We start from the raw sequence: 72,089 nt of genomic DNA on the forward strand, positions 1-72,089 counted from the left end.
TTATGTCCATCTTCTTCTTCCCAGTATTTGATTAAATAAATTTTTAATAACTACTCTTTTCCTTGATATTTAAAAAAATATTTAATATTTCACTTGATGATGCCAAATATATTCCATAAAATTACTTCACAGGCTTTTATACTCTCTCTCTTTTTTCTTGTTGATTCAAGCATCTGTTTGAAACTTTGAATTCTGCAGCTTGATTGAGTGTGCTCTTGAAACTCTCTACTGATCTTTTATTACCCTCGTTATATTCTTCAACTTCAGACTTTCTATTTTTAATGAATTCTCTCTCTATTAAACTTCCTCCTTTATTCATATTTTATTTTTATGGTTTCATTTAGTTTCCTTTTATGCTTTCTTGTAATTCATTGAGATACTTTAGCAGGATAATTTTAAATACTTTGCAAGTAGTTCTTAGATCTCCATTACTTTTGGGTCATTCAGTAGAGGTTTGATTATTGCTTGTTGTTGCTATGGTTCTTGAAGATTGCTCATGTTCCTTAATGCTTATTGTTGCTGCAAGATGTAGAATGTTTTATTATTATGTTACAATGCCTCTGACATCATGAATGTGTTAATGCTATCTCTGGAGTGGTGGATCCTACATTACAGAAGTGAGTGTGCTATAAATATGAATTTACCTCCAAATTTGTTCTCTTTTTTATATTAATACAACCTCTGGCCTCTCTGTTTTCTACCATGTGCTCTCATACACAACTGAAAGTCTCTTTTGATATTCTCAAAGGACAGTCCTTGATTTTAGTCATCTCAATCTCTATAGAAAAAAATCAATTGGTTATAAATTACTAAATCCAAAGCATTCTGTTCTAGCAGCAGTAAACAACTATATTACAGATCATGATTGCTTTGAGACCCCTCCCTTTCATCAGGTTTTAGTTCTCTTGAGATTTTTAGTCTCACAGTTTCCGGCAGTTATCTAGAAGCAATGAGTCTGGGGTATGCCTATTGGTTAACATTCCTTGACATTGAAGCCAAGGCTTTGCTTTGCTGTCTAGTTGCATGAAAAAAAAAATCACAGGCCAAAGAAATTCAAGATTTTTGAAAACTGAACAGAGGGAGTAAGAATACTGCTTGCATGCCTGATGATACTGATTAATATTTCAGATTTACATTTTCAGATATATACCTTTCTGTAAGTACCCATTTAGTGTTAAAAGTTAAGCCAAGAATGCATTGAGTACTTCTGTGATTTTAAGTTAAAAATCATAATGCCATCACATCCAACATCTTCCTTCATCATTCCTTGGCTTCAATATCAAGGAACATTAGCCAATAGGCATATCCTAGACTCATTGCTTCTAGATAACTGCAGGAAACTACAAGACTAAAAAACTCAAGAGAACTAAAACCTGATGAAAGGGAGGGGTCTCAAAGCAATCATGATCTGTAATGTAGTTGTTTACTGCTGCTAGAACAGAATGCTTTGGATTTAGTAATTTATAACCAATTGATTTTTTTTTCTATAGAGATTGAGATGACTAAAATCAAGGACTGTCATTTAAGAATATCAAAAGAGACTTTCAGCTGTGTGTCAGCACATGGTAGAAAGCAGAGATGCCAAAGGTTGTATGAACATAAAACAGAGAACAAATCTTTTTACTTGTATTCTTTTAAAATGAAGCCATGAATTGCGAGTCCAAATACCATCATGATGCTGATTAGACATTTTCACATATTCTGCCACATTTTCCTTAAATAGAAAGTTAACCAAAATACAGATAATTTTCTTCCTTCATTCTTATAATTTTATTTAATATCCATAATCCCTAATCTAAGTATATTATTTCATGATTCAGATGTCTATTTATAACAATTGTTGTCTGATAATGTACTATTCCAGTTAAGATGTGGGCTCACTCCTTGATATTCAAATAAATTGAAGGCTTACTAACCTGCATACATGACGTACATATGATTTTTCATGGCAAATGTATTCATAATTGCCAGAACCTAGAAGAAACCAGGAGCTAATTTAGCATGTGAATGCATGAGTATATCACAGCACATCCAGACAGTCTATCTTATTCAGTACTGAAACAAAATGCATTGCCAACCCTGCCATGAAAATAACACATGGGGCATTTTAATATAATGAATATCATTAAGTAAAAGAAGTGAATAACATGTCCTTTACAATAGACAAAATTACAGAGTCAATAAATATATCAGTGAATTCAAGAATTCTGTAAGGAACAGAAGAACCAAGAGACAAACACAGGGAAGTTTTGCGGTAGTGACAATAATTTGTGTGACATTATAGTGGTGCTCACATCCTATATATTGTTGAATCCCAAAGAATGTAAAACAGCAATACAAGTCATGAACTTGGAATGGTGGTGTGTATCAATGAGGGTTATTTATTCTAACAGTGTGTCACTGTTGAACATGATGTCACAAACTGTGGGAGGTGTGACTGCATGTAGACAGAATGCTCATGGATTAAGGCAAGGCACAGTTTTGCTCAGTTTTCTTGTGACCCCAAACAAACTTAAAATTAAAGTTTATTTATCAAACAATAAACAACACATATGCAAATATAAACATATTTTTGTTATATCTAGTTCTAGTAAAATGTGTTACATTGAATTTGATTTGAAATATCTAAGAAAATTAGTAGACTCAATTAATGCTTAGTGATTTGATTGCTTTTAACACTATTCATTTTTTGCAACCTGAGTGTTATAATTTTTGCTTTTATCTCATGGAGATTATATATCTTGGGTAATTTTAAACTCAAAATTCTCACTGCAAACTTATATGTCACCAACATTTGTCCTAAATATACTGCCAATAGACAAAGGATGTTGCATTTTAATCACTCAGTAAGCAATAATTAAAGTTCATGGGAATAACTGTCAGGTAATTAAGGGGAAGCTCACTTACGTACCAGATGCACTCCCACTATAGGCTGCTTTAGGCTAGACACTTTGATTTTGTGCCTTTATATGGCTATCAAATTAATATCTTCTTCAGTGATATAAAGGATAAATCATACTTTTAATATTTTCAGAAAATAAATATTTACTGAATTAAGGTAATGAAAACATTATTTAGGTACAATGGTATCTAATGGCCACAAACCCTCCTGAGCCCTCAGCTTATTTAAATATATATAATCCTCAGTTTGAGTGAATGTGGACTTGGCCTTCCCCAGTCACGGGCCTGGGGAGTGGCAGAATTTTTGCTGTGCTGTTTATTGGAATCATCTCTCAAATGTACAAAATATTTATAATTTAAAAATATACCCAATAAGAAATTTCTAGGTTGCATCCTTCACTTCTAAGTCCTAACTTCCCTCCCAAATTAGTGATAAATATTTAAAGGTTTTGTTACCCCAATTGAAATAAATTATCATGCCACTTTTAGCACCATATTAGAAATAGCTAACTGTGTAGAGTCCTTGGAGTGAACAATGAAGGATCATGACATAGGACAAAATACCTAGCTTCAGGCCGGCCCATTTCTTTGTTAAGAGGGAAGATGCCTTCAAACAGAAGCCAGTAATGGCATTTGAGGCTGAGAGTAAACAGCTGCATTTTACTTTCTCTTTTCATTTTATTTTCAGTTAATAAAGAGCATAATCTATTTGTACCTGCATTTGCCTTAGGAGTTAGAAGAAGATAATGAAATATTTTACTATCTGTTTTCAAATTATAAGCTGTTGTTTCCAAAGAAAGTCAAAACCCACGTATATTATCACATTATCGTTCTCAGGAGATTGCAGTCACCATAGTGATTGTAATTACATGGCTTCATTAACTTTATACATCCTACCTGTTATGGGGGGGTTCACATTAAGAAAATTTGCATATACAGGAAATGAATGCCATTTGCAGGGAGCTAACATCATTAAACATTTAGGCAGTCCCTATCAAGCAAAGGGGTTTCCACTGAGGTATGCTTCTCAGCGTGCCCTTTATAGTCATTGTGGGCACAGAAACGGAAAGTCGAAACCCTAAAGCAAAAGCTTGAGAGGAAAAGATCAGAAAGGTACAACTGCTTTTTACCAATCTGTTTTACACTAGACTTTCTTATTATTGATCCAAAGAAGACATGAGCAAATACAATATATATTTCAAGAATAGAAATAACTAATATCCTGGATATTTTTGGACAGTATGAACATATGTATGTATATGTATGTATGTGGGAACATTCATGTATGCTTTTTTGAATGATAGGATGTTCAGTATTTCAAAATGGGTGTCTTTATGTTTATTAATTATGTTGAAAGTTTTAAAATATTTTGTTGCACAATTTGATTCATTAACAACCACTACAACTTTAAAAATGTTATAAAGAAATTTCAGGCATAGAAATAACATTAAACAGACAACAGACAGAAATTAATCATTAAAACATGGAACAGAAAAAAAGATGAAATTTTTAATGTGTCTAGACTGAAATTCCCTGGGATGAATCCATTTGCAATATTTTGAAGGGCAAGATGATAAGAAAGGAATTTGTACCTGATTTTGTTTAGAGAATATGCTTTTGACTTTTTGGTAACAGAATTCTGTGCATTCTGAGGAAAACTGAAATATGAAAACCATTGAGTATGTGTTTGCTTTCACTACAATAGCTACCTTATCCTCAGATTCTGACAATAGTGCCATTCTAGAACCCATCATGTGTTCTTTCCCTAATTTAAGTTTACCACATTGGAATCAATACTAATATTTACAATACTGACAGTGACAAAAATAAAGCATTGATTGTTTAAATAGGGAAGCACCATGATTTACAAAATGTAGGTGTAGGCTGTCTGACACAGCTATCTTAAAAATCAATTTCAAAACAACTTATAATTCCCTTTTAGCCTTTAACATTCACAGTAGTTCACAATAATGAGGAACTGTCTATTTTTGGGCACAGAATTATATTATGTGATTTTATACTACATTAAATTAAGGCATACCTTAAACTTTTAGATTGGTACTGGGTAGAAAACCACTTTATATAGGCATCTCACACTTAATTATGTCTAAAAACAACAGTGACACAATGACAAAGTTCAGAAGTGGTAGAAAATATTAACATTTTCCCTAAAATACCCCCCCCCAATTTTTTCTAATCATAAAAGTTTCTAAGGTTCACATGAATTAATTTTGAGTGACTCATGTGGTAAGCCAGTAAACTAAAAGGCATGTTTTCTTTCAGGTAAAGAATTTTCATTTCTTTTGACTGAGTCTAAAGCAAGAGTGTGAACTTTCCTCAGATAAAGGTAAACTACCTTTGGCCTCAAAACTACAACCTCAGTTCTTGACATAAGATCTTATAAGTTAATTTATGATTATTTGTAAGTAGAAACTGCACCAAACTGCTCCATTTACATGAAGTTTATACTTGATATTTACTTTATAAATTATATTCAATCCTGTTTTCATGTTGGAAAAGATAAAATTCAATACCTTTTCTAGCTTAATGGTAGTGGTTGTTTTGAAAAATAAGAGAACTGTAGATGCCAGGCCAACCACAATTATTTGTACTTTAAAAATAAAATGATATTGTAAACAACTATAGTATGTTCAGTTTTTGTTTGTAATATGGTGATTTAAAAATATTGATGAGTTTACACAACAAAGACTTAGTGTTTTAACTCTCTTCCATACTATAGTGTTTGGCAAACATTAATACATTAATAGGATTGAGTACCATTTCAAATTTCTTATGTTGGGGTGTCTGGAAATAAAATCATGTTACTTTAACTGTCTTTAAAGTGTCAGATGCTGAAAAACAATGAGAGCCTGTGCTCTAGTAATTGTTGATAATATACAATATCATTTCATGATATAGAAAGTTCAATATTCACTTTACATCCCAATTACAGCCCCCCTCTTCTTCCAATTCCCCATCATAGAGACCCTCTCACACCCCATCTTGATAAGTAAAATGAATAAATAAATAAATTAGTGAAAAAATAAGAAAATGCAATAGTCTATGATTTAAGATCTTCAAGAATGAAAGAATTTTCTTTAAATAAAACTTCTTGATATAATTGCGATTTTTACAGCCTTTATGTTGTATATTGAATCTATACTTATTTATATTATACATCTGTTTTTCTGTATTCTTAGTATATATTGTCTCTTCATAAAATTACCCTAATTTTTGTCACTGTCCCCGTGTGATGGTTATTTCACTCCCTATCTCTACAAATTTAAATTTTGCCATTTGTTTGGGTTACACATATAAGCAAGATCATGCAATAGTTGTTTTCTGTGTTTGGTATATATCTCTTGGCCAAAAGTCTTCTGTTTCTGTATACATGTTGGCAAATTATATTTTTTGTTTTTACATTGAGGTAGTATTATATTATATATTCACAAATGACACTTCAAAAGATATTGCATAAAGAAATTAACTACACTGAGAGCCACCTTGTAAAGTAGTTCAAATGAATAATAAAAACAAAGTGCAGATTGAAGAAGTTGGTATTCAAACCCATCACTGTTCTCATGAGTTTTTGCAACACGTTTCTGTTCTTTTTGAAATCTTACACAGTGTCAGCACTGAAGGTAGAAACACTCAAACTTTCTAGAAAACAACCTTGAGAACCCTGTTAACACAGACATATATAGAAGAACAATTATCAGAGACTTATAGACATAAATTTTAAAAACACAGATTGCTGTCAAAAATGTGCAAAATTCAGAGTTCTATATATGCCGTTTTTAAGATAAGTCTCTGAATATGTAAAAGCATTTTCAGGATAAGTAGAGAAAAATTGATGTTAGAGACGTGGAAAGGGCAACCAGAGTGATAGAAAGCAAAGCTGCAGACTACGGCTTACAATTATTAAAATATTAATCAAATATTCTAAAATGCGAAGCAAGCTCTGTTCAAGGTTGATGGATTAGATTATTTTCATATATACAGCAAACTGCCCATTAACCACAGAGAATGAAGTTCAAGAATAACTCATGTTTCATGTTCGTACAGAGCACAAATCCTAAACTCAATTGAACGATTCTCTGAATGCATAAGAAGTATGAAAGGTGAGGAAGCAAGTTTAATACCAATTCTAAGGATCTTTGACTGTTAAAACCTTTAAAGAATTAATTAAGCATTATGCTTGATTGCAAGCCGAATGCTTGTTCTGGACTTCCAGGGCATAAAAATGTATTAGCTAAAGATGCTGTACTGCAATGAAACTCCAATGCTCTGTTGTGTTTGTTAACAATTTCCTAATACAATGGTTCTAAAGCCCTTGGGTGGTCCAGAACCATTAATGGATTTTTATATGCCTGCAAGTTAGTTGACTTGTGGGGTCATCCCTAAGTAGTGTGAGAAAGAGATCTTTTCATCTGAGTAGAGATTGACCTGTAGGTTTGATGACTGACTAATGAGCAGAGATTAAAAAAATATTCTACATAATGAGATTTCTATTTTTTATTGGTTATTCTATTTATTTAAATTTCAAATGGCATCCTCTTTCCAGGTTTCCCCTCTGCAAACCTCCTGAATCATCCTCCTCCCCCTATCTCTATGAGGGAGCTCCCTCATACACCCACTCACTCCAATGCTGGGCCATCTAGTCTACACAGGACCAAACGCCTCCCCTCCCATTGATGACAAATAAGGCAGCCCTCTGCTATATACACAGCTGGAGCCATGGGTCCCTCCATGTGTACTCTTTTGTGGGTGGTTTAGTATATGTGTGGGGGGGTTCTGGTTGGTTGATATAGTTGTTCTTCCTGTGGGGCTGCAATCCTCTTCAGTTCTTTCAGTCCTTCCCCTAATTCTCCCATCAGGGTCCCTAAGCTCAGTTGATGGTTGGCTGTGAGCATCCATACCTGTATTGGTCAGGCTCTAGCAGAGCCTCTTAGGGGACAGCCATGCCAGACTTCTGTCAGCAAATGTTTCTTGGCATCAGCAATAGTATTTGGCTTTGGTATCTGTAGATAGGGCGGATCACTAGGTGAGGCAGTCTCTGGATGGCCTTTCCTTCAGTCTTTGCTCCACTGTATTTCCTTTAGACAGGAACAATTCTGTGTTAATTTTTTTGAGATGGGTGTGTGGCCCCATCCTTCAACAGGTGGCTGTGCCTAACCTCTGTATATGTTCTCTACAAGTTCTTTCATCCCTTTGTTGGATATTTCAGCTAATTTCATCCCCATTGGTTTCTGGGAGCCTTTTGCTTTCATCGAATCTGGGACTGTCTAGTGGCTATACAATTTCCTAACCATGAGCAACAGAGAGAGCTTTTACTATATTCAATTTGACTGTTTCTAGTAGAATTGTTTATAGAAATAGTACAAAATGTGCCTTCTTGAGTTTTCAGATCTTCCTTTTGGGAAGAGTCACAAGACCCTTGACTTCTAGGGAAATAGTTTGACTTTCATTGACAGCTAGTACAAAATAGTAGAAAAAAATCATATGGGACTAAATCATTACCTTAATTTCTATATTTGATGTAATCATATAGTTAAAATTCATTAGTTAACAACTTCATTAAAGGAAGGGATAGTACTTTTATTGTAACATTCTAGTTTTTAGTATGGTATATACATGATAAGTGCTCAATCAATATTTGTTAAGTTGCACTCAAATTTCAAAAAGTATTAATATAATTCACTATCCTCTAATTCATCATGTGTGTGTGTGTGTGTGTGTATACATACATATGAGTTGTAAAATGAGATGAATATTGACAGTGGTGATTAATAAAGGCTAGATTAGAAAGGGTAATGGGATCTATTTCACAGGGAGGCAGATAAAATTATGTTGACCAAAGGGCTCTCACTTCATCTCTCATTTTCTCAGAAACTCCTTCCTCATGCCCTATCTTAGATAGCGAGCATGGAGTATGCTAATATTAGAGAAAATAACATAAAGTCTTTTTCCCCAATTGATTGATAGTGCGATGAACAAACAAACACAAACATGTACACAGACACAACACACACACACACACACACACACACACACACACACACACCCAATCACTCACCTCTGGGGAAAGTGAGCCAGCTCATTTGGAGTTTATATTGGTGATATTGGCAGCTTAACTCTCAGCAGCAAATGGCCACAGTAAACAATAATTACCCAAGTACTATAGATAAAACAGCAGAGATTCTGACAGTGTGCACACATGCCTAAGGAGTCAGATTGTGTTTGCTGTTCATTGAGATGCATAAAGATACAGAAACATGGCTATAAGTGTTAACAACTGATTAAAGGGTAGAACTTTTTAAGATTATATAGGAAAGAATTGTAAGAGCTTGCATAGGTAGTTTATTGAGACAGAAACTTCAGTATTGGAAAGAAAACCCCTTAGAGTTTGAATCTTGTCAAAGTGGACTTGATATTTATTTATAAGTTAGGCTTTGCAGGAAAGTTAAATGGTACATGCCTTATCATGTTATATTATTGCAATATAACTTTAGCTATAATAAAGTTATACAGCAATTTTTATATATAGCAAAAATATTACAGCAATTTATTAACTAATATGCTCTATTTAACAAATATAAGGGCTTATATTTTTAACTTAAAAATCCTTTTTAGTAAAAAAAACCTCTCTCTCTAAGTTAAACACTGTAAAAATATATGTGTGTGTATGTGTATATATATGTATGTACATATATATATTTCTCCTTTTTTGAGATTTATTTATTTATTTTATGTGAGTACATCACTGTCTTTAGACACTTCTACTTCTTAGTTCTTTCCATGTTACTAAGTTAATAAATTTTTGTTGAATTCTCACATTTACAATTTCATGTCATGATACAAGTTTGAATTTTATGAATTAAAATGTTAATGTCAAATATAGTCATGCCCACATAAAGGAATTATTGATTTTATTATGTATGCAAATGAATGTAACAGACACTGTAGCTACATTCATATTTTCTGCAACCTTGGTTGAAGTAATTTTGATTAGTTTCAGATATTTTGTGAAATCTATACCTTTATAGGTTATGAAGAGAGACTACAGCTATTCTCAATTGACTTGATATTTTAAAGGGATTGCATGACTAATCTCCATTTATTATAGTCAATGGCCCAGGACACCGTGTAGGTTAAAATGTTCCTTTAGAAATGCTTTTGTTCATTTACATTTCCAATGCTATCCCAAAAGTTCCCCACACTCTCCCCTACCCACTCCCCCACCCACCCACTCCCACTTCTTGGCCCTGTCGTTCCCCTGTACTGAGCCAAATAAAGGCATATAAAGTTTGCACAACTCTTTCCACTGATGGCCGACTAGGCCATTTTCTGATTCATATGCAGCTAGAGACACGAGCTCCAGGGGGGTACTGTTTAGTTCATATTGTTGTTCCACCTATAGGATTGCAGATCCCTTTAGCTCCTTGGGTACTTTCTCTAGGTCCTCCATTGGGGGCCCTGTGATCCATCCAATAGCTGACTGTGAGCATCAACTTCTGTGTTTGCTAGGCCCCGGCATAGTCTCACAAGAGACAGCCATATCTGGGTCGTTTCAGCAAAATCTTGCTAGTGTATGCAATGGTATCAGGGTTTGGAAGCTGATTATGGAATGGATCCCCAGATATGGCAGTCTCTAGATGGTCCATCCTTTCGTGACAGCTCCAAACTTTGTCTCTGTAACTACTTCCATGGGTGTTTTGTTCCTAATTCTAAGAAGGGGCAAAGTGCCCACACTTTGGTCTTCGTTCTTCTTGAGTTTCATGTGTTTAGCAAATTGTATCTTATATCTTGGATATCTTAAGTTTCTGGGCTAATATCCACTTATCAGTGAGTACATATTGTGTGAGTTCCTTTGTGATTGGGTTACCTCACTCAGGATGATCCCCTCCAGGTCCATACATTTGCCATACCCAATAAAAAAAAAAAAAGAAAGAAGAAAAAAAAAGAAATGCTTTTGTTCAAGAAGGTTCACTCAGTGGCATTCCTAGAAATTTTTTCTAAAAGCTTGTATTTCTATCAAAAATGAAGGTCTTTTTTTTTTAGAGGAAATTAAGTATTTCTTTTATGTAAACCTCTCCAACAATAAAATGGTCATATGTGATTTGTTCTTCATACTATTCCTTACAATTTTCAGTTCTACTGGAAGTTCACAATGGAAATGGTGCCACTCCGGGAACCTATATTCAGAGCCAACATCTATTATGATATATTTAGTTACCGTACAATGGCTTCTTCTTATTAATTATGTTAATGTTAACATTAAGGAAATTGAATGATTCATAAAAGCAGAATGTAGTTGTCTTGAAGACATTATACAGCAGTGCAAATAAGAATTCTGAATGCTGTTTAACAAATGACTTTTTCACTCTTCATTAAAGCCCCTTGTTGCCATCCAATCTTGATTTTAGAAATTAAAGCTAACAACCAGATTGAGAGAATCAGGAAAGAGACAGCATGGGGCAAAGTCTCAAAGCCACAACTAACAGCATGAAGCAAAGTGAACCTCCAGCTATTGTAGCTCTCAAAGAAGGCTGAAGCTGGGATGGGGAGGAATGCCTTTGCAGTTGTAACAACCCTCAGCTCTAGCAAAGTGTTGGTGAATATTATTGTGAAAGCCTTTTCCCTTAATGTTTTAATTAAATACCTAGAAGCCAACACTTCTTCTCAGTTAGTGTCAGAACACTGCTTCTTGGTGGATAAATGTTTACAGGAAAAAGCTCAGCTGAGGGTTTTCACAAGCAGGGCTCTAAGAACAAGATGGCTTTTGTGGAGGAACTTGAGATCAAGGAAGACAGAGTGATTATGAACAAGCAGTGTCATAGCAGGCTGACTTAATCCACCCAAATGTCAGTTTCTGGTTTGCAAGTTGGCAATCCCACCTTCGTCTTCAAACAAAAGGGCACTGGTTAGTCATCTGTTTAATTCTCTAGCTTCAGTGTGTCATTTGAACATTGAAGGAAAATCCCTTGATTCTGTCTGCCATTTCTGACAGCCTCCCTCTAGACCCCATTAATACGCTTTTTAGAGAATAGAATGCAAAATAGGCAGCAGGCAGTCCAGAGTCAAAATGGAGATGGAACACAGAGCAGAAATGTCTTCCCTTTGTGAAGCCCCTGCTCAGGCGACCTTTGTGGAAGACAGATACACATTCTTTGTACGGAATTAGAAACTGTATCTTTCAAGATATTAAAGTGGCATTTGTTGTATGATAATTTTGGAGGTTGTTTTAAATTTGGGAATTTGTGATAGGATACAAAAAACCTCAAGTGATATTTACAAAATGTGCAAACAATGACAGAGTCAGGAAGCCAGGCTGGCTTTGGGCATGCCTAGGGAATTCCCTTCAGAAAACAAATATGCCACTCTTTAATGTTGGTTTGAATCTCATTATGAAATTGCAAGCAAAATGAGACACACTTTGCCTCACTTTGCCTCTGAAACAGTGAATCTACAGCAAATCAACTGTTCCCTAACAAAGCAAGTCTGCTAATTCTTGTGAGATTTTAATATTCTTTGAAAGCACAACATTTTTTAGAATATTAAAACTTGCTTTCTATCTATTATACATTGAAAAATTAGAGTTGATGTGGTGATAGTGATGGTGGTATGGTGGCAATAGTGGTGGTGGTGGTGGTGTTGGTCATGCTGGCCTGTGTGTCTGTACACTGGTAGCACTATTGCTAAGTGTATTACATGTAACTTAATAAATCATTGTTATGGAGAAATCCTATTCCTTTCCCTGAGGCACTGCCTGGTTCAAGGAAATATTCCTAATTGCACAATTTACAGAGTCTCAAGATCAACCAAGAGTGGAGCACATTAAAGCAAGCATGTCTAAGCAAAACAGTGAGGAGATCTTCTGATCTTATTATCTGTGAAATGGGCAAGGCCTTTTAGCCATTAAGATTAGGCCTGAGTTCCTCATGTGCTGATGTTATTGCAACTCTGTTCTGTCATAATCAAAGACTAAAAGGCAAGACCACAAGAGCAGAAATCATTAAGACTGAAGACGTCACCTTTATTTATAGAGAAGGGCTGGGAAGTCACTTATTTTTATTCACCCAGGCCCTTAATAAAATACCAATAAAGCCTTTATGTACTTTTATATCTTGGTAATCTATTCAGGCATGGGTTTAAAAATACAGAAAGGTAAAATAACTGTTTTCTGCTAGGAATTTATTTCTAAGCTGTCCTTTTTATTAAAACAGACATTAACCTGAATTCGTTTACGTGGAATGGTAAAAACACGCCTTCTAAAGTGCTCACACAATATCTAATGACATAAGCCCTCTCATGCATGCAGTGATTATTCACAACCAGTGGTGAGATCATATGAAAGAGATCTAACATGCCCACATATGCATCTGTTGTGTTTCTGAGACACCAGTTTACTTTCATACCAAAGAGATTAAGACACTGGCAACCTCAGGCTCTGTCAGGTTTCTAATATTTAATGAGGATCTCCATCTTTTTGATTTTGCTATAGTAGTAACAGGTATATTTACCTAGGATGCTCTCCTTGTGGAAATATTTGTCTATCACATGATGTGTTCAAATGCAGACTTAAAAGTTATCTAGTTATGAGCCTGCACATTTTCATTTTATATTGTACCATATGATCTATTTCTTCATCAGTCTATATTTTCAATAATTTGAAAGAAAATTTATTACATTAGGAGGAATTTTCAGTGGGGGTATTCATGAATTAAGGGAAGACTAAGTTAACATACCTCAAAAATATCCTGAATATGGATAACACTATTCACAAAATATTTAATTTACTTGTATTGCTTTTAATATAATATATACTATATCATATTTTGAAAAACTGGATTATGCTTTAAGTGATTATCATTATAGAAAGACACATTTTAATACATCATAATTTAATTGTATATTTGTATGTGTTTATCCATATATGAAATATAGAAAACAGTATCTTTCTCTGATGTCATTTAGTTAACTCTGTTTTTCTCTTTGCTATTAGACCCCTTAAACAACAGGGAGAAAGTCACAGGCACTACCAATGGGGTAAATGTTGCCATCTCCCAGGAAATTGATCTGTTTTTGTAAGAAGGAAATCAGCAGATATAGTCAAGGGATATTAATCTCCCACTACTGACATATTTATACAGAATGACAACTGGAAAGAAAGAATGGATATGCAATATCAAAGACCTGATATGTGTAAGGTTGGAGTCGCTCGTCAATATCTCTATTAACAAGCTTCTTTTTATTTTATTAGATATTTTCTTCATTTACATTTCAAATGCTATCCCAAAAGTTCCCTATACCCTCTCCCCGCCCTGCTCCCCTACCCACCCACTCCCACTTCTTGGCCCTGGCATTCCCCTGTACTGGGGCATATAAAGTTTGTGAGACTAAGAGGCCTCTCTTCCCAATGATGGCCAACTAGGCCATCTTCTGCTACATATACAGCTAGAGACATGAGCTCTGGGGGTACTGATTAGATCATATTGTTGTTCCACCTACAGGGTTGCAGACCCCTTCAGCTCCTTGGGTACTTTTTCTAGCTCCTACATTGGGGGCCCTGTGTTCCATCCTATAGATGACTGTGAGCATCCACTTCTGTATTTGCCAGGCACTGGCAAACCTCACAGGAGACAGCTAGATCAGGGTCCTTTCAGCAAAATTTTGCTGGCATATTCAGTAGTGTCTGCATTTGCTGGTTGATTATGGGATGGACCCCTGGGTGGGGCAGTTTCTGGATGGTCCATCCTTTCGCCTCAGCTCCAAACTTTGTCTCTGTAACTGCTTCCATGAGTATTTTATTCCCTTTTCTAGGGAGGAGTGAAGTATCCATGAGTTGGTCTTCCTTCTTGATTTTCTTGTGTTGAACAAGCTTCTTTTATGTTGACATATTATTTTAAGAAACTGCATTTTGGATGTTTGGCTCTTTAAATCTTTAAATGAGAATGGTCTCTATATGATTTATTTTGATTGTTTGGTTCCCAGTTGGTGAACTGTTTAGGAAGGATTAGAGGGCATGGCCTTTTTGGAGGATGTGTCACTAGGGGGGTGGGGTGGGATTTGAGATTTCAAGGTCAATGTCAGGGCCAATCTTTCTACCTCCTGTTTGCAACTTATGGATGAGATAAGAGCTCTCATCCATTGCCTCAGTGCCATGCCTATGTGCCTGCCTTCATGCTCTCTGCCAGGATGGTCATGTACTAACCCTCTGAATCTACAGACAATCCCCAATTAAGTGTCTCCTTGTATAAGTTTCCTTGGTCATGGTATCTCTTCACAGTAATAGAACAATGGTTCTAACTGGGGGCTACACCAGTGGTCTTCACTTTCATGTACAGGTAATTAGGAGATAATGAGCCACATTTTGGATGATGGATGTCTAGATAATTTAGGATATCATCTTTTTGATTTCCAAATTCTATATACAACCTTTCCAAATTAATCTTATTTGTCAGGGAAATTAGTATGATTTCCTAAGCTCAGGCTTTCTTGATATACCTCCTGCTACAGCTACATAGATAAAAATAGGAACCCTTACCAACCCTGTTTATGTCCCTGTATAAATGTTTCCAGGCAATAGAAAACTCAAAGACACACACACACAGATACACACACACACACACACACACACACACACACACACACACATATATACACACACACATATACACACACATACACACACACACACACACACACACACACATACACACACATACACACATACACACACACAAACACAAACTGGGAAAAATCCAAGAAACATCTTAACTGTGTACTGATCTTCCATTCACCTACAGCCAATTGTTGGCACATGCATGGGCACACCTAATAATTATATACTAGATAGTTTACTAATTAAAAATTAAAATCAATATAAGCATACAAAATCCAGAACTGAGGTGAGTTTCACAAAGAATTCTGAACAAGATACTGTAAAGAAAAAACATCACTTATTATATGAAAAAAGTACTGAATTTGAGAAATCTGTGACTTTGCTATTTTAAGTATTAGAATATACTTTCTTAAAATGGATTTAATTAAATATACATCTCAAAACTTTTAATAAAAGCAGAAAATGGCCAAGCATGGTAGAACATGACTTTAATTCTACCACCCAGGAGGTATTGGGCAGACAAATATCTGAAAGTTCCAGGGTGCTTGACCTACATAGCAAGCCCCAATCCAACCAGGGCTAAACAGTTAGGATCTTTTATTTTGAAGAAGAAGAAGAAGAAAAAGAAGAAGAAGGAGGAGGAGGAGGAGGAGGACGAGGACGAGGAGGACGAGGAGGACGAGGAGGACGAGGAGGAGGAGGAGGAGGAGAAGAAGAAGAGGAGGAGGAGGGAGGGGGGATGAGGAGGAAGAAGAGGAAGGAGAAGAAGAAGAAGAAGAAGAAGAAGAAGAAGAAGAAGAAGAAGAAGAAGAAGAAGAAGAAGAAGAAGAAGAAGAAGAAGAAGAAGAAGAAGAAGAAGAAGAAGAAGAAAAGGCATACTTAGAATATATATACAGTAGAGGTGTGACTGTCTTTAGAGTCTTCGGAATTTTTAGTGATAAGATTTTTTTTTTTTTTTAAAGTCAGGTGCTATCTTAAACAAAGGGAAGTAATTCTTTCAATTCCTTATATGAGCATGCAAGGAACAATTTGAGCTCCATTTTCATAGTCTTCTCTGACCATTATAATGAAGTAAAAAAAAAGGAGTCAATAACCTACATCATAAGGACAATGGGCTGATGATCTGTTGGTCACTTTGATTGTTCTGTTAAGGCCTGAAGATGAAAGTATATTTTGTCTTTTTAAAGGTTACATTTTAAATGGCTTCTAACTTAGCTATACAACATTCCTAATTTTCCCTTTTCACTGAAAGAGGCTGAAATATTTTCTAATTAGTTAAAAAAAATTGCCAAATGCTGATGTAACTGGCCTTCCCATTAATTCATTTTCTTCCAGGTTTTATAAATCATATCTTCCTTTCTTTGAACTCAGATTTATTAATAATTAATTTTTTTCCATTGTACTTTCTAAATGACAGTTGGTTTTAATTTAATTTCCTCTTAACTCTTCCTGTTCTTCAGGTTCTATTACTTGATGTTTGGCGTGATGTTAATTTTGGTCATCTCATAAGCAGAGACAAAGATTACATCAACTTTGCAAGAAGGTAAGACCCGTATGAAAAACAAAAATGTTACACAGATCATGGGTGCTGAATAATGTCTTTTGCTCTCAACAAGGAGACCTTTCTTTCTCCAAAAAGAGACTATTACATAAAACTAAAACCAATTAAAATGCAGAGTTGTGAAGTTCAGTTCCAACGAATAAATCTGTAGTATATCTCTGTTACTCAAAGATCTTAGGGATCTTTGCTTAAGTGGAGACAGATTATAAAATCAAGAAAACCATGGTGTCTGGTGTGAAATTGTTTCTCCTCTGAATGTCAAAAGCCGTGCATAAAGTCTGACAAGCAGGACTGCCTAATAATAAGCTGGACATTCCTCGGTTCATGGCCCTGAGTTTTGTGAAAGCTAGTTGAACAAGGCTTGGGAAGCAAGCCAGTAAGTAGCACTCCTCCCACAATCTCTGCTCCATACCGAGTCAGGTTCCTGTTTCCAGTTTCCTGCTAAAGTTGAACAGGAATGGCACCATGTATAAGGATTTAGTCCTTCCTAAATTAATCATTAATTAAAAATATGTACTAAAGGCTTGCCAATAGGTGGGGGAATCTTTTCAGTTGAGGTTTCTTCTTCTGAAATGACTATAGCTAGTTGACATAAAACTAGCCAGCATATCATTGAGTTATGTTTTATAGTATTTGGAGAAAATGACATGCTTATTTTATTCATGACAAGACATTCAATGGTGAATTTTTTTATTGGATTAAACATATATAGCATGTTTTACTGGATCCTAAACAGATAGCAAAGGAATTTTGAGTATTTTTAACATAAGACAAACTTTAAGTATTATAGTAGCTAGATATGATTTGAGTTCTATTCAGGATATACATATTTCAAATTTTTCTTTAATGCCCTAATAAAATATATAATCTTTATGTCTTTACATATTAAATTAAATCTAATAATACTTAAAAGCATAACTGTTTGAAAAAAAGGCTAATAAATTAAGGGGTGTATATCTAAACTGTCATTTTTGTTTGAAGTTTGAGATTTGATTTTAAAACATCAGAATTTTTATAATAAACACACATCTAAATTGTCAACAATAAAATAATACTCTTTGTAATCTCTGGGAAACAACTTTTTTCAACACTTATAGTTTTGTTTGTTCTCTCTCTCTCTCTCTCCCTCCCTCCCTCCCTCCCTCCCTCCCTCTCTCTCTCTCTCTCTCTCTCTCTCTCTCTCTCTCTCTCTCTGTCTCCCCCCCTTTCCTTCGTGTGTGTGTGTGTGTGTGTGTGTGTTACATGTATGAGTGTCCATGGACTCCAGAAGATCACATTGGATCCCATGAAGCTGGAGTTACAGATTGTCTCAAGCAATAATGATGTGAATGCTGGAACTCTTTACTGATAGGAAGAGCAGCAAGTGCTCTTAGGAGCTGAGCTATCTTTTCAAACTCCAGAACCAACATTTGTACATATGCATAAAGACTTTTATAGATTTTAAGCTCCTTTGACAATTATTATGATTTTAAATTAAAATGAATGATTTATGAAATACAATTTATGATCATTATTATGGGGATAGCCTTACCATATCATTATTTAGTCAAGCTGTGCATATTTTTTTCTCTTACGGTTTTTGAGTTTCAAATGTTGTAATATGACAGTTGTCATAATTACGTGTGCACTTTCACTTGATTTGCTTAACATGCTGTCTTAGGGTTTCTCTTCCTATAAGTTACAAAAAATAACTTGCTGGAGAAAGTTTTTATTTCAGTGTATAGTTCCATATCACAGTCCATCAGTTTAGAACATTAGGGCAGGAACCTGGAGGTAGGAGCTGATATGGAGGTATTGAAGGAATGCTGCTTCTATAGTCTTGCCCACACATAAAACAGTGGTATTTTCTCCATTGATAGTGGAGCCTCCAAAATGACTATAGCTTGTTTCAGGTTGATATAGAACCAACCAGCATACGTACTTATATTGCTTACATATCAAATCATGACATGAATATTATGAATATTTCACTTGGAAAATTTTCCCAGTCTGTGCAGCTTTTATTTCAACAGTGAAGTAATATAATTTATATACAGTCTAAAGCTAGTAGGAAGGGTGTGTATAAAGGACCCATGGTTCATCTGGGTCCTGCCAGAAGTGGTGGCTTTTGCCTTTACTCCCAGCACTTGGGAGGTAGAGGCAGGCAGATCTGTGAGTTTGAGGCCAGCCTGGTTGACATAGTGAGTTCCAGGCCAGCCAGGGCTACATAGTGAGACTGTCTCAAAACAAGAGTCTTTGGAGTGATATGAACAGTGGGGCCGAACAAGCATTGGAGCCCAGAGAAAGGCCTGGGCGTTTCTCTGGTACAAGTAAGAGCATGAAAGATCCCTTGCCAAGCATAGGCAGAGAGGACACTGCCTAGCTGTTCGAGCCAGTCTACCTGTCTCCACAAGAAAGGCAGACATTCCGAGGCCATTATGGAGGTCCAGCCTGACTTACAGATCAACAGCGAGCCAGGCCTGGCCTGGATTCTGTTAACATTTCTAAACCTTCATGGTGCCATCCACAGCCCCTGAGAAGAGCTGGTCCCGGGAAATAGTCAGTGCAGTTTACACCGTGTGAAGATAATGTTGTCCATACTCCAGTCCCCAAGGGACCGACTGGTCATTGGATGCACTGAAGACCTTGGTCTAGTCTGGTGTTGATCACTTCGAAATTTTTAACTCTTTCTTTTTGTCCATTTGTCTTTTGTTCTTTTATTTTTTTTAATTTCTTTTTACTTTTGCTTATTTTTGAGACTGTAATTTAATCACAACTCTTCTTCCCTTCCCTCCCTCTAACCTCTCCTACATATCATCCCTCCTGCTATCACTTCAAATGACCTCCTTTCGTTAATTGTTGCATCCCTAAGTGTGTGTGTATTTCTAAATATAATCTGTTGAGTTAAAATACTGTTACTTATATTTCCTTAATGTATATTTTTAGAACTGAACAAGACTGACACCAACTAACATGCCAAACTGTACTGGAGAAATACTACAAGCTCTCCCCAGGGAAGAGCACACTTATTGATTGTCCTTCAGCATTTTCTCAGTACCACAGAATGATATGGCTTCATTCTATGTGTGTTCTTAGACCATTCAAAGCAGAGCCTCTTTAACCCTTGACATTACAAAACTGTTCTTTTTGTTTCTCCTATTCTTGGATGCCTTTGGAATAGTAGCAAGCTACAGCTATAGAAACTGCTTACCTAGTATAGTGCTTTGAATATAGAATGACTTTAAAATTCCAACAAAGAAGGGGTATGTTTCAGGTTTCTGACCAGATTTATGCCTTCTGTTTGTTGTTTCAGTGAACGTGAATGACCAGATATACAGAAGAAATTGTTTCCAATGAGGTTTTGAGTTGTATGTTATCACACTCATCATTTCTTCTCTTTCATCTATTCTTTCCTTTACATCTTTCATGTTTCTTATCCCATGAAATGATTCACATTATCATTTTTTTCCATTTTTTATTAGGTATTTAGCTCATTTACATTTCCAATGCTATACCAAAAGTCCCCTATATCCACTCACCCCCACTCCCCTGCCCACCCAATCCCCCTTTTTGGACCTGGTGTTCCCCTGTACTGGGGCATATAAAGTTTGCAAGTCCAATGGGCCTCTCTTTCCAGTGATGGCCGACTAGGCCATCTTTTGATATATATGCAGCTAGAGTCAAGAGCTCCAGGGTACTGCTTAGTTCATAATGTTGTTCCACCTATAGGGTTGCAGATCCCTTTAGCTCCTTGGCTACTTTCTCTAGCTCCTCCATTGGGAGCCCTATGATCCATCCATTAGCTGACTGTGATCATCCACTTCTGTGTTTGCTAGGCCCCGGCATAGTCTCACAAGAGACAGCTACATCTGGGTCCTTTCAATAAAATCTTGCTAGTGTATGCAATGGTGTCAGCGTTTGGATGCTGATTATGGGGTGGATCCCTGGATAAGGCAGTCTCTACATGGTCCATCCTTTCATCTCAGCTCCAAACTTTGTCTCTGTAACTCCTTCCATGGGTGTTTTGTTCCCAAATCTAAGGAGGGGCATAATGTCCACACTTCAGTCTTCATTCTTCTTGAGTTTCATGTGTTTAGCAAATTATATCTCATATCTTGGGTATCCTAGGTTTGGGGCTAATATCCACTTATCAGTGAGTACATATTGTGTGAGTTTCTTTGTGAATGTGTTACCGCACTCAGGATGATGCCCTCCAGGTCCATCCATTTGGCTAGGAATTTCATAAATTCATTCTTTTTAATAGCTGAGTAGTACTCCATTGTGTAGATGTACCACATTTTCTGTATCCATTCCTCTGTTGAGGGGCATCTAGGTTCTTTACAGCTTCTGGCTATTATAAATAAGGCTGCTATGAACATAGTGGAGCATGTGTCCTTCTTACCAGTTGGGGCATCTTCTGGATATATGCCCAGGAGAGGTATTGCTGGATCCTCCGGTAGTATTATGTCCAATTTTCTGAGGAACCGCCAGACTGATTTCCAGAGTGGTTGTACAAGCCTGCACTCCCACCAACAATGGAGGAGTGTTCCTCTTTCTCCACATCCTGGCCAGCATCTGCTGTCACCTGAATTTTTGATCTTAGCCATTCTGACTGGTGTGAGGTGGAATCTCAGGGTTGTTTTGATTTGCATTTCCCTGATGATTAAGGATGTTGAACATTTTTTCAGGTGCTTCTCTGCCATTCGGTATTCCTCAGGTGAGAATTCTTTCTTCAGTTCTGAGCCCCATTTTTTAATGGGGTTATTTGATTTTCTGAAGTCCACCTTCTTGAGTTCTTTATATATGTTGGATATTAGTCCCCTATCTGATTTAGGATAGGTAAAGATCCTTTCCCAATCTGTTGGTGGTCTTTTTGTCTTATTCACGGTGTCTTTTGCCTTGCAGAAACTTTGGAGTTTCATTAGGTCCCATTTGTCAATTCTCGATCTTACAGCACAAGCCATTGCTGTTCTGTTCAGGAATTTTTCCCCTGTGCCCATATCTTCAAGGCTTTTCCCCACTTTCTCCTCTATAAGTTTCAGTGTCTCTGGTTTTATGTGAAGTTCCTTGATCCACTTAGATTTGACCTTAGTACAAGGAGATAAGTATGGATCGTTTCGCATTCTTCTACACGATAACAACCAGTTGTGCCAGCACCAATAGTTGAAAATGCTGTCTTTCTTCCACTGGATGGTTTTAGCTCCCTTGTCGAAGATCAAGTGACCATAGGTGTGTGGGTTCATTTCTGGGTCTTCAATTCTATTCCATTGGTCTACTTGTCTGTTTCTATACCAGTACCATGCAGTTTTTATCACAATTGCTCTGTAGTAAAGCTTTAGGTCTGGCATGGTGATTCCGCCAGAAGTTCTTTTATCCTTGAGAAGACTTTTTGCTATCCTAGGTTTTTTGTTATTCCAGACAAATTTGCAAATTGCTCCTTCCAATTCGTTGAAGAATTGAGTTGGAATTTTGATGGGGATTGCATTGAATCTGTAGATTGCTTTTGGCAAGATAGCCATTTTTACAATGTTGATCCTGCCAATCCATGAGCATGGGAGATCTTTCCATCTTCTGAGATCTTCCTTAATTTCTTTCTTCAGAGATTTGAAGTTTTTATCATACAGATCTTTCACTTCCTTAGTTAGAGTCACGCCAAGATATTTTATATTATTTGTGACTATTGAGAAGGGTGTTGTTTCCCTAATTTCTTTCTCAGCCTGTTTATTCTTTGTATAGAGAAAGGCCATTGACTTGTTTGAGTTTATTTTATATCCAGCTACTTCACCGAAGCTATTTATCAGGTTTAGGAGTTCTCTGGTAGAATTTTTAGGGTCACTTATATATACTATCATATCATCTGCAAAAAGTGATATTTTGACTTCCTCTTTTCCAATTTGTATCCCCTTGATCTCCTTTTGTTGTCGAATTGCTCTGGCTAATACTTCAAGTACTATGTTGAAAAGGTAGGGAGAAAGTGGGCAGCCTTGTCTAGTCCCTGATTTTAGTGGGATTGCTTCCAGCTTCTCTCCATTTACTTTGATGTTGGCTACTGGTTTGCTGTAGATTGCTTTTATCATGTTGAGGTATGGGCCTTGAATTCCTGATCTTTCCAACACTTTTATCATGAATGGGTGTTGGATCTTGTCAAATGCTTTTTCTGCATCTAACGAGATGATCATGTGGTTTTTGTCTTTGAGTTTGTTTATATAATGGATTACATTGATGGATTTTCGTATATTAAACCATCCGTGCATCCCTGGAATAAAACCTACTTGGTCAGGATGGATGATTGCTTTAATGTGTTCTTGGATTCGGTTAGCGAGAAATTTATTGAGGATTTTTGCATCAATATTTATAAGAGAAATTGGTCTGAAGTTCTCTATCTTTGTTGGGTCTTACTGTGGTTTAGGTATCAGAGTAATAGTGGCTTCATAAAATGAGTTGGGTAGAGTACCTTCTACTTCTATTTTGTGAAATAGTTTGTGCAGAACTGGAATTAGATATTCTTTGAAGGTCTGATAGAACTCTGCACTAAACCCATCTGCTCCTGGGCTACTTTTGGTTGGGAGACTATTGATGACTGCTTCTATTTCTTTAGGGGAAGTGGGACTGTGTAGATGGTCAACTTGATCCTGATTCAACTTTGGTACCTGGTATCTGTCCAGAAATTTGTCCATTTCATCCAGGTTTTCCAGTTTTGTTGAATATAGCCTTTTGTAGAAGGATCTGATGGTGTTTTGGATTTCTTCAGGATCTGTTGTTATGTCTCCCTTTTCATTTCTGATTTTGTTAATTAGGATTTTGTCCCTGTGCGCTTTAGTGAGTCTAGCTAAGGGTTTATCTATCTTGTTGATTTTCTCAAAGAACCAACTCCTCGTTTGGTTAATTCTTTGAATAGTTCTTCTTGTTTCCACTTGGTTGATTTCACCCCTGAGTTTGATTATTTCCTGCCGTCTACTCCTTTTGGGTGAATTTGCTTCCTTTTTTTCTAGGGCTTTTAGATGTGTTGTCAAGCTGCTAGTATGTGATGTCTCCCGTTTCTTCTTGGAGGCACTCAGAGCTATGAGTTTCCCTCTTAGAAATGCTTTCATTGTGTCCCATAGGTTTGGGTACGTTGTGGCTTCATTTTCATTAAACTCTAAAAAGTCTTTAATTTCTTTCTTTATTCCTTCCTTGACCAAGGTATCATTGAGAAGAGTGTTATTCAGTTTCCACGTGAATGTTGGCTTTCCATTATTTATGTTGTTATTGAAGATCAGTCTTAGGCCATGGTGGTCTGATAGGATACATGGGACAATTTCAATATTTTTGTATCTGTTGAGGCCTGTTTTGTGACCAATTATATGGTCAATTTTGGAGAAGGTCCTGTGAGGTGCTGAGAAGAAGGTATATCCTTTTGTTTTAGGATAAAATGTTCTGTAGATATCTGTCAGGTCCATTTGTTTCATAACTTCTGTTAGTTTCACTGTGTCCCTGTTTAGTTTCTGTTTCCACGATCTGTCTTTTGAAGAAAGTGGTGTGTTGAAGTCTCCCACTATTATTGTGTGAGGTGCAATGTATGCTTTGAGCTTTACTAAAGTGTCTCTAATGAATGTGGCTGCCCTTGCATTTGGTGCGTAGATATTCAGAATTGAGAGTTCCTCTTGGAGGATTTTACCTTTGATGAGTATGAAGTGTCCCTCCTTGTCTTTTTTGATAACTTTGGGTTGGAAGTCGATTTTATCCGATATTAAAATGGCTACTCCAGCTTGTTTCTTCAGTCCATTTGCTTGGAAAATTGTTTTCCAGCCTTTCACTCTGAGGTAGTGTCTGTCTTTTTCCCTGAGATGGGTTTCCTGTAAGCAGCAGAATGTTGGGTCCTGTTTGTGTAGCCAGTCTGTTAGTCTATGTCTTTTTATTGGGGAATTGAGTCCATTGATATTAAGAGATATTAAGGAAAAGTAATTGTTGCTTCCTTTTATTTTTGTTGTTAGAGTTGGCATTCTGTTCTTGTGGCTGTCTTCTTTTTGGTTTGTTGAATGATTACTTTCTTGGTTGTTCTAGGGCGTGATTTCCGTCCTTGTATTGCTTCTTTTCTGTTATTATCCTTTGAAGGGCTGGATTCGTGGAAAGATATTGTGTGAATTTGTTTTTGTCGTGGAATACTTTGGTTTCTCCATCTATGGTAATTGAGATTTTGGCCGGGTATAGTAGCCTGGGCTGGCATTTGTGTTCTCTTAGTGTCTGTATAACATCTGTCCAGGCTCTTCTGGCTTTCATAGTCTCTGGTGAAAAGTCTGGTGTAATTCTGATAGGCCTTCCTTTATATGTTACTTGACCTTTCTCCCTTACTGCTTTTAATATTCTATCTTTATTTAGTGCATTTGTTGTTCTGATTATTATGTGTCGGGAGGAATTTCTTTTCTGGTCCAGTCTATTTGGAGTTCTGTAGGCTTCTTGTATGATCATGGGCATCTCTTTTTTCATGTTTGGGAAGTTTTCTTCTATTATTTTGTTGAAGATATTAGCTGGCCCTTTAAGTTGAAAATCTTCATTCTCATCAATTCCTATTATCCGTAGGTTTGGTCTTCTCATTGTGTCCTGGATTACCTGGATGTTTTGAGTTAGGATCCTTTTGCATTTTGTATTTTCTTTGACTGTTGTGTCGATGTTCTCTATGGAATCTTCTGCACCTGAGATTCTCTCTTCCATTTCTTGTATTCTGTTGCTGATGCTTGCATCTATGCTTCCAGATCTCTTTCCTAGGGTTTCTATCTCCAGCGTTGCCTCGCTTTGGGTTTTCTTTATTGTGTCCACTTCCCCTTTTAGTTCTAGTATGGTTTTGTTCATTTCCATCACCTGTTTGGATGTGTTTTCCTGTTTTTCTTTAATGATTTCTACCTGTTTGGCTGTGTTTTCCTGCTTTTCTTTAAGGGCCTGTAACTCTTTAGCAGTGCTCTCCTGTAATTCTTTAAGTGACTTATGAAAGTCCTTCTTGATGTCCTCTATCATCATCATGAGAAATGTTTTTAAATCTGGGTCTAGATTTTCGGTTGTGTTGGGGTGCCCAGGACTAGGTGGGGTGGGAGTGCTGCGTTCTGATGATGGTGAGTGGTCTTGATTTCTGTTAGTAGGATTCTTACGTTTGCCTCTCGCCATCTGGTAATTTCTGAAGCTAGCTGTTTTAGTTGTCACTGTTAAGAGCTTGTTCTTCAGGTGACTCTGTTAGCCTCTATAAGCAGACCTGGAGGGTAGCACTCTCCTTAGTTTCAGTGGGCAGAGTATTCTCTGCAGGCAAGCTCTCTTCTTGCAGGGCAGGTACCCAGATATCTGGTGTTCAAAACAGACTCCTGGCAGAAGTTGTGTTCCACTCACTAGAGGTCTTAGGATCTCGTGTGGAATCCTGTGTGGGCCCTTGCGGGTGTCAGGCGACTCCGCTGGCAAGGTAGCCCAGGGCTCGAGTGGAGCGGAAGGGGTTTGTGCCCCAGATCAAGCCCGGGTAGCCTGCTTCCCTATGTACCGCAGTCTCAGGTTCTGCGCGATTGGATTGGGGCAGGCGCTGTGTTCCACTCACCAGAGGTCTTAGGATCTCGTGGGGAGTCCCGTGTGGGCCCTTGCGGGTGTTGGGCAAGACTCTGCTGGCAAGGTAGCCCGGGGCTTGAGTCGAGTGGAAGGGCGATTCACATTATCATTAAAATCTATTCTTCAAGACAAGCATGGTAACACATGGCTGTTATCTGGAAATCTAAACAGATGAATTTCTTTGCATGAGTTCCAGGACAGCCTGGCCTATATAACATGACTGTTTAAAAACATTCGTAAGTAAATAAACAAAATTAGTTCTGTCATTTTATAGACTAAGTAAAATAAACAGATGGATGTATATGATTAATGACAATGTGAATTTGATATCTTGTGATATTAACCACAAATAATTTATTCATTCACAGCAGAGGTTAACACTCTGTCATTACTATTTTATCATTTAAAAAGAAACACCCATACATGCTTCCCATCTATGCACACTTAGTTCATTGTAAAATGTTCTCACTGCAATTATTTCACTGAAATTCCGTTCATCAGTTCATCAGTTGACTTCAAGTTATAAATAGTATGGCAATTTTTACTTTCTACTTACTTAAATCCTAACATTTGACAACAAAATTGCATTGTCTTTCTCTAAAACCCCTTTACCTCGTTTTAAAAACATGTTTCACTTCTATGTATATTTTCTCTCTTTACTCTGCTCTTCATCCACCATTGTTACTTCCTTTGTAACTTATATCCAAAATTCGATCTATCACCTAAGTTACATTTTTGTCTTATCCTGGGAAGTATCCTATGATTTCTTCATGAAATTTATTTGTATTTCAAGTCACTTTAGTACTGTAAATTTGCCTTATATTTTCAAGATCAGAGTCCTTTGATGTAGGTAACATTATAGTTATATTTCTAGACTCTGACACAGTTCCTTGCATACCATAGGCATCAAATAAATATTTTATTAATAAATGGGCTAACAAGTGGGTGAATGTTATATGAAGTCCCCAAAATCACCTTGGTCCATATTCAGTCTCCTGCAGATCTAGTACAGTTTTATAATGGTTTCCATTTTTACTTTTTTACATTTTTTTTTCTGTCAATGAAAAACTGAATAAGCATAGAAAAGCATGTGTGCTCACTGTTAAAAAAAAATGTTAGCTACATTTTCATCCAAGAGCTATCTTCCTATAAATGTCTAAGTGGAGAGATGTAAAGGACCAGGAGAAAACTATTCCTGTGAGCACTGAAATGCCTTGCTAATGGAGCTCCATACTCTATGTCCTACCATCTATTCATTCAGCTAAAGTCACTTGGTCTGGCCATCTAGAAAGCCAATAAAGTTACCTGCATTGCTATTGTACCTAAGACACTAAAGTTTGTGAATCTAGCATAGTCGTCAGAGTCTTTTGAAATGTACCATATATCTGTGAGTTCAGTTTTTTGCAGAATGATGTGATTTTACATCAAGAATGTGTTTGACAAAGATGCTAAAACTAGTTTCCTAAGTCTAACCAGTTTTCTGATTTTCCTACCCAACCCCACCCCTTTAAGGGGTGATTTCTAATTACCCCTTTTCAGCCAGAGGGAGCCATGTAGAGTCGTCATCCTGATACTTTGGGTTTTGGTGTCTACTTATGGTTACTTTATAAATGATACATAGGTTGTCATTTTAAGAGATAATTTTGAAAATGTCATAGTTTTGAAGAGGAAAGAAATAGGGTGGGCTACTAATTTTATTCTTGAACAAAGCATTGTGTAGCCATAATCTTACATTGATAGAATCTTAGTAATTGATGCAAAATTGAGTTTATAATTTTTTACATTGGTACAGATTTATATATTGATAAAGAATTAAGGTTTTCACTAGTATAAATCTGTATATTGATACAAAATTTGAAATTAATATTTTTACTATCAGAAAAGCATTGTGTTTTTGCAACTCATTTAAGAATACAAGGCTTTGACACTGCCCTTCTAATAGCTGCTACTACAAACTGTTTAGGATGATTGAATAACACAAGATAAGGATCAGATACTAAATTCACGGTTATGATGAATTTTGACTTAATTATAATAAAGTGTTTTCAATTTACTCAAATAGAAATGGCTCAGAGTAGTTAAGGTTTAACAGTTCAGATATATTTTATATAGATAGTCTTCAAAAACACTGGATGTGACATTTAATGTTACTACATTTTAAAGAATCATTTGAAAATAAGACATGTCTGTTTCTGGCAACTTCCCCATTCTCTTCCAAAGGGAAAAAAAATGAGATGCAACACCTCCATAAGGAGTTGCTCCAGAAATGACAAGGTAGCCACTGGACAAAAATTGCCATATTCATCTGCAGTCAAAATACTGTCCAAAGAGGGCAAACAGATATGGGATAGTTGAATGATAAGCTCTGCCAATACAGGTTAAGCTAGTCCTTCATATTCCTTCTTCATTTCAAGGTCTGCTAGATGGCTCTGGGTTAAAATGCTAAAGACATATGCTCCTATATTTTGAGGAATCTGGGACTATCCAGGTAGTCAGCTCTCTCTACAGTTTGTTTGTGTTTTAGAATTCATTTGGAATTTGCAATTTGTTTGTATGGTTTTGTGCTTCCTAAATACTCAAATGTTATTTAATTCATTCTTAGATTTTTGATGGCATTGAAGACTAGTTATGGTCTCATAATCAAACTCCAGATGCTTAGCAGTGAGAGAGATGGTATAGAGTTAAAAGGATGGTTTTCAGATGGTGATACAGGCTAAAATCAGAACATAATCAGGAATAGAATTATAAACTATTTATTTATTTAGGTGGTTAGAGTACTTTATCTAATTGACAAATAGTTGGACTGGATGTTAATTGTATATCATACTTTGCAACTTGCATAATTTTTATTGCTATGCTCAATTCATGTCTGAGAAAAAGAACTGTTTTTATTTCTTTATTTGGACAGAAAGATGCTACGAATTGATTCTAGTGTTGTCTCAATTCGATTTGCCTCCCAAAGACTGTGTTTCCAGATGATGAGTGTCCGTACACCCAGCTGGATTTGACAGGCAATAAAGAATTGTTGTACAGCCAATGGCTGAGTAGATATACTGAGGCAGGAAATGTGGATTGGCATGGGCTAGGAAAAGGGGGAGAAGAGGAAGGAGAGATTGCCATGACAGGGAAGAAGAAAGACGAGACCAAAAGACCTGTCAGCATGTGAGTATCAGGGAAAGTGGCCACATGGGCCACTTCTCCAATTGTGTTTGGAGTAGCAGAGATGAAATACAGATTTTAAAACATGTTAACTCAGAAGTACTGAAGGGATCATCCACTTCTGTGTTTGCTAGGCCCCGGCATAGTCTCACAAGAGAGAGCTATATCTGGGTCCTTTCAGCAAAATCTTGCTAGTGTATGCAATGGTGTCAGCATTTGGAAGCTGATTATGGGATGGATCCCTGCATATGGCAATCACTAGATGGTCCATCCTTTCGTCACAGCTCCAAATTTTGTCTCTGTAACTCCTTCCATGGGTGTTTTGTTCCCATTTCTAAGAAAGGGTAAAGTGTCCACACTTTGGTCTTCGTTCTTCTTGAATTTCATGCGTTTGGCAAGTTGTATCTTATATCTTGGGTATCCTAAGTTTCTGGGCTAATATCCACTTATCAGTGAGTACATATTGTGTGAGTTCCTTTGTGATTGGGTTACCTCACTCAGGATGATACCCTCCAGGTCCATCCATTTGCAGAAGTGGATGATCACAGTCAGCTATTGGATGGGTCACACGGCCCCCAATGGAGGAGCTAGAGAAATTGCCCAAGGAGCTAAAGGGAACTGCAACCCTATAGGTGGAACAACAATATGAACTAACCAGTACCCCGGAGCTCTTGTCTCTAGCTGCATATATATCAAAAGATGGCCTAGTCGGCCATCACTGCAAAGAGAGGCCCATTGGACTTGCAAACTTTATATGCCCCAGTACAGGGGAACGCCAAGGCCAAAAAGGGGGAGTGGGTGGGTAGGGGATTGGGGGGGGTGGATATGGGGGACCTTTGGGATAGCATTGAAAATGTAAACGAGGAAAATACCTAATTAAAAAAAAAAGAAGTACTGAAGGGGAGTGTTTGCTAGCAGCAGGAAGGATTAGAACTGCCTAGCCTTTGAGCTAATAAAGGCATATTAAAATTAACTGGTGCATGTGGTGTGTGTGTGTGTGTGTGTGTGTGTGTGTGTGTGTGTGTGTGTGTGTGTGTGTTTCATTCATGCATCCAGAGGGCTCTGGATTATGGCTGGGAGCATGACCTGTCAGAAGCAGGTAGCCAAAATTACTACTACCACTCCTATGATTTCAGACAAGTACATTCTTAATCAGTTCTCTGATTATCCTCTTCCAGATTAATTTGCTCTTTGAAGTCTGAGATAGATAGTTACTCTGGTGTCATCAAAGAATCAGATTAGAGGGTTGCTGGACCTGGCAGTGTTACCAAGTCTCTAGAAATGTCATAAGATTCTTTACAACTATCTTTTTAATATTATATGTGTTAATCTTCTCTCAACTGATGTAAAAATGGTGTGATGACTATTCATGGCTGTCAACTTGACTATATCTGGAGTAAAGTGCCATCCATATATGGAGGGAACACACCTGTGACCCAGATCTTGAGTTTGGAAGACACAATCTTTTGATTCAGTTCTTGAGGTATACCTTCAATCTTGGCCACACCTTCTGCTGGAAGACTACCAAATGACAATGGAAGAAGGAAGGGTTCATTCTTCTTTGCTTGTTTACATTCACTTTGCCAGTACACCTGTTGGAGCCTACTTCTTTAAGACTCTAACATATATAGAAGACCATCTGAACCACCAGCCTTATGGAAGTAAGAAACTACTGTTCTCTTGGGTTTCTCATTCACAAATGGCTATTATGAGAGCTAGTTGGACTGCAGTCTGTAAGTCATTCCAATAAAGTATACACACACACACACACACACACACACACACACACACACACAGACACACACACACACACTAGATGCAGTATATGTGTGTAAATCTAAATTCATTCTATAATTTCTGTGCCTCTAGAGAATACACATGGCCTTAAAACTATCTATCTCAATTGGTCATTTTAGTTTGTTAGTAATATATTAGATAGGGGCAGGAGAGAATGATCAAAAGTTTAGGGCCATTTGCTGCTCTTCTAGTAGACCTGAATTTAGTTCTCAATTCCTATACTACTTTGTTCACAGTCTCCTGTAATTTCAAGTCTAGAAGATCCAATGCCCACTTCTGGCTTCCACAAGTACCCATACACTTGTGGGATATACTCACATAGAAACACATACATATACATGATAAAATATAAAATTAAGAAAAGCTAGAGAAAGTACCCAAGGAGCTAAAGGTGTCTGCAACCCTATAGGTGAAACAGCAATATAAACTAACCAGTACCCCCCAGAGCTTGTGTCTCTAGCTGCATATGTATCAGAAGATGGCCTAGTCGGCCATCGTTGGAAAGAGAGGCCCATTGGTCTTGCAAACTTTAGATGCTTCAGTTCAGGAGGATGCCAGGGCCAAGAAGTGGGAGTGGGTGGGTAGGGGAGTGGGGGAAGGGTATGGGGGACTTTTGGGATAGCATTGGAAATGTAAATGAGGAAAATACCTAATAAAAAATTACAAAAAAAAAAAAAGAAAAGAAAAACTGCACCAGTTAGCTTTGAGAACTAGTGTGTGTGTGTGTGTGTGTGTGATGCATATGCATGAATATGTGAAGAGGATTGCACACTCCTGTCTACTCAGGCAGAGGCCAGAGTGGGATATAGGGTATCTTCTATTACTTTTTGTCTTACAGCCTTGACAAAACCTCTCTCAGTGAACAGGAAGCTCACTTTTTGCATTAGTTGGATTTTAATTCATGTATTCATGTTTGTAGAACAAGTACATTTTATTTGCTGACCCATCTTCCCAGTCCTGAAATTATCACTATTTTAGCAAACACAATTTGACCAACCATCTGTCACATAGTTGCAAGATCAGTTAAAATTTAAGCTAAGGGAAGGGTGGTGGAGCTGGAGAGATGGCTCAGGGGTTAAGAGCAGTGACTGCTCTTCCAGAGGTCCTAAGTTCAATTCCCAGCAACCACATGGTCTCTTACAACCATCCATAATGAAGATAACTACAGTGTACCTACATATAATAAATAAAATTAAAGCTAAAGGATAACTTAGAATTGCTTAATGTGAGTCATGCATTCTTAGAATATGATGTCAGAATAACTAACAAACAGAAAGATTGAAAAATATATGAAAGAAAAAGTAAGGATGGCTAAGCCACCAAATGATAAGTTTATGTAGTGATTTCAAGCAGTCATGATAGTGTAACAGTAATAGCACTGACTCCTCAAAGAGTAATTTAAATGACTGTGTTGCAGGAATTCATAAAATGCAAGCATCCTGGGTTGCTACCACTGTGAATAGGTGTTTAGAAGAACAGTTTTAGGAAAAAGATGTCTGCAGTCTATGTGCAGGTGTGTAGTGTCCTCCTTTGGTTTCAGAAGGTAACAGACAATGTAAGTAGCTATGGGAACAAAAACCAAAAGCTAGAGAGTGCCAGGTGCATTCAAGGAAAAATAACTGGATTTTCAGAAAGAAAAGTTTACAAAAAATCTTCATGGATTGTTTGAAGACTATATTGAGGCCAGAATAAAAAGTCTTGGGTATTAAAAAAAAAAAAAAAAAAAAAAAAAAAAAAAAAAAAAAAGGTGGTTGAAAATTACCTCTACCTCGAGGGGAAATTTGAAGGTTTTTTTTTTCCCCCAACTAAAATAATTAAAAATCAAAAAAAGAGAAAAGCCAAGCTCAGATTTCTTATTGGTCTTATTGGCTACCATCCACTATCAATCTTGGCAGAGATATGAACTATATCATGAATTCTGACAGCAAAAGCCTTCTGAAAATTATATCAAAGCTGAGAGCTTGGCTCATTGTCAATCTAAAGCAAGTGTTATTACAGAATATATTTAAAGGTCATGAGTTGCTCTCGGTGAAGTCTGTGACTTTTTTTCTCAGATGAATGTGGTTATGGAAGTAATATGCAGGCAGATGTTTAATATAAAATATCCTTCATATCTCAGAATAAACAACATATGGAGCCAGTAGCCATTTTACTTGATGTGCAGAAATTGAGAAGAGTTCATCACAGATGTGCTTTGAGTTAACTTATGTCTGTCACAGAACAATGCCTGCCAAGGCAGTTCAGTACATTAGAGTTAACACAGGGCATAGCCTTAATTTCTTTAACTTTAAAGCTGCTTTTTAAGTACTCTACTTTGTTCAGTGATAGGACAATGAGAGATAAATTAACAGCTCGGATAATGAAAAAGAAAGTTTCCTAATTAGCAATGTGATATGTGGCACTTTTATATTCTGAATAAAAAAAGAGAAAGGCAGTCTAACCTGGGAAATGCTGGAATCAGAAGTATTATAAATAGGATTGATCTCCTTAATTGCTCAGATCTTGTCCAGCGAAGTAAATTGAGCTCAACTAATCCATTCTATTCCCTTTTAGCATATTTATGGAAAAATCAGGCAATTAAATGATGAAAGAGAGGGGACAAATAACTGATGAATGCGTTTTATAGACACACACTTTATTTTTAGATAGAACTTCTAGTGTCACTTTATTGCATCAAAAAGCATTTCATATCCAAGAAAATTTAACTCTTAAGTGTCTTGCTAATAATAAAACATTGCTTTAATACAGTTGAAAATTTTACATTTAAATAAAAATGGCAACAATATAGAGTTAAGATTTGAGTGGAAGTTGATATATTTACTTTTAAATGTCTCCATTCTTCTACCACATTTGTATCCATAAATATAACACCATGAACATATAATTATCAGTACAGTATTACTGAAATTAAGAGATGGGCTAGTCTAGAGTTCTATGTGGTACAAAAATTTATTTCAAAGTACCTTATTCATGACATTTATTAATGTTGATAGGGGCAGGTTTTAAGCTACCTCTTTAAGCCACCTGTCCTGTTGCTTAAAAACTCTCCTTGGGTGTTTTATAAATATCTAAGGGACCTTCTTCAATTGAATTAGTTCTTAGAGAGTTTCGTAAAACAGTTTTGATCCTCTCTCCTTCCCCTCTCTCAGTTCTTCCCAAATTTACCTCCTCTTCCCTACTTAACCAAATATGGTCTTTAAAAAGAATCCCTTCATAAAGAACTGTCCTGTCCAAACATTCTTCAATATGTGATCCTCTTCTGGGATGCGGTCAACTTATCAGGGCTACTCTCTCAACAAAAATTGTCTTTACTTTCTCCATCAGCTAATAAATGCCAGTAGCTTCATGGGAGGGCTTGAAATCTCATACCACCTCCCCTGTCCATGATGCGATTTTATCTGGCTTGGTACACCACTGGCCTTGTGCACATTGCCACAACAGCTGTGAGTCCTTACTGTTACTGTGAGTCTGCTATTTCCAGAAGACATGTTTCTTCTAGTCATCTACTGCTTCTGGCTCTTACATTCTTTTCAGACCTATTTTCCAAATGATGCCTAAGCCTCGAGGTAGTTGAGGTATTCATGTTCCCTTTAGGCAGGAGACTTCTTCAGTCTTAGCAGTTTGGGTGATTGTAGGATTTTTAAAAATCACTATCTAATACAGATATAAGGTTCTCAGATGCATTGAGTTATTGATATAATGATAATTCATTAGGAGTGAGTCTAATACTATATCTACTTTTGCAAAAACCATAAAGGGAATACTGTGTTGTTTGTTTGCTTCCTTACAAGTTTGTTTATCCTATCAGATGGAAACTAACTTCATCTGCCAGGGTATCTCTACTGCGTTTTTGTGAAATTCTCTCCACTTCCATTTTCTTAGCATCCTCTTAGAGGTCTTTGGTGTGGACCCTAAGTTGCTCAGACAAACTGTTCATTTCAGTCTGTAAATATCAAATATGTGTGAATCCTTTATTTCAGGTAGAGGTCAGGTCATTAATAGCAAAGAGTATCTTGGCAGCAAAAGCACTCCCTCTCCTGTTATAATTTTCTATAAAAAGCATTTTCCTTCCCATATCTATGAAACAACTTTCTCTGGGAAAAGCAGAACCTTCACTCCAGAAAATGCAAAATTCAAATCAACCCCTCACACTTTTTGATATGGTCCTAGAGAAGTTATACAATCCTCTAAACATCAGGGTTCTTGTACAACATAGCAACTAGGTTCTCAAGAACAGGGTTTTGTTTTTCTTTGGTTTTTGTTCATTTGTTTGTTTTGTTGTTGTTGTTTGAAGGTTTTTGACCTGTGGTAGATACCATTACCATATTTCTTTTTTTTTTAATTAGATATTTTCTTTATTTACATTTCAAGTGTTATCCTGTAGGGGTGTAGGGAAAGGAGAGGGGAGGGAAAGAGCCCATGTCTGGCTAGAGTTCCTCCTATGCTCTGGGCAGGCAGACATGGGAGGGCTGCCAGATGCTTCCCACTCGGCCACCAGTGGTCATCTAAGCCGCTGAGCCCACTCGGTTGTGGGTGGACAAGGGGCAGCCCCTGAAACCAGTGGCCCACGGGTGACACACTCGGCCCTGGGGTTATAGGTGAGAGGGCTGAGGGAGAGAGTCCTTAGTCTGGGCCTTGACTGATGCACAGCAAGGCCTTCTGATGGGAGATTAGAAACAGCTTGCAAACTTTATATGCCCCTGTACAGGGAAACACCTGGGCCAAGAAGTGGGAGTGGTTGGGTAGGGGAGCAGGGCAGGGGGAGGGTATAGGGGACATTTGAGATAGTATTTGAAATGTAATTGAAGAAAATGTGAAATAAAAAATTGAAGAAAAGAAAAGAAAGAAATGTCTCATTAGAGGAAAGCCTATCCCATTGTCCAAGCACAGCAGGCCTTGGTGAACAGAGACAGTCTGTGGTTTTAGAGCTTTATTGTAGAAAGGCAGGGAAAAAGGAGAGAAGGTAGTGAGAGAGAGAGAGAGAGAGAGAGAGAGAGAGAGAGAGAGAGAGAGACCTGCCATGGCCAAGAGGAGAGAAGGGGGGAAAGGATAGAGAGAAAAAAGACTAGGATAAGATGGAGAGACCAAATGGAGAGAGAGTAGAGATTGAGAGGAGAGGAGAAGAAAGCAGAGGAGAGGAGAAGAGAGGAGAGGAGAGGAGAGGAGAGGAGAGGAGAGGAGAGGAGAGGAGAGGAGAGGAGAGGAGAGGAAAAGGAGTAAGAGTGAGGTGGGGCTAAGCAGTCTAGCCTGAAGTTCAGGAGTTTGGGACATTGTCTATGTGACTGCTAGCCACACGCTTCTCCTGTTTGGGCAGTAGGGGTGGTAACTTTGACAAGATTCAGAATTCCAGAAGACACGAGGGAACACCTACCTTGCCATGTAGGTGAATTATCACTACTCTGGGGTTCAGACCTCAGCTCGACTGGATACCAGAATGTCTATGTATAGCCCAATGCCCAACATTATCCCTTTCCTAGTTTCATCTCTGACAAACCCCTATCCCATCCCTCCTCACATTGCTCACCAACCCACCCACTCCTGCTTTCCTCTCCTGGCATTCCCCTACACTAGGGCATCAAGCCTTCTCAGGACCAATGGCCTCTCCTCCCATTGATGCCCAACAAGGCCATCCTCTGCAACATATGCAGCTGGAGCCAGGAATCCCTCCATGTGTATTCTTTGGTTGGTGGTTTAGTCCCTGGGAGCTCTGGGGGCAGGGTACTGGTTGGTTCATATTGTTGTTCCTCCTATGGGGCTGCAAACCCCTTCGGCTCTTTCAGTCCTTTCACTAGCTCCTTCATTGGAGACCCGGTGCTATGTCCAATGGATGGCTGTGAGCATCCAGTTCTGTATTTGTCAGTCACCAGAAGAGCCTCTCAGGAGACAGCTGCATCAGGCTCCTGTCAGCAAGCTATTGTTGGCATCCACAATAGTGTCTGGGTTTGGTGGTTGTATATGGGATGCATTCCCAGGTGGGGCAGTCTCTGGATGGTGATTCCTTCAGTCTCTGCTTCACACATTGTCTCAGTAATTTCTTCCATGGGCATTTTGTTCCCCCTTCTAAGAAGGATTGAAATATGCACATTTTGGTCTTCCTTCTTCTTGAGTTTCATGTGTTCTGCAAATTGTATCTTGGGTATTTTGAGCTTCTGGGCTAATATCCACTTATCAGTGAGTGCATATCATGTGTGTTCTTTAGTGATTGGGTTACCTACTTCAGGATGATATCCTTCAGATCAATCCATTTGTCTAAGGATTTCATAAATTCATTTTTTTAATAGCTGAGTAGTACTCCATTAGATAAATGTGCCACATTTACTGTATCCATTCCTCTGTTGAGGGGCATCTGGGTTCTTTCCAGCTTCTGGCTATTATAAATAAGGCTACTATGAACATAGTGGAACATGTGTCCTTATTACCAGTTGGAAAATCTTCTGGGTATATGCTCAGGAGAGGAATTGGTGGATCTTCCCATAGTACAATGTCTAATTTTCTGAGGAACTGCCAGACTGATTTCCAGAGTGATTGTACCACCTTGCAGTCCCACCAGCAATGGAGGAGTATTCCTCTTTCTCCACATCTTTGCCAGCATCTGCTGTCACCTGTGTTTTTGATCTTAGCCATTTTGACTGGTGTGAGGTGGGATCTTAGGGTTGTTTTGATTTGTATTTCCCTGATGACTAAGGATGTTGAACATTTTTTTTTGGGGGGGGGGTGTGCTTCTCAGCCATTCAGTATTCCTCAGTTGAGAATTCTTTGTTTTGCTCTGTACCCCATTTTTAATAGGGTTATTTGGGTTTCTGGAGCCTAACTTCTTGAGTTCTTTGTATATATTGGATATTAGCCCTCTATCAGATTTAGGATTGGTAAAGATCTTTTTCCAATCTGTTTGTAGCCTTTTTGTCTTATTGACAGCATCCTTTGCTTTACAGAAGCTTTGCAATTTTGAGGTCCCATTTGTCATGGCATTACCATATTTCTATACTTATTTAAGAATTACTCTTGCTTATTCTCAACCCAGATATTCTGAGTTGGGAAGTAAAGAATTATTACTGTGATATGAATACAAAACAAACAAGAAAACAAACACAAACAAAAAATTATGGACTGGCATATAGAATAGGACTTTAGTATATCCCCACATGTTTATATCAACTTTATTTTATTTCCATTTATTTATAAAAGTCCTTCAAGCTCATTTATTCAAAACAAAACAAAACAAAACAAAACAACCAAAAAAATCTCCTTAGAAGCATAATATTTGATTATATATATATAAAATAAATACTGTGGAAATTTACATTTCTTGGCTTCTGTGAAAAAAGTCACAGTTCTTATTCAATAAAACATTTCTTTGTTGTAATACTTACAAGTCAATATTAATAGATCATTTTGTTTTATAATATGTACATAGAAGTATTTGAAAAAATGGAAAATTTGAAATTGTATAGATTTTTATACTTTCCAAAGATCAAAGATGAAGACTTATAAATAATCAAAATAATATGCAATATTTATATAATATTTTCAGAATCAGGAATTAGTTTACACATAAATCTTTAATTATGTTATTCTAGAAATATCAGGGAATATAAGTTCAATATTATTTAATTGACCTTGAGAAACCCAAAGAAACCAGTTTATTACAACCATGTGAAAAATATTTTATAATATTTTCATACTTACATTATACAATATTGTCTTATTTATTTATTTATTTATTTATTTATTTATTTATTTATTTAACTTGACAATAAAACCATTTTTCCTGGCCAGTCTAGTCTGCCTAGGGGGCAGTCAACAGACATGAGTTGTTTTCAGTCCTCTCACCTCCATTGCCAGGCGCTGAGCTCACCCTACAGTTCCTTGGAGCCTTGTAAAACTCCAAGAGCATCCAGTTTCTCCTTGGAGGTTTGTGGAGGCCTGTGGAGGCCCCAAGTACAACCAGCTTAGAATGCTCATGAGTTCCTTGCCAATCAGTCTACCTGAGTCACAGCCAGTAGAGGTGAGCTGTGTACTGCCCCCTGCTGTCCATTTTTTGGCCCACAGATCACCCTGCCTTCCTGAGAACTCCTGCTAGTATTCAGAACATGCAGCCAATACATGGGACAACCATGGTTAAAGGACAGATTACCAGACCCCGTGAAAGAAAGAGGCTCTCACGACCCAACAGGGATGGCATTAACTGAAATACCCAACAAAGGGGAGAAAGAACAAAAGGTAGAGACCATATGGAGCAGTTAGGCACAGGCCCCTCTTAAGGAATGGGATACCCACCCTTCTCAAAAATTTTAACCCAGAATTGCTCCCGTCTAAAGGAAATACAGGGACAAAGAGTGAAGCAGAAACTGAAGGAAAGGCCATCCAGAGACTGCCCCACCCATATACAGCCACTAAACCCAATCACTATTGCTGACGCCAAGTGCTTGCTGACAAGAGTCTGATACAGCTGTGTCCTGAGATGCTCTGCCAGAATCTTAAGATACAGATGAGGATGCTTGCAGCCAACCATCAGGCTGACAACAGGTATTCCAATGGAGGAGTTATGGGAAGGACTGAAGAAGCTGAAGGGATTTGCCACCCCATAGGAAGAACAATAATATCAACCAACAAGATCCCCCCTCCCTGAGGTTTCAAGGACTAGACCACCAACCAAAAAATACACATAGAGAGACCCATGGCTCCACCTGCTTATGTATCAGAGGATGGCCTTATCTGGTATCAATGAGAGGGGAGGCCCTTGGTTCTGTGAAGGCTTGATGCCCTAGCATAGGGGAGTTCTAGGACAGTAATGCAGGAGTGGGTAGGCGGGTGTATGAGCACCTTCATCGAAGCAGTGGAGAGAGGTGAAATGGGGGTTTGTGGAGGAGAAATTTGAAAGGGGAAAATTTCAAAATGTAAATAAATAAAGTAACCAAAACACACACACACACACACACACACACACACGAGACAGGGCAATATGACATCACCAAAACGGAGATAGCCTGAAAGCTCTAGATATTCTAACACAGCCAAGCACAAGAAGATGATCATGAATTCAACCCCAGAAAGATATAGAGGCCTTTAGAGAGGAAATGAAAAAAAAATCCCTTAAAGACAACAGTAAAACAGAATCTGACAGATGAAGGAAATGAATAAGACTGTCCAAGAACTGAAAAAAGAAATAGAAATAATAAAGAAAACAATAACTGAGGCAATCCTGAAGATGAAAAATGCAGAAAGGAAAACAGAAATTTAAGATACAAGTATCACCAATTGAATATAGTAGATGGAAGAGAGAAGCTCAGGCACCGAAAATGCAAAAGAAAAAAAAGATTCATTAGACAAATTTCAAAATCTAAAATGTCATGACATAAAACATCCAGGAAATTTGGGACACTATGAAAAGACCAAACCTAAAAATAAAAGAAATAGAAGAAGGAAAGAATTCACATCTCAAAGGCTCAGAAAATATATTCCACAAAATCAAAGAAGAAAATTTTCCTAATCTAAAAAAAGAGATGCAGATGCCTATAAACATATAGGAAGCTTACAGAATATTAAGTAGATGGGACTAGAAAAGAAAATTCTTCCCTCAAATAATAATCATAACACTAAACCTACAGAATAAGGAAACAATATTAAAAGATCAAGGGGAAAATTCCAAACAACATGTAAAGACAAACCTATCAGAATTACACCTGACTTCTCATCATAGACTCAAAAAGCCAGAAGGGCTTTGTCAGACAGATACTAAAGACCCCTAGAGACCATAGATGTCAGTTCAGGTTACTATACCCAGCAGAATTTTCAATTACCATAGAGGGAGAAAAAATATACTCCTTGACAAAACCAAATTTAAACAATATCTTCCTACTAATTCAGAAATCCGGCACTATAGAGGTTAATAGAAGGGAAAATTCAACTGAATGAGACTGATTACATCTAAGAAAACACAAAATAAAACATAATTTCACACCTGAAAAGCCAAAAGAAGAGAAAAATATAAACACAATCAATGATTATCAATGTTAAAATAACAGGAATCATTATACTGTATATAACAAACACAGTTTGGTAACAAACATTGTTATTACCTCAGACTAAAGGGCAAAGAAAAATTTTTCAAGCAAATGGACACAAGGAGCAAGCTGGAGTAGCCTTTCCAATATGTAATAAAATAGACTTTTAACCAAAAGTAATCAAATGAGATTGGAAAGGATACTTCATACTCATCAAAGGATAAATCCACCAATGAAAACATCTCAATTACATCTCAATTCTGAATATATATATATGTTAGGAAGACAAGGGCAACCACTGCTCAAAAAAAAACAGTAAAGTTAAAATAACACAAATTAATAATTAATATTGGGAGAGTTCATTACCCCACTCTTACTAAAGGACAGGTTATCAGGACAGAAATTAAACAGAAATAATGAAACTAACCAGAGGTTATGAATCTAATGGACCTAACAGATATTTTAGGACATTTTACCCAAACACAGAAGAATGTTTCTTCTTATCACCTCATGGAACCTTCTCCAAAACCTTGTTATATAGTCATTCACAAAGCAAGCGTCAAAAGATACAAGACTATTAAAATAATACCTTGCATCTTATCTGACTACTGTGAATTAAAGCTGGAGTTCAACAATAATAGAATCAGAAAGCCTACAAACTAATGGAAACTGAACACCACTCTACTCAGTGACCACTGGGTCAAAAGAAGTATAAGAAGAAATTGAAGGCTTTCTAGAATACAATGAAAATTAAAGCACACCATACTCAAACCTATGGGATTAAATGAAAGCTGTGCTAAAAGGAAAGTGCATAGCAGTAAGTGCCTTCATAATGAAACTGGAGAGATCTCATATTAGCAACTCCATAGCACATCAGAGAGCTCTAGAACAAAAAGAATCAAACATACCCAAAAGGAGTAGAAAACAGGAAATAATCAAACTTGGGGCTGAAATAAATAAATAAGTTGGAAACAAGGAGGACAATTCAAAAGCAAGAACTACTTTGAGAAAATCAACAAGATAGACAAACTCTAGCCATACTATCTAAAATTAATAAATTCGGATATGAAAAGAGAGAAATACCTCAGACCCTGGTAAAATCCAAAGAAACATCAAAATTCATGTTAAAATTCTTGGAGAGATCAGGGATATGAAGTACATAACTAAAAACAATAAACACAAGATGAAGTAAGCCAACATCAAATTAAATGGAGAGAAACCTAAAATAATTCCACTAAACAGGGCAAGATAATAATGTCTACTCTCCCTGTATCCCTTCAATACAATACTTGAAATTCTAGCAAAGCAATAAGACAAGTAAAGGAGATCAAATAGATACAGATTAGAAAAGAAGTCAAAGTATCACTATTGCAGATACAGTAAACATAAGTGACTCCAAAATTCTACCAGAGAACTCAAACAGCTGATAAACACCTTCAGCAAAGTGGTGTGATACAAAAATAACTGAAAAATATCAGTAGCCCTCTTTTATTAAAATAATAAATGGGCTGAACAAGAAACCAGGGAAACAACACCATTCACAATTGGCACAAATAATACAGATTACTAGTATAACCCTAACCAAGCAAATGAAAGACCTTTATGATATGCCTTTAAATCTCTGAAGAAAAACAATTAAAAAGATTTCCTTTTTTTTTTCTTTTGGTTTTTCAAGACAGGGTTTCTCTGTATAGCCCTGGCTGTCCTGGAACTCACTTTGTAGACCAGGCTGGCCTCGAACTCAGAAATCCACCTGCCTCTGCCTCCCAAGTGCTAGGATTAAAGGTGTGTGCCACCACTGCCTGGCTAAGATTTCCTAAAATAAGATTACCCATGCTCCTAGATTGATTGGATTAGCAGAGTTAAAAATGTTCATCTTATCGAAAGCAATCTACAGATTCAATACAGTTCCCATCAAAATTATAACACAATTCTTTATAGACCTTTAAAGAATAATGTTCAGCTTTCAATAATCCTGGCACCATTCATACCTCAACCCCACACGCTGGCATAGAGGTGTGGACTGGTGGTCATGTTATGGTAAGAGTGTGTGCCCACTGAGGCAGCACCCTTTGTGGGCCGGGGACAGCCGGCCACCTTCCGGACCAGAGGACAGGTGCCCACCCGGCTGGGGAGGCGGCCTAAGCCACAGCAGCAGCGGTCGCCATCTTGGTCCGGGACCCGCCGAACTTAGGAAATTAGTCTGAACAGGTGAGAGGGTGCGCCAGAGAACCTGACAGCTTCTGGAACAGGCAGAAGCACAGAGGCGCTGAGGCAGCACCCTGTGTGGGCCGGGGACAGCCGGCCACCTTCCGGACCAGAGGACAGGTGCCCGCCCGGCTGGGGAGGCGACCTAAGCCACAGCAGCAGCGGTCGCCATCTTGGTCCGGGACCCGCCGAACTTAGGGAATTAGTCTGAACAGGTGAGAGGGTGCGCCAGAGAACCTGACAGCTTCTGGAACAGGCGGAAGCACAGAGGCGCTGAGGCAGCACCCTTTGTGGGCCGGGGACAGCCAGCCACCGTCCGGACCGGAGGACAGGTGCCCGCCCGGCTGGGGAGACGGCCTAAGCCGCAGCAGCGGTCGCCATCTTGGTCCCGGGACTCCAAGGAACTTAGGAATTTAGTCTGCTTAGGTGAGAGTCTGTACCACCTGGGAACTGCCAAAGCAACACAGTGTCTGAGAAAGGTCCTGTTTTGGGCCTTCTTCTTCGGCCAGGAGGAGGTCCAAATACAAGATATCTGCGCACCTTCCCTGTAAGAGAGCTTGCCAGCAGAGAGTGCTCTGAGCACTGAAACTCAGAGGAGAGAATCTGTCTCCCAGGTCTGCTGATAGACGGTAACAGAATCACCAGAAGAACAATCTCTAAACAGAGTCAACTATAACTACTAACTCCAGAGATTACCAGATGGCGAAAGGTAAACGGAGGAATTTTACTAACAGGAACCAAGACCACTCACCATCACCAGAACCCAGCACACCCACTTCGCCCAGTCCAGGGAACCCCAACACACCTGAGAACCTAGACCTAGATTTAAAAGCATATCTCATGATGATGGTAGAGGACATCAAGAAGGACTTTAATAAATCACTTAAAGAAATACAGGAGAACACTGCTAAAGAGTTACAGGTCCTTAAAGAAAAACAGGAAAACACAATCAAACAGGTAGAAGTCCTTACAGAAAAAGAGGAAAAAACATACAAACAGGTGATGGAAATGAACAAAACCATACTAGACCTAAAAAGGGAAGTAGACACAATAAAGAAAACTCAAAGCGAGGCAACACTAGAGATAGAAACCCTAGGAAAGAAATCTGGAACCATAGATTTGAGCATCAGCAACAGAATACAAGAGATGGAAGAGAGAATCTCAGGTGCAGAAGATTCCATAGAGAACATCGGCACAACAATCAAAGAAAATGGAAAATGCAAAAAGATCCTAACTCAAAATATCCAGGAAATCCAGAACACAATAAGAAGACCAAACGTACGGATAATAGGAGTGGATGAGAATGAAGATTTTCAACTCAAAGGTCCAGCAAACATCTTCAACAAAATTATTGAAGAAAACTTCCCAAATCTAAAGAATGAGATGCATATGAACATACAAGAAGCCTACAGAACTCCAAATAGACTGGACCAGAAAAGAAATTCCTCCCGACACATAATAATCAGAACATCAAATGCACTAAATAAAGATAGAATACTAAAAGCAGTAAGGGAAAAAGGTCAAGTAACATATAAAGGCAAGCCTATCAGAATTACACCAGATTTTTCACCAGAGACTATGAAAGCCAGAAGAGCCTGGACAGATGTTATACAGACACTAAGAGAACACAAACTGCAGCCCAGGCTACTATACCCAGCCAAACTCTCAATTATCATAGAGGGAGAAACCAAAGTATTCCACGACAAAACCAAATTCACGCATTATCTCTCCACGAATCCAGCCCTTCAAAGGATAATAACAGAAAAAAACCAATACAAGAACGGGAACAATGCCCTAGAAAAAACAAGAAGGTAATCCCTCAACAAACCTAAAAGAAGACAGCCACAAGAACAGAATGCCACCTTTAACATCTAAAATAACAGGAAGCAACAATTACTTTTCCTTAATATCTCTTAACATCAATGGTCTCAACTCGCCAATAAAAAGACATAGACTAACAAACTGGCTACACAAACAAGACCCAACATTTTGCTGCTTACAGGAAAGTCATCTCAGAGAAAAAGATAGACACTACCTCAGAATGAAAGGCTGGAAAACAATTTTCCAAGCAAATGGTATGAAGAAACAAGCAGGAGTAGCCATCCTAATATCTGATAAGATTGACTTCCAACCCAAAGTCATCAAAAAAGACAAGGAGGGACACTTCATTCTCATCAAAGGTAAAATCCTCCAAGAGGAACTCTCAATTCTGAATATCTATGCTCCAAATACAAGAGCAGCCACATTCACTAAAGAAACTTTAGTAAAGCTCAAAGCACACATTGCGCCTCACACAATAATAGTAGGAGACTTCAACACACCACTTTCACCAATGGACAGATCATGGAAACAGAAACTAAACAGGGACACACTGAAACTAACAGAAGTGATGAAACAAATGGATCTGACAGATATCTACAGAACATTTTACCCTAAAACAAAAGGATATACCTTCTTCTCAGCACCTCATGGTACCTTCTCCAAAATTGACCACATAATAGGTCACAAATCAGGCCTCAACAGATTCAAAAATATTGAAATTGTCCCATGTATCCTATCAGATCACCATGCACTAAGGCTGATCTTCAATAACAAAATAAATAACAGAAAGCCAACATTCACATGGAAACTGAACAACACTCTTCTCAATGATACCTTGGTCAAGGAAGGAATAAAGAAAGAAATTAAAGACTTTTTAGAGTTTAATGAAAATGAAGCCACAACGTACCCAAACCTTTGGGACACAATGAAAGCATTTCTAAGAGGGAAACTCATAGCTATGAGTGCCTTCAAGAAAAAACGGGAGAGAGCACATACTAGCAGCTTGACAACACATCTAAAAGCTCTAGAAAAAAAGGAAGCAAATTCACCCAAGAGGAGTAGACGGCAGGAAATAATCAAACTCAGGGGTGAAATCAACCAAGTGGAAACAAGAAGAACTATTCAAAGAATTAACCAAACGAGGAGTTGGTTCTTTGAGAAAATCAACAAGATAGATAAACCCTTAGCTAGACTCACTAAAGGGCACAGGGACAAAATCCTAATTAACAAAATCAGAAATGAAAAGGGAGACATAACAACAGATCCTGAAGAAATCCAAAACACCATCAGATCCTTCTACAAAAGGCTATACTCAACAAAACTGGAAAACCTGGACGAAATGGACAAATTTCTGGACAGATACCAGGTACCAAAGTTGAATCAGGATCAAGTTGACCTTCTAAATAGTCCCATATCCCCTAAAGAAATAGAAGCAGTTATTAATAGTCTCCCAGCCAAAAAAAGCCCAAGACCAGACGGGTTTAGTGCAGAGTTCTATCAGACCTTCAAAGAAGATCTAACTCCAGTTCTGCACAAACTTTTTCACAAGATAGAAGTAGAAGGTATTCTACCCAACTCATTTTATGAAGCCACTATTACTCTGATACCTAAACCACAGAAAGATCCAACAAAGATAGAGAACTTCAGACCAATTTCTCTTATGAACATCGGTGCAAAAATCCTTAATAAAATTCTCGCTAACCGAATCCAAGAACACATTAAAGCAATCATCCATCCTGACCAAGTAGGTTTTATTCCAGGGATGCAGGGATGGTTTAATATACGAAAATCCATCAATGTAATCCATTATATAAACAAACTCAAAGACAAAAACCACATGATCATCTCGTTAGATGCAGAAAAAGCATTTGACAAGATCCAACACCCATTCATGATAAAAGTTCTGGAAAGATCAGGAATTCAAGGCCAATACCTAAACATGATAAAAGCAATCTACAGCAAACCAGTAGCCAACATCAAAGTAAATGGAGAGAAGCTGGAAGCAATCCCACTAAAATCAGGGACTAGACAAGGCTGCCCACTTTCTCCCTACCTTTTCAACATAGTACTTGAAGTATTAGCCAGAGCAATTCGACAAGAAAAGGAGATCAAGGGGATACAAATTGGAAAAGAGGAAGTCAAAATATCACTTTTTGCAGATGATATGATAGTATATATAAGTGACCCTAAAAATTCCAACAGAGAACTCCTAAACCTGATAAACAGCTTCGGTGAAGTAGCTGGATATAAAATTAACTCAAACAAGTCAATGGCCTTTCTCTACACAAAGAATAAACAGGCTGAGAAAGAAATTAGGGAAACAACACCCTTCTCAATAGCCACAAATAATATAAAATATCTCGGCGTGACTCTAACGAAGGAAGTGAAAGATCTGTATGATAAAAACTTCAAGTCCCTGAAGAAAGAAATTAAAGAAGATCTCAGAAGATGGAAAGATCTCCCATGCTCATGGATTGGCAGGACCAACATTGTAAAAATGGCTATCTTGCCAAAAGCAATCTACAGATTCAATGCAATCCCCATTAAAATTCCAACTCAATTCTTCAAAGAATTAGAAGGAGCAATTTGCAAATTCATCTGGAATAACAAAAAACCGAGGATAGCAAAAACTCTTCTCAAGGATAAAAGAACCTCTGGTGGAATCACCATGCCTGACCTAAAGCTTTACTACAGAGCAATTGTGATAAAAACTGCATGGTACTGGTATAGAGACAGACAAGTGGACCAATGGAATAGAATTGAAGACCCAGAAATGAACCCACACACCTATGGTCACTTGATCTTCGACAAGGGAGCCAAAACCATCCAGTGGAAGAAAGACAGCATTTTCAACAATTGGTGCTGGCACAACTGGTTGTTATCATGTAGAAGAATGCGAATCGATCCATACTTATCTCCTTGTACTAAGGTCAAATCTAAGTGGATCAAGGAACTTCACATAAAACCAGAGACACTGAAACTTATAGAGGAGAAAGTGGGGAAAAGCCTTGAAGATATGGGCACAGGGGAAAAATTCCTGAACAGAACAGCAATGGCTTGTGCTGTAAGATCGAGAATTGACAAATGGGACCTAATGAAACTCCAAAGTTTCTGCAAGGCAAAAGACACTGTCTATAAGACAAAAAGACCACCAACAGACTGGGAAAGGATCTTTACCTATCCTAAATCAGATAGGGGACTAATATCCAACATATATAAAGAACTCAAGAAGGTGGACCTCAGAAAATCAAATAACCCCCTTAAAAAATGGGGCTCAGAACTGAACAAAGAATTCTCACCTGAGGAATACCGAATGGCAGAGAAGCACCTGAAAAAATGTTCAACATCCTTAATCATCAGGGAAATGCAAATCAAAACAACCCTGAGATTCCACCTCACACCAGTGAGAATGGCTAAGATCAAAAATTCAGGTGACAGCAGATGCTGGTGAGGATGTGGAGAAAGAGGAACACTCCTCCATTGTTGGTGGGATTGCAGGCTTGTACAACCACTCTGGAAATCAGTCTGGCGGTTCCTCAGAAAATTGGACATAGTACTACCAGAGGATCCAGCAATACCTCTCCTAGGCATATATCCAGAAGAAGCCCCAACTGGTAAGAAGGACACATGCTCCACTATGTTCATAGCAGCCTTATTTATAATAGCCAGAAACTGGAAAGAACCCAGATGCCCCTCAACAGAGGAATGGATACAGAAAATGTGGTACATCTACACAATGGAGTACTACTCAGCTATTAAAAAGAATGAATTTATGAAATTCCTAGCCAAATGGATGGACCTGGAGGGCATCATCCTGAGTGAGGTAACACAATCACAAAGGAACTCACACAATATGTACTCACTGATAAGTGGATACTAGCCCAAAACCTAGGATACCCACGATATAAGATACAATTTCCTAAACACATGAAACTCAAGAAAAATGAAGACTGAAGTGTGGACACTATGCCCCTCCTTAGAAGTGGGAACAAAACACCCATGGAAGGAGTTACAGAAACAAAGTTTGGAGCTGAGATGAAAGGATGGACCATGTAGAGACTGCCATATCCAGGGATCCACCCCATAATCAGCATCCAAACGCTGACACCATTGCATATACTAGCAAGATTTTATCGAAAGGACCCAGATGTAGCTGTCTCTTGTGAGACTATGCCGGGGCCTAGCAAACACAGAAGTGGATGCTCACAGTCAGCTAATGGATGGATCACAGGGCTCCCAATGGAGGAGCTAGAGAAAGTATCCAAGGAGCTAAAGGGATCTTCAACCCTATAGGTGGAACAACATTATGAACTAACCAGTACCCCTGAGCTCTTGACTCTAGCTGCATATGTATCAAAAGATGGCCTAGTCGGCCATCACTGGAAAGAGAGGCCCATTGGACACGCAGACTTTGTGTGCCCCGGTACAGGGGAACGCCAGGGCCAAAGGGGGGGAGTGGGTGGGTAGGGGAGTGGGGGTGGGTGAGTAAGGGGGACTTTTGGTATAGCATTGGAAATGTAAATGAGCTAAATACCTAATAAAAAATGGAAAAAAAAAAAAAAAGAATAATGTTCAAATTCATATGGAAAAATAAAATCCCAAGATAGCTAAAACAATACTGTACAATAAAAAAAAAATTCTGGAGGTTTCTCCATCCCTCATCCCATGCTCTACTGCATAGCATTAGTAATTAAAACTGCATGGTGTTGGTATAGAAAGAGACAAGTCAATCAATGCAATCTAGTCAAACATCTTGAAATAAACACACACACACACACATACACACACACACACACACACACACACACACACACACACACACCCCTACATTTGGATACTTGATTTTTCAAAAAATCAAAACCATACAATGGGAAAAAGAAAGAATCTTCAACAAATGGTGTTGATGTAACTGGATGCTTGCAGGTAGAAGAATATAAATAAATCCATATTCATCACCCTGCACAAAACTCTAGTCCAAGTTGATCAAAGATATCAACTTACAAATGGATAGAGTGAATCTAATAGAAGAGAAAGTGGGGTATAATGTTGAACTCATTGGTACAGAAGAAAACCTCATGAAAAAAACATCAATAACTCAGGCACTAATATCAACTATAAAATTGGACCTTATGAAACTGAAGACTTTCTTTAAGGCAAAGGACACTGTCAATAAGACAATATGGCAGCCCTCAAAATGGAAAAAGAGAATTCTCAACATAGAATTCTTGAATGGCCTAGAAGCACTTAAAGAAATGTTCAATGCTTTAGTCATAGAGTAAATGCAAATCAAAAGGATTCTGCGATTCAACCATACAGCCGTCAGAATGGCTAAGATCAAAACCTCAAGCAACAGCACAATTTAGGGAGGATGTTGAACATAGGGAACACTCCTCCATTACTTGAGGGAGTGTATACTTGTTCAAGCCCTCTGGAAATCAATTTGTTGGTTTCTCAGGAAATTAGGAGTTGTTCCACCTCAACAACCAGCTTTACCCCGGCTGGGCATATACCTAAATGATACTCTACCATATCACAAATCCATTTGTTCAACAATGTCCATAGCAGCTTCATTCATAATAGCCCAAATCTGGAAACAACCCATATGTCTCTCCACTGAAATATGGATAAAGAAAATGCTGTTCATTTGCACAATAGAATTCTACTCACCTATGAAAAATTAGGACATCAAGTAATTTGCAGACAAATGAATGGAACTAGAAAATAACCTGAGTGAACTAATCCATATCCCAAAGACATATATAGTATTTACTCAAGTGTAAGTGGATATTAGCCATCAAGTACAGGACACCCATGATACAATCCACAGACCCAAAGAAGCTAAATAATAAGGATGACTCAAAGGATGATGCTTATATCTCATTCATAAAGGGAAATAAAATTGTCATTGGAGGTAGATGAAGCAATTGACTGGGAGAGAGGATGAGGAGGAGAGCAGGAGGGGTTCAATTGTATGGAGTGCTGAGGAGAGAGTGCTTGGAGAGTGAACAGAAATTGATGGTCAGGGGGCATCTCTAGAATGTGCCAGAGACAGGGGATTGGGGAGGTTCTCTCATTTGACTTATGGCTTTGTATAACGGTCTTTCCTGCAAAGAAAAACTTCTTTAATGAGTCCCAAGAGTGTGTATGAGAACTACTTAGGACTACACAATCCTGGATTACAGGGAGTCTATGAGATGGTTCTTGCTGAGACACTAAGAAGTTTGGGATATGAAGGCTGGAGTGTCTACCTCTTGCAGCAAGGCAGGATCTTAGTGGAAAAAAAAAAGGACATTAACCCACACACCAAAACTTTGAGTCCAAATTTGTCCAGTCTAAAGAAGTACAGGGACAATGACTCCCAACTTGAGTCCATCTCATGGACAAGAAACGATCCCTGACACTGCTAATGATACTGTTATGTTTGCAGACAGGAGCCTAACATAACTGCCCGTTGAGAAGTTTCATCAAGCAGCTGACCAAAACAGATGCAGAGATTCACAGCCAAAACTTAGGAGGAAGGGTTGTGGAACCCTGACAGGGACTCCACCAAAAGACCAACAGAATCAAATAACCTAAACTCTTATATATTCCCAATGTATTTCTAGTCAGCTTTTGTCTACTTTTTTACGGTTTTAGAGATTTATTGTAGAAAGGCAGAGAGAAAGAGAGAAGGTAGAAAGAGAGAGAACAGCCATGGCCACATGGAGAGAGGGGGAAAGGGAGAGAGAAAAGGAGGGCTAGAGAGTAAGAAAGGTTAGAGGTTAGAGTGCTTTTGTCCACTATTGACCAAGATTACAATGATACTTCAGGTAAGATCAAGATAACTGGATTCATATACATAAAGAATCAAATACTGAGAATGGAGATAGACTCAAAATTTACAATTATTTTCTTTTGTAATTTTATTTTTTCCTTTTTACTTTCTTTTTTAAAATTTAATTAGATATTTTCTTCATTTACATTTCCAATGATACCCCAAAAGCCCCCCATACCTCCCACAACATACCCCTCCTCCACTGCCACTTCTTGGCCCTGGCATTCCCCTGTAATGAGGCATATAAAGTTTGCAAGACCAATGAGCCTCTCTTTCCACTGATGGCCGACTAGACCATATTCTGATACATATGCAGCTAGAGACAAAATTTGTGTGGGGGAGTACTGGTTAGTTCATATTGTTGTTCCACCTATAGGGTTGCAGACCCCTTTAGCTCCTTGGGTACTTTCTCTAGCTCCTCCATTGGGGGCCCTGTGATCCATCCAGTAACTGACTGTGAGCATCCACTTCTGTGTTTGGTAGGCCCCAGCATAGCCTCACAAGAGACAACTATATCTGGGGCCTTTCAGCAAAATCTTGCTAGTGTATGCAATGGTGTCAGTGTTTGGAAGCTGATTATGGGATGGATCCCCAGGTATGGCAGTCTCTAGATGGTCCACCCTTTCGTATCAGCTCCAAACTTTGTCTCTTTAACTCTTTCCATGGGTGTTTTGTTCCCAAATCTAAGAAAAGGCAAAGTGTCCACACTTCGGTCTTCATTCTTCTTGAGTTTCATGTGTTTTGTAAGTTGTATCTTGTATCTTGGGCATTCTAAATTTCTGGGCTAATATCCACTTATCAGGGAGTACATATCATGTGAGTTCTTTTGTGATTGGGTTACCTCACTCAGGATGATGCCCTCCAGGTCCATCCATTTGGCTAGGAATTTCATAATTTCATTCTTTTTAATAGCCGAGTAGTACTCCATTATGTAAATGTACCACATTTTCTGTATCCATTCCTCTCTTGAGGGGCGTCTGGGTTCTTTCCAGCTTCTGGCTATTACAAATAAGGCTGATATGAACATAGTTGAGCATGTGTCCTTCTTACCTGTTGGAGCATCTTCTGGATATATGCCCAGGAGAGGTATTGCAGGATCCTCCAGTAGTACTATGTCCAGTTTTCTGAGGAACCGCCAGACTGATTTCCAGAGTGGTTGTACAAGCTTGCAATTCCACCAACAGTGGAGGAGTGTTCCTCTTTCTCCACAGCCTTGCCAGCATCTGCTGTCACCTGAATTTTTGATCTTAACCATTCTGACTGGTGTAAGGTGGAATCTCAGGGTTGTTTTGACTTTCATTTCCCTAATTATCATGCCCATTTTGGCCTGCAAGGAAGACACAACATAGTCTGATTCTTCTTAACAGCTTTTATTGCAGGAACAACTCAATGCTGCTACAGGGACCCCGGGGACCCAGGGAGGACTGCTTATATGCACCCTAGCACAGGAGAAGGCTCCATGGGCCCCCAGGATTGGTCAGTCTGCTGGCATCTAATTTGCATGCATGGGCTCAGGAGGGGTTGGCACCAGATTCAGGCTAGCTCCTGTGCAGTGGTGTTGTTTACCACAAAGGCAAACCAGAAACAAGCACCATCTTAGAATTGGTTTCCTACACCTAATGATTAAGGATGCTGAACATTTTTTCAGGTGCTTCTCAGCCATTCAGTATTCCTCAGGTCAGAATTGTTTAGCTTTGAGCCCCATTTTTAATGGGGTTATTTGATTTTCTGGAGTCCACCGTCTTGATTTCTTTATATATATTGGATATTAGTCCCCTATCTGATTTAGGATAGGTAAAGATCCTTTCCCAATCGTTTGGTGGCCTTTTTGTCTTATTGACTGTGTCTTTTGCCTTACAAAACTTTGCAATTTTATGAGGTCCCATTTGTTGATTCTCCATCTTACAGCACACGCCATTGCTGTTCTATTCAGGAATATTTTCCCCTGTGCCCATATCTTCGAGGCTTTTCCCCATTTTCTCCTTTATAAGTTTCAGAGTCTCTGGTTTTATGTGGAGTTCCTTGATCCACTTAGATTTGGTCAATTCTACATGATAACCAGAGTTGTGCCAGCACCATTTGTTGAAAATGCTGTCTCTTTTCCATTGGATGGTTTTTGCTCCCTTGTCAAAGATCAAGTGACCATAGGTGTGTGGGTTCATTTTGGGTCTTCAATTCTGTTCCATTGGTCTACTCTCTATTGCTATATGAGTACCGTGCAGTTTTTATCACAATTGCTCTGTAGTAAAGCTTTAGGTCAGGCATGGTGATTCCACCAGAGGTTCTTTTGTCCTTGAGAAGAGTTTTTGCTATCCTAGGTTTTTTGTTATTCCAGATGAATTTGCAGATTGCCCCTTCTAATTCGTTGAAGAATTGAGTTGGAATTTTGATGGGGATTGCATTGAATCTGTAGATTGCTTTTGGCAGGATAGCCATTTTTACTATATTGATCCTGCCCATCCATGAGCATGGGAGATGTTTCCATCTTCTGAGATCCTCTTTAATTTCTTTCTTCAGAGAATTGAAGTTCTTATACAGATCTTTCACTTCCTTAGTTAGAGTCATGCCATGATATTTTATATTATTTGTGACTATTGGGAAGGGTGTTGTTTGGTTAATTTCTCTCTCAGCCTGTTGATTCTTTGTGTAGAGAAAGGCCATTGACTTGTTTTAGTTAATTTTATATCCAGCTACTTCACTGAAGCTGTTTATATGGTTTAGGATTTCTCTGGTGGAATTTTTAGGGTCACTTATATATATTATCATATCATCAGCAAAAAGGGATATTTTGACTTCTTCCTTTACAATTTGTTTCCCCTTTATCTCCTTTTGTTGTTGAAATGCTCTGGCAATGACTGCTTCTATTTCTTTATGGGATATAGGACTCTTTAGATCACTAACCTGATCCTGACTTAACTTTGGTACCTGGTATCTGTCTAGAAATTTGTCCATTTCATCCAGGTTTTCCAGTTTTGTTGAGTATAGCCTTTTGTAGAAGGGTCTGATGGAGTTGTGGATTTCTTCAGGATCTGTTGTTATGTCTCCCTTTTCATTTCTGATTTTGTTAGTTAGGATGCTGTCCCTGTACCCTCTAGTGAGTCTGGCTAAGGGTTTATCAATCTCATTGATTTTCTCAAAGAATCAGCTCCTCCTTTGGTTGATTCTTTGAATAGTTCTAGTTTCCACTTGGTTGATTTTGCCCCTGAGTTTGATTATTTCCTGCCATCTACTCCTCTTGGGGGAATTTGCTTCCTTTTGTCCTAGAGCTTTTAGGTGTGTTGTCAACCTGCTAGCGTGTGCTCTCTCTAGTTTCTTTTTGGAGGCACTCAGACCTATGAGTTTTACTCTTAGAAATGCTTTCATTGTGTCCCATAAGTTTGGGTATGTTGTGGCTTCATTTTCATTAAACTCTAAAAAGTCTTTAATTTATTTCTTTATTTCTTCCTTGGCCAGGTATTATTGAGAAGAGTGTTATTCAGTTTCCATGTGAATGTTGGCTTTCTATTATTTATGTTGTTATTGAAGACCAGCCTTAGTCCATGGTGATCTGATAGGATGCATGGGACATTTTCAATATTTTTGTGTCTGTTGAGGCCTGTTTTGTGACCAATTATATGGTCAGTTTTGGAGAAGGTACCATGAGGTGCTGAGAAGAAGGTATATCCTTTTGTTTTAGGATAAAATGTTATGTAGATATCTGTTAAGTCCATTTGTTTCATAACTTCTGTTAGTTTCACTGTGTCCCTGTTTAGTTTCTGTTTCCACGATCTTTACATTGATGAAAGTCGTGTGTTGAAGACTACCACTATTATTGTGTGAGATGAAATGTGTGCTTTGAGCTTTACTGAAGTTTCTTTAATGAATGTGGCTGCCCTTGTATTTGGAGCAGATATTCAGAATTGATAGTTCCTCTTGGAGGATTTTACCTTTCATGAGTATAAAGTTTCCCTCCTTGTCTTTTTTGATAACTTTGGGTTGGAAGTAGATTTTTTTTCGATATTAGAATGGCTACTTCAGCTTGTTTCTTCAAACCATTTGATTGCCAAATTGTTTTCCAGCCTTTCACTCTAAGGTAGTATCTGTCTTTTTCCCTGAGATGGGTTTCCTGTAAGCAGCAGAATGTTGGGTCCTGTTTGTGTAGCCAGTTTGTTAGTCTACGTCTTTTTACTGAGGAATTGAGTCCATTGATATTAAGAGAAATTAAGGAAAAGTAATTGTTGCTTCCTTTTATTTTTGTTGTTAGAGTTGGCATTCTGTTCTTGTGGCTGTCTTCTTTAAGTTTTGTTGAAGGATTACTTTCTTGCTTTTGTTTTTTTCCTGTTATCCTTTGAAGGGCTGGATTTGTGGGAAGATAATCCATGAATTTGTTTTTTTCGTGGAATACTTTGGGTTCTCCATCTATGGTAACTGAGAGATTTCCTGGGTATAGTAGCCTGGGCTGGCATTTGTGTTCTCTTAGAGTCTTTATAACATCTGTCTAGGATCTTCTGGCTTTCATAGTCTCCGGTGAAATATCTGGTATAATTCTGATAGGCCTGCCTTTATATGTTACTTGACCTTTTTCCCTTACTGCTTTTAATATTCTATCTTTATTTAGTGCATTTGTTGTTCTGATTATTATGTGTTGGATAGAATTTCTTTTCTGGTCCAGTCTATTTGAAGTTCTGTAGGCTTCTTGTATTTTCATGGGCATCTCTTTTTTTAGGTATGGGAAGTTTTCTTCTATAATTTTCTTGAAGATATTTTCTGGCCCTTTAAGTTGAAAATCTTCATTCTCATCTACTCCTATTATCCCTGGATTTGGTCTTCTCATTATGTCCTGGATTTCCTGGATGTTTTGAGTTAGGATATTTTTGCATTTTACATTTTCTTTGATTGTTGTGCTGATGTTCTTTATGGAATCTTCTGCACCTGAGATTCTCTCTTCCATCTCTTGTATTCTGTTGCTGATGCTCGCATCTATGTTTCTAGATTTCTTTCCTAGGGTTTCTATCTCCAGTGTTGCCTCACTTTGGGTTTTGTTTATTGTGTCTACTTCCCTTTTTAGGTCTAGTATGGTTTTGTTCATTTCCATCACCTGTTTGGATATGTTTTCCTGTTTTTCTTTAAGGACTTGTAACTCTTTAGCAGTGTTCTCCTGTATTTCTTTAAGTGAGTTATTAAAGTCCTTTGATGTCCTCTACCATCATCATGAGATATGCTTTTAAATCTGGGTCTAGCTTTTCAGGTGTATTGGGGTGCCCAGGACTGGCTGAGGTAGAAGTGCTTGGGTCTGATGATGGTGAGTGTCCTTGGTTTCTGTTAGTAAGATTCTTACATTTGCCTTTCACCATCTGGTAATGTCTGGAGTTAGTTGTTATAGTTGTCCCTGGTTAGGGCTTGTTCCTCTTGTGATTCTGTTAGCCTCTGTCAGCAGACCTGGGAGACTAGATCTCTCATGAGTTTCAGTGGTTAGAGTACTCCCTGCAGGCAAGCTCTTATCTTGCAGAGAAGGTGGACAGATATCTGGCATTTGGTCCTGCCTCCTGGCAGAAGATGAAGGCTCAAAAATGGTCTTGTCCTAGAATCTGTGTAGCTTCTCTAGTCCACACTCTCACCTGCACAGACTAGTCTTGGTGGGATCCGGGAACCACGTTGGCTCCCCCAGGTGCTGCAGGAAAGCCCTCCCGGGTGGGGTGGACACCTCTCCTCTGGCAGGGAAGGTGCCCGGATGCCTGGAGCCTGAAAAGTGGTCTGCCTCAGAAGCTCTGTGGCTTCTGCCTGTCCCAGAAGCTGTTAGCTTCTATAGTCCACACTGTCACCTGTGCAGACTAGTCTCAGTGGAATCCAGAAATCTCATAATTTTATTTACATTTCTTCTTACCTCTTCTCCCTATAGATCACCTTCACTCCTCAAATTCATGCTCTCTTATTCTTTATGTAATTGTTATACATACACACACACACACACACACACACACACACACACACACACTTATAAATACAACCTGGAGAATCATTTTTTTACTCCTATGTGTCCATGGCTGACCTCTTGGACTTGGCTAATTTATCAAAAGTCTTATCTCCTGATAAGACTGATTCTCCTTCTCTCAGCAACCAATTTCCTGTTTGTCTTTTTCTAGGTATCAAGTATTGTGAGAATTCCTCATCCATTTTGGTATGGCAATTGGTAATATTTTTTGGGTTTTGTTTATGGTAAACATATTGTTTTGAGATTTCCTGGGTTCTGCTTCCCAATTGCCATGTATGGAAGACACTATCTTGCAATAACGTCCTGTTCTTGTCTTCTGGCTCTTGTAATCTTCATTACCATTCTCTGCCATGTTCCCTGAACCTAAGGTATTGGATCTCTGCTGCAAAGAGAAACTTCTTTGAAGAGCCCCAAGAGTGTGCATGAGGAGAAGTACTTAGAATGACGCAATCCTGGGTTACACCCAACAATGCCTGGGTGATTGTATTTGAACTCTAAAGCTCATCCATGCACGGTAAACACTCTTAATCTTTGAACAATCTCTTCTCTTCTAGAGCATCTTTAATATGGAATATTTCATTAACATGTGACATGGAAAGTACAGTAGATATTTTGTATAGAAATAAATTATTCACTTGCCATGGTTTGTCTTCTACAACTCACTCATTAATTGTGATTATGTGGTAAATTGACCCTTTAATTGATTTTCTAATTATCATGGATCATTGTAATCATTTACATACCAGAACAATACATACAGGATCCCCCTCCCACCTCCCTTAGTTTCCTTATATTTTTTGAATAAAGGATTCTCAGAGAAACTGACTATAACATACTATTTCTATAGTAACTCAAAATTTTCTATTTTTACCAAGAACTGAAGTGTTTAATCTGTTTCCCTACAGAAATATACCATAAGCAAACAATAGCCAAAATAAATGAAATGAAATGACCATTAAAAATTAAGATGTTCAAAGGCATTTCTAGAAAAAACATTAAACATTTATACTATGATTACTGAGTCTACAGTGTGATTTTGGATGATTTTTTTTACCTTTTTAAAGAAAAATTTCCATGGTTCACTTTTACAAGAAACCTGCATTACTTCTATCTACTTATATAATCAGAATAACAGATTATTTTTTAAAATAAGTTAAAATATGACAATGGTATAAAAATGAAATTTAAAGGCTAGTGAAGAGAATAAGAGCTAAAACATGACCTTAACATTCTGTCTGATAATGTGGTAAGCTCAAGACATTGTTATTTAAAAGATAAAATTTCAAAGTTAAGCTTAAAACAGTAGGAAAATCTTCCTTAAATCATATTATTGTGATGACTGTGCAAAGTTTTTAAGCAACTTTAGGATCAAGATCTGAACAGGTTTTAGCTTTGACCCCAGAGCTTTATTCTTTCCTGAGCTTGCCTCTGAATATCTTCTCTTCATGCTCACTTCTCCCACCACCATCTGTTAGCCTCATCCAGCTGATCCTAAATGTACCAAACAACTTCCTTCCCCTTAATTGCTGCCCTGTGTTATTTCCTTGTAAATTGTACACCAGGCCCACTTCCTTGGTGTAATACCACTAATTTTCTAAACCTACCATTTAATTCTTGATTTGCCACATTCAGCACCCATGTGGGTTTTTGTAAATATGTTGATTTAGATTTTCTATTTGTCAGTCTTACCCTAAATAAAGAGTGTGACCTTTGAGTTAGACTGAACCTACTCTACCACTTTCCAGTAGTGAAAAAGAGAAATCTTTGCATGTGATTATGCAAACATCTTGGTCCTTCAAAAACAACATTAATAGGGCTGATATTGAAACAGGTAAAGTCTGCTATCTATCCTGTATACAGTATTAGTAGGCTGTAAGCAAAGAACTGCTGCTGTTAAAACGATGTGTAATTTTTTTAATGCCTCTTACTTGTCCAATTCTTCTAGATTTTACTATGTAAGTGTTTAGACCTAAGATGTTTCAATTCCAACATTCATGTCCACAATCAGGTCAGAATGTCACAATTCACTCACATATTTGCTAACACCCAGTGATTATTACTCATTGCAAATTCAAATGAATGTTATTTTTATGTTTTAAATGCAACATTGTAAAAGAATCATAATTCATGCTTTGAATACTAGGATGAAGTTTTTTGTTAATGGTCCATTTTCCTTCAAAAATACATCTTTTCCTGTACTTATCTTCTATACAAAAACACTTCAAGAGGCAATCATTGACTTACATTTTAAGTCTAATGTCAAATTGTTATTTCTTATGCCCATGCAGAGCCACACACCTAATAGCACTTATCTTGACCCTAATTGAATATTCAGCCCATGGTATAAGCTCTAACTTTGCTAAGCCATTGTGGATGTGCCAGACTGTTTCTGCTGTGTTATGGTTTGTAGAAGGGTGTCTCCCAAAAGCTAGCAGGTTGAAGGTTTGGTCTCCAGCTGGTGGGACTATGGAGAGGTGATTGTGAGTTCTAAATTCACCAGTGAAATAATCCACTAATGGTTCCTAATTGGCTTGCCTTATATTTAGAGTTGATAGAAACTAGAAGATAGGTTTCAGTGTAGGGAGTAGGTTACTGATGACATGTTCTAGAAGGATATGTTCTGTTCTTATCCTTTTCTCCATCCCTAATCCTGGCTGTCAGAGCATGAGAAGCACACTTATGACGTGGTGCTTCTACGCTACTAAATGGCTAAAAGCTACAGAACAGGGCATCTTAGCACTTGTCTTAGACAAGTAGATAGGGGAAAGTCATGGGCTAGCCTAGGCTATGCAGTCTGAGTTACAAAGTGGGACTTCATAAAGTGAAAATAATTAGAAATTAATTAAAACTAGGGCTGGAGAGATGGCTCAGCGGTTAAGAGCACTGACTGCTCTTCCAGAGGTCCTAGAGACTGCCATACCCAGGGATCCATCCCATAATCAACCTCCAAATTTTGCTGAAAGGACCCTGATATAGCTGTCTCTTGTGAGACTATGCTGGGGCCTAGCAAACACAGAAGTGAATGCTCACAGTCAGCTATTGGATGGGTCACAGGGCCCCCAATGGAGGAGCTAGAGAAAGTACCCAAAGAGCTAAAGGGATCTGTAACCCTATAGGTGAAACAACAATATGAACTAACCAGTACCTCCCGGAGCTCGTGTCTCTAGCTGCATATGTATCAGAAGTGGGCCATCAGTGGAAAGAGAGGCCCATTGCTCATGCAAACTTTATATGCCTCAGTACAGGGGAAAGCCAGGGCCAAGAAGTGGGAGTGGGTGGGTTGGGGAGTGGGGGGGGGGAGGGTATGGGGGACTTTTGGGATAGCACTGGAAATGTAAATGAAGAAAATACCTAATAAAAAATAATTAAAACCAATAAAAATCAATAAGGCTTGTTGATTACGAATATGAAACGTCTACATTCTTGACACAGAATGAAACTTCTTTTTTATATTGGTTTCTCACATTGCTCATGCTGCTTATGTTGATCATCAATGAGAAGCTGACTAACAAACTAAATCTGAAAGCATTTCTACATGGGTTTATACTTATTTTAGCCTAGTGTCTACAAGTAAAATATCTTTGTTTTGAAGACTGATTAGACATATAGTCCTTGGTCTTAAATACTCAGATTCCCTACCTCGCCAATTCTAAAGCCTTTGCTGCCAGCACCAGTCTCAAGATATCATTCTTTCCTAATTTGAAATGTTTTAATTGGTAATAAAAGTATACAAAAACACATGCTTTATAAAGGTATCTTCTGAAAATGTCTGTCTATTTTTCCTTTGAAGAGAATTCACTCTGTAGCCTTTTCACTTGTACTTACATTTATTACTTACTTGTAGGCGAGGAAAAGTCAAAGGTCAACTCTTAGTTGCTTTCCCTTTCTACAGTGTGAGTCCTGGGGTTCAGCTCAGGCTATCAGTCTTAGCAGCGCACCTTTACTCATTCAGAATTCTCCAAAGCCCCATTCTGTGACTTTTAAGATTACTTTATTTTTTTTTTCCAAGACAGCGTTTCTCCCTAAAGTCCTGACTGTCCTGGAACTTGGCGTATAGATCAAGCTGACTTTGAACTTACACATCTTCATCTCTTTGCTTCTGGAGTGCTGGGATTAGAGGGTATGACACCATCACCCTGCTAATGTTTAAGAATTATTGTGTTTTTGTTTTTCTGCAATTCTTTTATTGCATGGTTAGATTTTATGTATCCATTCTATTTTTGGAATTTTGTCCTTTGTGACATTATTGTTATATATCACATCACTTATCAATATTTGTTGACACATACTCTCTAGAGTAACTTTCACATGATTATCATATGACCTATTTTGTTTGAGAGTATTTTGTTTAATCTGTTTATATCTATTTTCATGAAGGATATTGGTCTAGCTTAGTTTTGTTATTGTTGCTGTGTCTTTCCAGTATCAAACTATAGAATCAGTTACCTTTGAAATTTTGAGAATTCATTTTAAAAACTTGTCTTAGAAATTTAAATGTTTGTAGAGTCTTGCGGTGGGTCCATCAACCCTGGGAAAGCTTTTATTAAGAAGCAATTTTACTGTTGATTCAATCTTGTTTCTCATTTTTGCTCTGTTAAGGTTTTTAACATTAAGGGTTTGTTTCTGAAACTTGCAAAGATCTGTAGCTTCTCATTTTTCAATGTGTTGTTCTATACCAGTTCATAACAATGACTTGTGTTCTTTTTTATTATATAATATTGGTGAGAATATTTCCTTTGCATATCTGATGTTTTGTTTATATTTAAATCTTTGTTCTTGTTTTTAGACTAAAGTTTCAATTTCTGTGATAATAACTTTTTCTGGAAATAGCTCTTCTTAACACTTGCCAACCTTGTAATCCATTAAATAATGATTTGAAAACACTTAAAACTATGCATCTAATCTTTTTGCTGTGTACTTAGCCTGTTTAAATTTAACCAGTCTTTAAGAAAAAAAAAATGCAACCAGTTTTCCTGAGCTTTGTACCCCCTTAGTGTGTGTGTGTGTGTGTGTGCAAATATATATATATACATATATGTGTGTGTGTGTGTTTGTGTGTGTGTGTGTGTGTTGTAGTAATTCCCCAGAGGCAGCCAATTGAAAGCAACCTAAAAAACAAATATCCACTGTAAATGTTGAAAGCTACATGTGAACAACATTCATAAAGAAAATATGTTTTCAGTTTTTAGAGCTGTTCTGAATCAGAAACAGTCAGTAAAATAACCTCTTCCTTACAAAACCCTAGGAAAAAACAGCTTCATTCTCTTGTATACTTCCTTTTGTGCTCTGCTGAGTCGGTATAGAGTAATGGCTTTTGTTGGCAACAGACAGAGGCAGAAGAACTGTGTTATCACATTGGGCTCCCTCTCTATAGTACTCAAGGAACAGGGTATTTTATTTAATGTTGCACCTTCACAATTTTCTATTCAAAAATCCATTCTGTACTTTCCTTATCTTTTGTATTGTCTTTAGTCATCTATATTTTGTTTGCTTCTTGTCTATTCATTGTTACCTATTTCCTTCTACTAAATTTGTCTTTGAATTATTTTTGCTTTTCTGTTTTACTGAATCAAATCAGTTGGTTGTGCATATGCAGTCTGTGATGGTTTGTATATCCTTGGACCAGGGAGTGGCACCATCTGAAGGTGTGGCCTTGTTGGAATAGGTGTGACCTGGTTGGAATGGGTGTGTCACTGTGGGTGTGGGTATAAGATTCTCACCCTAGTTGCCTGGAAGTCAGTCTTCCACTAGCAGCCTTTGGATGAAGACATAGAACTCTCAGCTCCTCCTGTGTCATGCCTGCCTGGATACTGCCGTGCTCCCTCTTTGATGATAATGGACTGAACCTCTGAACCTGTAAGCCAGCCCCAATTAAATGTTGTTTTTTATAAGACTTGCCTTGGTCATGGTGTCTATTCACAGCAGTAAAACCCTAACTAAAACACAGTCTTTTTATTTATTATTTTTTGCAATGCACATTTATTGCTATAACTTTTCCTCATTGTATTACTGTGTAGTGTTTTAGCAAAGAACATGATTTATTTAGCATATGTTTTGCTAATATATACTAACACTATAACTATAATCTATTTAATCTATCTATCTATCTATCTATCTATCTATCTATCTATCTATCTATCTATCATGTATTTCTCTACCCTATGTCTTTAGGCACCTTATGTTAATAATGTAAAGGAAATGAAATGTCTTGTTTATAGATATATTAAGCATGCACCCATTCATTTCCTTATTAAAACTACATTTTTATATATGATTTTGTTTTACTGTTGCTTTTATGCTTCAGGGTTTTCATATTTGCAGAAACTCTGTGTTGTGTACTTTTAGAAAATATCTATGTAGAAGGCCTATGTTATTCCTATACAGGCATCATGATTAGCAGTTCATTCTCTATGAGCACCTATAAGACCAGTTTTGTTGATTCTGTGGATTTTCTTATGGTGTCTTTTACCCTTCTGGCTCTTACAATTCTTATTCCCTCTTTCTGCTGAATTCCTTCAGCTCTGCCTACTGTTTGCCTGTGTCTGTCTGCATCTGTTTTCATCAGTTGCTGGGTGAAGCCTCTCTGATATTCCGACTAGGCATCAATCTGAGTATAGTAGAGTATCATTAGCAATCCTTTTCTATCCTAGATGTCTAGGCTATCCAGCCTCTGGTTTCTGGCCCTCCCAGCACTATCAGATATAGGTTCCCCCTCATGGGATGGGTCTCAAGCTGAGACCTCTGCATATATGGTACAGTTTGGTAGTTTCGTCTCCATGAGAGATTCCTAACAGTAGGAACAGGGGCTGTCTTTGACTCTGCTGCCTGCCTTTGGGATTCTTTCCTCCTACTAGGTAGGTTTTCTTGTCCATACTTGATACAAATGGAGATATCTAGTCTTATTGCAATTTGATATACCATACTTGGTTGATATCCATGGGAAGCCTACCATTTTCTGAAGAGAAACAGAAGAGAAGTAGGTAGTGTGGGGGTGGGGTGAAGGTGGGTGAAGGACAGGGAGGAAATGAGGAAGGGGTAGAAACCTCAGTCAGGATGCAAAAGAAGAAAGAAAGAAAGAAAGAAAGAAAGAAAGAAAGAAAGAAAGAAAAAAAGAAAGAAAGAAAGAAAGAAAGATGTTTATATATAATAAAGAAAAGAAAAAAAAACACATCCACTTTCGTAGATAGACGTTATCTTTTCATGCATAATTTGCCCCCTTTTTTGATGTTTAAAAAAGAAACATCTGTATATACTGCTTGTTTTCACTGCTTGTTTAATCCTAGCTCTTAGACAATCAATATTCTTTTGGCAAATTGTTTACTATTTTAGTCTTGATGGTTGAAACATACAGATGGTGACTATATATTAAGTTGAATGGCACTTAACCAAGAGAGTTCTTTATTCAATGTGTATCATCTACTTTTCCAAAACATAAACATTTCCCCCTTTAATTAGAAATGATATTTTTGATTTTAGTAGAAGCGCCTTCTGATTTTCAAGAATTTCCATGATTATATTTGCTAGCCCTAATGCTAAGTATCAGACCTCCTGGCATGATAAAAATGAATAATGGTATAGAGATTCAGAACCCTTTTAATTAAAAATGAAGCCTTTTGATTTTTGTCTGTCTAGATGTGAAAGTCTGCATTGAACTTGATTTATTAAAAAGGTATTTTCTTGAGAAACCTTCGGAAGTCTTTCACATGCAAACTCAAACTTGAGCTGCTCACAGATTTTGAAATCCAATTTGTCCCCAGAATTACTGTGAACTTAGTTTTCAATGACAAAAAAGACTCGTACAGTACACTTCAATTCCAAGTCATTGTAAGCAAATTAAATCCTAAAGCTGATTAATCTTTTAATTTTGAGACATATTTGGGATAAATATAATTGGTTTTGCAGGCAGTTCTCTATTTGGATAATTTCAACTATATCTGGATAACTTGTCGTGGATTTGAATGTATTTTATTAAATATTATAATTCCTCCTTAAAGTAAAAGACATTTTATATACCAGAAATACTCACCTATTAAGAACGAAGACATTCTGAGTTTTGCAGTGAAATCGATGGTACTAGAAAATATCATCCTGAGTGAGGTAACTCAGACCCCAAAGACATACATGGTATATACTCACTAACAAGTGGATATTAGCCAAAAAAAAAAAAAAAAAAAAAAAAAAAAAGTACAGAATACCCAAGATACAGTCCACAGAATTCAAAAAGGTCAACAAGCTGAAGTCTCCAAGTGAGGATGCCTCAGTTCCACTTGGAAAGAAGAAGAAAGGAATCACAAGTTGGGAGGGAGTAAGGGAGAGACCTGGGAGGGAAAGTGGATGTGGGGAGTGGGGGTGGGGGAACCTGATCTGGTACTGGGTGAGGGTAAAAGACTGAAGCCCTGAGGGCCAGCTAAAAGAATTGAAACAGGCAACCTTAGAAGGTAGGAGGTTGGGTTAGGGGGGGTGGGACGTGGGGGGTTACCCTCCAGAATGTACCAGAAACCTGGAAGACTAGAGACTCTCAGGACTCAAAGGGAGGGACCTTAGCACATCTCTCAGTCAAAACTTTGACCCATAATTGTGCCTGTTTGCAGGGATGGAAATGGAGAGGAGCCCGGAGGAAAAGAAGGTGGGATCCAGATCAAGGGGAGGCCCCAAGGTCTGACACTATTATTGAGTCAATGAAGTGCTCACAAAATGGGACTTAACAAGACTGCACTCTGGAAGACCCAACAAGCAGTTGAAAGAGTCTGACACAGAAGTGGATGCTCACAGACAGCTAATGGATGGATCACAGGGCTCCCAATGGAGGAGCTAGAGAAAGAACCCAAGGAGCTAAAGGGATCTGCAACCCTATAGGTGGAACAACATTATGAACTAACCAGTACCCCGGAGCTCTTGACTCTAGCTGCATATGTATCAAAAGATGGCCTAATCGGCCATCACTGGAAAGAGAGGCCCATTGGACACGTAAACTTTGTATGCCCCAGTACAGGGGAACGCCAGGGCCAAAAAGGGGGAGTGGGTGTGTAGGGGAGTGGGGGTGGGTGGGTATGGGGGACTTTTGGTATAGCATTGGAAATGTAAATGAGCTAAATACCTAATAAAAAATGGAAAAAAAAAAAAAAAAGAAAGAGTCTGATGCACATATTCGCACCCAACGAATGGACAGAAGCTGCTGACCCGTGTGGTTGAATTAAGGAAAGGCTGGAAGAAGCTGAGGAAGAGAGTGACCGACCCTGTAGGAGAACCAGCAGTCTCAATTATTCTGGACCCCAAAATATCTCTCAAATACCAGACCACCAACTATGCAGCATACAACAACTGTTATCAGGCCCCCAACACATGTACAGTGAAGAACTGGCCTGGTGGCTCTATGATCAATCAGAGAAAAATTCACTTTAGAGAATGGAGGGCCCAGGGAGTTTAGACATCTGTTTGGTGGGGAGTGGAGAGTGGGAAGTAGGGGATGGGGACATCCTCGTGGAGACAGGGGGTGGGAAGAAGGTATGGGATGTGGGACAGTCTGGAGGGTGGACTAGAGGAGGTCCAATAACATCTGGAAAGTAAAAATGAATTAAAAAAAAAAGTACAGAATACCCAAGATACAGTCCACAGAATTCAAAAAGGTCAACAATAGACAAACAAAAGACAAAAAAGATAATTTCTTTCAAATTATGAAAATTATGGTTTTTTTATACTCAACTAAACTGGCATCATAAGACATCTTGGAAATGTTATTTTGATGAAACAATTTAGCCATTAGATTCATGAAGAAATTTTTTTTTGGGGGAGGGGTGAAGAAAGTTAGCAGGAAATTGGATTTTAAAAGTCTTTTAGTCTTTATTCTTTTGTCAACATGATGCTTTCTCTACCCTCTAGCTTAAATTCTGATCAAGTGAAAACAGAATCAGTCATTGTTCTTTGGCATAACATTTCTCTTTCTCTTTCTCTTTCTCTTTCTCTTTCTCTTTCTCTTTCTCTTTCTCTTTCTCTTTCTCTTTCTCTTTCTCTTTCTCTCTCTCTCTCTCTCTCTCTCTCTCTCTCTCTCTCTCTCTCTCTCTCTCTCGCTCTCTCCCTCTCCCTCTCCCTCTCCCTCTCCCTCTCCCTCTCCCTCTCCCTCTCCCTCTCCCTCTCCCTCTCCCTCTCCCTCTCCCTCTCCCTCTCCCTCTCTTTCTCTTTCTCTTTCACTTTCTCTTTCTCTTTCTCTTTCTCTCCCTCTCTCTCTCTCACACACACACACATCATTAATATTCATAGGCCAATGAAAATGGAATGTTGGAAGCTGATAGGTGAATGCTACATACATACTTGTACATGTGTGTACATGTCTATTTCTGCAGGTTTCATTTTTCCTATTGTCGTGTTTATCCTCTTAGTAATTCTCTGAATCAACTCAGTTTATACAGCCCTCTAAGAAGAGGAAATATAAAATACAGGTAGAGTTCTGCTAGTTTGACTTTGTTTATCCTTAATTAATTCAACAAATATTCATTAACATATATATGAGCTAGACCTCAGGCTAGGTTCTAAGGAAACTAAATGCAGAGCTATTCTTTTTCTGTTACTCAGTTTAATTAGGAACATATACAAGTCAACCCAATGCAGCGAGAGTTCTAATGGTGTAATAAGCTGTTACGGGCCCACTGAGTTAATGTTTTACTCTTTTCTTGACTGAAAAGGTTAAAGGAGGTTTCTGGAGAATAACATTTAAGCTGACTCTGAATAACGAATAAAAATATTTCTGAATACACCAATGGAGAAGGGCTTCCAGAAGTAGTATTAGAAGCCAAGGGTAGTACAGCAGGAAGAAAAAAGACAGAAGTTGTCTTGTTAACTGAGTGCTTAAGGTAGCTTTGCAGCTTTGAGGATGAGCTAGTTGTAAAGTAAAGAGTATCAGATTATAAAAGACCTTCTTTTAGGTCCAGTGGTGAAATTCTTCAATGATTTAATATAGCACGATGATAGATTAAAAAAATAAACAAAATGTATGAACCCTACCTTTGCTACTTTGTATTGAACATATTCATTCATATAGAAACACAACTACATATGCTTTGGCTTGCCATAATTATAGTTGAGGAATGCGTAGTAGGAAATGGTGGAACATATTTGATTTTAAGATTCTGGTATGGATAAAATGCATACTGAAGAGTAGAATAAAAAACAGTCTATCTAGTCTAAATGAGGCTCTGTTTGCTTGTGAATGAGCGATTTTAATTATTATTTAAATTTTAATACATATTTCTGTTTATGAAGACAATTTCATTACTGCTGTAGACATACGATAGTTATAGAACACTCGCCTAGCATGTGCAAAGCTCTGCATTCAATGACCAACACTGCAACCAAAGCAAAAGAGAAATGAAGATAACCACTGCGTTGATATTTCCCCCCTGCATGACATCTTTAAATGTCTTTAAAGTGTAGTTTGATCAGAACTAATCAAATACAAACATATATTTTCAATATCAACTTATTTCTGACATTTTTGTTGTTTAGTGCTGTACCATCACATATTTTTCTCACAAATACCTTAGAAATTTTTAAATATTTTAAGTTAAATTTTTACTTCATTAATTGAAAACTTAGTTTTAATACATATTTGAAGTTATGTGGTTGAATATGAATGAAGTTTGTCATTAGGAATAGTTTCTATTTTATATTCATTTGATGTCAGAAAGCTGAATAAATAACTGTATGTAAAATATTCGTGGTGACTTTAAAAATGATATACTCTCCTAGTCTCATATTTTTTTAATGATTGGTTCCCTGATTGGTGGTAGTACTATCTGGGAAGGATTAGGAAGTGTGGTCTTGTTGAAAGAGATGTGCCATGGCCTACCCATTTCCCATTAGCTCCCTCATTTTCCTTTATGTTATGGTACCATTGGTTGAAGTCTCAACATGTAAACTCTCAGTTACTGCTATAGCACCATGACTGCCTGTCCGCTGCTATCCTCCCAGACATGATGATCACAACCCCACCCTCCAAAACACTAAGCAAGCTCCCAATTAAATGCTTCCTTTTCTAATTTGCCTTAATTGTCATGTCTCTTTGCAGCAATTAAAAAAAGTATCAAAATGACACCTTTGGCTAAATAAAATGCATACGCCGTTTGATTCTTTTTCAAAAAGGAAAATTATTGTGAAGCATGGACTAGAAAGAAGGTGTGGTATGATTTTGATCAGGAAATGAAGTGATATAAATAAAGAAGTCAGTGGAAAAAAGAAAGAAAGATAAATGAAAATTATGCAATGTGTACTTGCAGAGCTATGTAAACATCATTGTTTCATATTTTCAGAATATTATCATAATATAAAATACAATACTTCAACATTTACTGTAGTTTCCAATTCTTCCTATTCTCCAGTTCCTAATAGCCACTAAGCATTCCTCTTTTCAGAACACTCAGTGTTAAATGGAATTATTCAATATGTGTTGTGTTTGTGAGTAGGCTATTTCTATCAGTGTATTTCTGAATTGCATCCATGTTATGATATATATTCCCTTTCAATTACACAATCCTTCCTACTGTTAAGTCATGTTACAAAGTTTTAATGAAGTAAAATTATCAATTAAAATGTATGTTATTCTCTAGCCTTTTGATCAGAAAAAAATTTTTTAAATGCACATTTAAAACATTGTTTATTATTTTATTTTATTTTACTTACATGACTACTTTGCTTGAATGTGCTCAATGTGTATGTCTTGTGCCCACAGAGGTAAAAAAAAAATCAATATGTGTGTCTTGTGTCCATAGAGGGCATAAGATCATCTAAAACTTGAGGTATTGATGGTTCGGAGCACTGTAGGCTTGCTTAGGCCAGGAGTTCTGCAAGAGCAAGTGCTTTTGCTTGTAACCAATGAGCTATATCTCCAGCCCCATTATGTACACACTTTTTGCATATATATATATATATATATATATATATATATATATATATATATATACACACACACACACACACACACACATATATGTATGCATATGTGTGTGTGTTCTTTTTAAAATATAAACCTATAATTGAAGATTTTAGAACACATTGTAACTCCATATTCATCATTTTCCTAAACTGACAAATTATATTCAGTATTTGAACCACTTTCCAAACTCACCAATCAATCCCAAGCTTGGTTTCAGTTATTATGTTTTCATAACATGGGGTTTTCAGTTATTACATTTTCACCCGTGGTTGTCACAGATAGTATTTTACATTATGGTCATTATATATTCATACAATCCATAATCTACTGTGTCATGCTTTTTTGTCTTTTTGAGTTGCATTTTCTTAATGATTACTATTATTATGTGTGTGGAGGATGTGTTTTGTGAGTACATGCATGCCATCGAGAGCTCGTGGATGTCAAATAAAAATGTTTCTGGGGATCCATCCCATATACAGTTACTAAACCCAGACACTATTGCGGATGTTAACAAATGCTTGCTGATAGAAGACTGATATAGCTGTCTCCTGAGAGGCTCTGCCAGTGCCTGACAAATACAGAAGTGGATGCTCATAGCCAAGCAATGGACTGAGCATAGCGTCCCCAATTGGGCAACTAGAAAAAAGTATCCAAGGAGCTGAAAGGGTTTGCAGCCCCATAGGAGAAACAACAATCTGAACCAACCAGTACCCCCAGAGCTCCCAGGGAATAAACTACCAACCAAACATATGTAGCAGAGGAA

The sequence above is a fragment of the Mus musculus genome, chromosome 6 (assembly GCF_000001635.26).
Source record: "Mus musculus strain C57BL/6J chromosome 6, GRCm38.p6 C57BL/6J".
Lineage (NCBI taxonomy): Eukaryota > Metazoa > Chordata > Mammalia > Rodentia > Muridae > Mus > Mus musculus.